General features: G+C 34.5%; 4 protein-coding genes and 2 long non-coding RNA genes across 6 annotated transcripts in view; 4 read left to right on the top strand and 2 right to left on the bottom strand.

The window, feature by feature from the left end:
- The first annotated feature begins 7591 nt into the window (after positions 1-7591).
- LOC128224642 (uncharacterized) lies at positions 7592-8910 on the top strand. The gene is made up of 3 exons (XR_008259514.1): positions 7592-7719; positions 7919-8071; positions 8679-8910. It is a non-coding gene; the product is annotated as an uncharacterized LOC128224642 (long non-coding RNA).
- Positions 8182-9483, bottom strand: LOC128224641 (uncharacterized). Its single transcript, XR_008259513.1, has 2 exons — positions 9019-9483; positions 8182-8775 (listed from the first exon to the last, which is right to left on the bottom strand). It is a non-coding gene; the product is annotated as an uncharacterized LOC128224641 (long non-coding RNA).
- A 208-nt stretch (positions 9484-9691) lies between these two features.
- Positions 9692-25355, top strand: LOC128223275 (uncharacterized). The gene is made up of 4 exons (XM_052932564.1): positions 9692-10197; positions 21714-21809; positions 22382-22480; positions 23484-25355. Exons 1-4 carry the CDS (start codon positions 9922-9924, stop codon positions 25353-25355), a joined length of 2343 nt encoding a protein of 780 aa, XP_052788524.1. The 5' UTR covers positions 9692-9921.
- LOC128224672 (P2X purinoceptor 7-like) lies at positions 10719-12186 on the top strand. The gene is made up of 2 exons (XM_052934634.1): positions 10719-11270; positions 11594-12186. Exons 1-2 carry the CDS (start codon positions 10786-10788, stop codon positions 11757-11759), a joined length of 651 nt encoding a protein of 216 aa, XP_052790594.1. The 5' UTR covers positions 10719-10785; the 3' UTR covers positions 11760-12186.
- A 939-nt stretch (positions 25356-26294) lies between the features above and the next one.
- Positions 26295-27348, bottom strand: LOC128223080 (P2X purinoceptor 7-like). Its single transcript, XM_052932315.1, has 2 exons — positions 26795-27348; positions 26295-26471 (listed from the first exon to the last, which is right to left on the bottom strand). Exons 1-2 carry the CDS (start codon positions 27277-27279, stop codon positions 26306-26308), a joined length of 651 nt encoding a protein of 216 aa, XP_052788275.1. The 5' UTR covers positions 27280-27348; the 3' UTR covers positions 26295-26305.
- Positions 27349-52473: 25125 nt separating this feature from the next.
- The window catches only part of LOC128223824 (collagen alpha-1(III) chain-like), a 60077-nt gene continuing 51602 nt past the window's right edge, over positions 52474-60948 (top strand). The window contains exons 1-3 of the mRNA XM_052933244.1: positions 52474-52860; positions 57299-57466; positions 59063-59285. Coding sequence (XP_052789204.1) covers positions 52749-52860; positions 57299-57466; positions 59063-59285 — 503 coding nt within the window. The 5' untranslated portion in view covers positions 52474-52748. The remainder of the gene's footprint in view (positions 52861-57298; positions 57467-59062; positions 59286-60948) is intronic.

Raw genomic sequence — 60948 nt, 5'->3', positions numbered from 1 at the left:
AAACATAACTAACTAGTAACAAATCATTCAGAAGCTGAGAACACTACAAAAGTGACAGCATACCATAATTACTCTTTCTAAGTAAAATTTTTATAACATAGTAATAAAACACACAGAGCAGTATAAATATCATAATTCATATTGATGATGATTTATATATGTTCATTCATAAGACTATTACATAGTTATACTCACAGTGATTTGGTGGGAATGAGCTGAATTTTGACCTTTACAAAATTTAGTGACATTTAACCTAAAATAACCTAAAATATATTTTTTTTTCCTTCAGATTCATCAAAGGGGTCACTCCTCCCAACTATCTAGCATAAATAACTATGAATTACTGCACTTTTACAAAGTCAGAAAATCTCGAATTGTCTAAATAGAGTATAAAGGTTAAATGTAACTAAATTTTGTAACGGTCAAAATTCAGCTCATTCCCACCAAATCATTGTGGTATCAACATCCGGTATAATTTTTGGCTTGTATTTTGGAGAAACTAGAAAATTTGGTCTACCACTACATCGTCTCTTCTGACAATCTGGTATGTTCCAATCTAAATATGCATTTGTACCCTTAACATCTTAGATGTTATTGTTAATAAATAAAAGACGAAAGGATACAAATTCCTTATGCACCAGTCAATTGTGACTCATTAGTCATTCTCATCACCGATGAATTGCAGAACAGAACGAATACTATCACCCATTCGTATTGTAGCTTTTTGCATGTGTGTTAAATTCTCATATTTGGTAATAAATGAAACAATCAAATATATCCCACCCCTCATTCTGCCACAGCTATGCACCAGTAACCACTAGTCATTCTAAATTTGCATCCATGCTTCTTTTTTGTTAAAGATGATAAGCCTGGTCCAAGCTAAACATTATTAAAGAAAGAAGCCTGGACGCCATTTTAAAATGATAACAGTAACCATGACCTCCATGTCTGGGGTGTATCGGGGAAAGCAGGGAAAATGGGCTATGTTTTTACCTTCCAGATGAATCGGCAGTGCCTAGTGGATGTGGTGGTATTTTTTGCGCCGAAATAGAGAGGAATGGGCCTTACCTAGGATGTCCCCAGGGTGAGGGGTTTTTTTTACCAGCGGTTTGTATGTGCTGAGTGGGGATTTTACCTAGGATTGGGTGGACCGAAGATTCAAAGTCCACGCTATTCACATGACCTGGGGACCCGTGCTGCAATTGACTTTTGCATTACTTGGAATTTTTTTCTTAACTTTATGACACGACCCCTCTACAGTATGTTATAGTCATGTAAAGAATATTTATTTACAGGAATTGGATAACTTAACAAGTAGAGTAAACTGAACTGCAGTACTGAGCTTTTGAAATCGACCTACATACAATAAAAATTGATATTTTAGGGTCTTCACTGAATGAACACAAAATGTTAGTTTTGTTTTGATAAATTTTGATAAATGGTAGATCTGTTGCTTTAGTTGCTAAGTAAACATAATGTCAGTGATTTCATCACTATTACTATTAAAATATCAGTTTTCATATTCAAAGCGTCTCACATTTGCACCATTTTTTTACCATTTATCATTTCATTGGGAAACAATTTCAATCAAAACTGAATCATAGAAAAATAACAAACAAACACGGATGAAACATTTTAAAACACAATTAATTTCAGTTGGTTTCTATTTTCTTGTTCACTTCTGTTTGAAATTAATCTGCTTGAATGTGATTATTATTGCTTATTAAATTAGAATTAAGTTTGGGATGTACATGTATACTGGTCATTAAAACCGGCACTGGCATAACATAAGACGTTGTGTTTAATGAATGTGCGGGAAAGATGTATGAAGGTGTCGACCCCCAACCAAATGCTTCCGGGTCGCAGTACTCCTTCAAGAAGTTCTTGAAAACAATGTTTCTCCCCATTCGATAGCATTAGATCATGTATGTATTTTCAAGTTTACACATGATTTATTTATATTTGAAGACAATTATGTGGTTTTGAATGATATTTTGCAGGACCTCTTTCTTGGGTGGATGGATTCAGAGATGACCCCAGAGATGCGGCATGACTGCGTCAGATGGACGTTGCACAACATGCAAATTGAGAATGTACTGTGTGAGCCAACTTTGTGAACAAAAACGCAAGGTGGCTATGGTAAGTTGCGTCAAGATATCCTTAGGACCCCCCCCCCCCTCGGACAAACAATGCAATTCGTGTTTCGCTGATCATTTATTTGGGGATTTTAGATGTTACCCAAGCCAACAGACTGTATTTTTAAGTTTATGTAATACTAGGCTTTGTTTTAATGCAAACATCATTTTGGATTGTAAACTACATGTTTTTATAATTGCAATTCTGTTGCTGTTTGGGTCATTAAAGTTAAGTCGGCAACCGTCTACCTAACTGTAAGATTCATCTCTTCCAAAGGATGCCATAGCTTTCCAGGTGGGTGTGCATTGATTGATTGGTTAATTGATTGATTGATTGATTGATCGATTGACTAAGTGCGAGTCTGTGTAAGTTAATAAGTGTGAGACCATAAAACAATGACTGTTGGGCTGTAAAGGTGTGAGTGTGTTCATGCATTTACATATTCAGACATATCAGACATTTTGCCATGGATCTTATTTTCCTGTGTTAACTTATTGATATTTGATTAAATTTACGCCGCCGTGTTACTGAGTAACACTTTGAAATTGGGCCTAAATCATCAAGCTAGAGCTTGGCATATTCTTTTACAAACTTCTGCGAGATTTCTTCCTTTGAAAATATTTGCTAGCGGACCGCCTCAAGTTTAAGCTATGATCAATATTTGACAGCTTTCTGATACACGTTTTGTTATTTTTGATCTTTATGAGGCTACTGTTAAGTAACTAGTTGCTCTGTTCACTGGGTGACAAAGGCTGTCCAGTAATAGTTGTTTCTTTTTTCTGAAAAGATATTTCTAGTGAATTGCCCAGTTGCAGTGGTTTTGACGCCACAGAACCAGCACAGCTCCATGACAGATATACATGTTTTGGCATTGTTGTCAGTACTGCTGTATTGGAGTAGTGAGGCGTATTTCCAGCATGCATGTAGCTTACATAAGAGCATAGCCATTATCTGTCATTTTCAGATACACAGTGTTGTGTGTGGATAAAAAATGCAGAGTGGTACCACCAGTCACCTTAGTCACCATTCCCCTAACAAACTTATGGCTCATGGAAACAGGCCCTGCAGTTTACAGCAAAACTCTCAATTGTAGCCCTACGAAACTTCAATATATATTAATCTGGGCTTCAAGATATCTATTTAATCGCTTTAAGTTCATACTTGATTTGAGCGAAACTCTCAATTTCAGCATCAAAATCCAGTATTAGATCCCAGGCCGAACCTTGTCTCCTTCATAAAACTTTAGTTCAGATGTTCTATAAGCCACACACATGTTCACTACTTATGACAGATAAGAATTTTCTCAAATTGATTATAAATGCGTTTTCCCAGATTTACACCTTCCTATTGCAGATACCGCCGAGGGTGTAGCTCGGGTGCACCGGGCCGGTTTTCAGCCGTTTGGAATTGACATATGCAGCTGAACTGGGACCAGGAATAATTTCAGACTCCTCCGCAGCACGGTGAGCTTTTGTGTATTTATTTCCAGGCTGGTTTACTCCACCAGACTTCCTGTGTTTAAGCTTTAACTGACTGTTCTGTGACAAGTAAAAAAAATAGCAATAACATGGTTCCTTAATCTTTTATTCTTCCCCTCTGAATGCTAATCTAAATTTATACTGTCAGATCTATATTCGCTCATGATTCCATCAGTTGTCTTAAGATTTCGAATGTTCACTTTTAAAGTTAGATTTTACAGCAATTAGCAACCCAATGATGTGAAAACAGGGCTGTTTTATTTCCAGTTTTCCCCATAAAATCAGGCAGTTTTTCCCAAAAGTTTTTTTCATTTTTTTTCTTTCCCTTTCGGACACTGTACACTTATTTTACCATAAATGTCACAATTATTGAAATTTGTACAAATAACTGTCCAGTTTATGACTTGCAATTCTAAATTCTACAATGACACCTATACTATTAGTAACAACCACTATTCCCAATATGCCTATTTCACTAAAATAATTGTTTTTAAATTTCATTTTATATCCATGAAATATCCTTGGGTTTTGGTTGAAAAGAAGCATGATAATCTTGTAAGTAGATAACAGGATTCTTGATCATTAGCCCTTCACATATAATCTTAGTAGAATAGAATAGTTACATTGTACTTTAAATCATTGCAAGAAATTATGACATTAGTGATGCCTTTCTTGTTTAAAATCATTTTTGTATTTTAAGGTAAAGAACGGACCCATGATTTCCTGGATATGGACAAGACCTACTCCCTGCAGGGATTAAGCAGAATAGAGCAGTATTGAAAAACAAAAACAAAACTTTTTAATAAACACAAAACACTTGCGTTCAAAAGCACAGATGAACTGAAGTGATTGGAGTTTCACCATGAAATAATACCATAAATAAAGTCATCAAGTCGGTCGGGCTTGCAAGGTGGACGTGCAAAAGTGCAAAAAAATGGTGACACAAACCAAACTACTAAGACTTAAGTTTTCAAGATACTGTCTTGGAACTTCAAACATATGTTCAGCATGAAGTGAAGATGTATTTGACATATTTATCATATGGATCAGTCTCAAAAAAATAATTCCCCTCTTTTTGGTAGGGGGGGGGGGGATTCTTAAAAATAACGTGTTGCAAACAAGTAATCATTTTCAAGACAATAATTAATTATACATATTTTAAAAGATACATACTGTGGAAAAACTTTTTATACATACTTATTCACATTATTTAAGAAAAATCTGGACTCAGCTTGATTTGTACCTAGCAAGCAATCATATGCAAAAAAGTAGCTTTATTATTCATATAAAATAAGTTTGATGACTTGATTAATAGGTGTGAAATAAATAGCACAACAGCAATTTTTTGTTTGACTGACCACTGTGCACACCCTGTAATGTATAGCCATGGATATTAAAGTGACCATTAAAGGTGCACTCTCACAAATTGACAGTTTTGACCTTTTTTATTTCAGAATCTATATAAGCATATAATGATAACACAACTTATGTCTTTCCAGGATTAGTGTGTCACTTTGTAGGTAAATACACATGTAAGTAATATGAACTAAGGCGCTGCCTCTACGGGCTTGAAGTGTTATTGCCGGAATCGTAGTTCTTTTTATGAAACACATGTTGTACAATACATCACGGCCGGCATTTTTGGCATCTCGGGTCATCAAGAACAACTAGCTGTTTTATATAGACAAGTCGCAAACTTTTCAGTACATGTTCTTTCAAGTTAAGCACAGAGCCTTAATTTATGAATATTCATATGGCAACAACGAAGAGGCTTTTTTGAATGTGCTTTTCAGCTGTATAATTATTTTGATATCGGGTCTACAGTCCAGTACAGTCCATACTTTCAGTGTGTGTATACCACGTGATAAAATGCGTCATAAATGCTACGTCTGAAGGCAATATTTTGATTTGAAAAAAATACTTTAAACAATGATAACTTTACTATTTCTTCACCATTGTAAATGAAACATAGCGCAGTTTACGCCGATTACGGAGCCCTACCTTCGTTATTTAACCAAATTTTGATTGCGAGTTTAGTTTCTTAAAACACTTCGACAAACCTTTTCACAATATAACCGTCTGACGGAGCACTGTCAAAACATTATTTTGGAAACAGGTTTGTCGAAGTGTTTGATAAAATTAATGACCTCATCAAATTTCGAAAATAAAACAAATGCGGGGTTCTTTAAGCGGCATAGACTGCCCTTTGTTTCATTTCAAATGGTGTTGTAAATGAAAAGTTATCTTTGATTTAAGTCTTCATTTTAAGCAATTTTGCCTTCCGACGAAGCATATACAAAGTAATTTATAACGTGGTATATACTAGTGATGGGCCGATGATCGCCGATAATCGATTATATCGGCAGACATTCGTAATTTGGCGATCGGCGACCTCATCGTTCCATAATCGAATAATCGAAAAAAAAAGTTTGCTTGAATCCATTAAATTTCCAACTTTATATAGCGCAGTAACTTAGAGCTAAGGGAAGTAACCGATACTTTGAGTTTTAACAGTACTTTCATTTAGTTTTTCTTTGCGTTCAAATAGCTTTATGATGGCGGACCGACGGCCAGGGAGGACATCGATCTTAAAATATTTGAATACCCTGGATATCGGTCGTCCAGGTGCTGGACAAGTGCAAATTATTCCAGCGAAATGGTTAGGGTCAGTCAAGCCCAGATTATTATGAAACTAGGCTTGATCGACCCCAGCTGTGCTCACATATTGAAATGAACGTCAAGATCAATGTAAAAACTGTTTGAAGAATGGAAATGTTTGCCTTCCAACTCCGAAATTACGTGAGAAAAGTTTTGCTTATTTAATTCCTAATTAATCGTTATTTTTAAGAGCTAATGTCATCCCAAACCAATGTGTTATGTCTCATTTTTTTCAATTTAATTTTCAACACCGGTTTAATTAATGCACCAGTCAATTGTACCCCCCCCCCCCCATTATTCAATATGCTAGAAATAATACCTGTTTTCTGACTGAAGCATAAGAAATTAAATACACATGAAAACTAAGGTCCTTATTGATATATACATCAGAAAATGATGCTTTTGTGATACTGTCCGATTACAGCCGATTAATCGGATAATCGATCGATCAGGGTCTCCGAGTAATCAATTAGGCGTAAAAAAAAAAATACATTTGGTTCGGGTTACCCGACCCTACCTACCGAATAGGCGCCAACCCTACCGTTTTTATAGTCAGTTTGAAAAAAAAAATGAAAATTCTTTTTTTTTTTGGTTTTTAAATATGGAGTTTAAAACCTTTAATGGTTATACAGGAGATAACTTTAACAATATTCTCCAATGATGAAAATGACATTCTTATATAAAGCCTAATAAAAAAATTAAAAAAATAAATAAAAAAAGCCTACCTACCCTACTTATTTTTGAAAAGGATGTTACCCTAATCAAACAAATTTTTTTTAGGCCTTATGAAAATCCAAGCCGATTGCAAATCACAAGTATATACACACTGTACTTTGCATGGTCTCTTAGTATTTTGATTAGTAATGCACCAGTCAATTGACCTTACGACAGGATTTGATTGACAGGTCCTATCAGCCAATCAGAATGTAGGGCTGATAAGCCGTGTTGCTATCCGCCATTTTGTCCGTCAAACTGACCAGAGTCCGTCATATACATGCGCTGGCAATTCCTCGCCTTTTTAAGTATTATGGTAAAAAGGTGTTGTCATGGCACTTGTAATTCGGATACAAGGTAGCCAGGCCGACTAAAGATGACTTCCAATTTGTTCCGTATTCGAAACCAGCGAGTTATTTAGAAAAATGCAAGTGCTGTATCAGACTCTGTGGAAGACCTCATCAACAGCTGAACTTGGAAATTTTGAAACATCGTTCAAAGGCGAAACATCCATACGTCTGTACAAAAGTATTTTTTGAACAAAACTACTTATTTCAATTCACTCAAAATTTATTTAATACTGAAATTGTCCGTGCATGACCTAAATAAGTGTTACTATTTTTAAACTATAAACATCGTACATTTATGCTTTGGCTTGTGTTGTCAAATCGGCATTAATGGCCATTTAATATCCGGTTCAACATGGACACGATTGATTTCATTCAAGATAGAGGTATTTTTGTTAATACCGTTATGTAGTTTTTATAAACTGCTTTGCTTTCAAAGTAAATCAGGAAATATCGTACAACTAAATTTTTGTCCGAACCATCGCATGCTTCCGAATCTCATCTACTCGTATGGTTCCTATGTAAACAATGGCTTTTGTAGCTGTCATTCCGACACATTTCATAGATTTCTTATTTTCATATAAGCACTTTGTCGACGGGAAATCCAATCAAGAAAACCCTGACCCTCAAGCAGCTACTGTATTTGACCAGCTCACACCAGCTAGGCCTCCTCCAAAACTCAGATAAATATTTGAGCCACCAAAACAAAACGAGAACAGATCGGTCTGAATCGTTAAGGTATTATTTTCTGTACATTTAAATCAATTATTATGTTCATTAGAACTTGATTCTGCCAAACATGTGCTGTAAAGACTTAGACTTATTATGAATAAAGAACAAGTCAAACATGTACATATTTTCATTGTTATTCTTATATTTTGGGCCATTTACGTTAATCTACAATATTTAATGATAGTTCATCCAATGTTCAGAGTCCGGATCACATGCACACTCGATTAACAGTATTCTTAAAGTTGCACTCTCACAGAATTCTAGTTTGACACTTTTTGTCTCAGAATCGGCTTATTTTGGCATTCTTTAAATTAAGACCTAATATATAAATCACAAAGCAAACTTCTCCGAGCCAAAGTATGATAAATGCAATCGAATCCTGTGTAAGTTGTCAAAGTGATCAATCTGTGAAAGTGCAGCTTTAACAGTGAAAAATAACTTCTGCTAATGCTATATATTTTAAAATATATTTGCCATTGCAATAAAGAGATATTCCCCTACAATATCATACATAAACACCAAAGAAATATCAAAGTTTAAGTAATGTTTGCAAAACAACAATGTATTTAATAAATCTGATATTAAATATGCAACAACTGGTGTTATACTCCAGAACTGAAGCTAACATCATAGAGGTACATCCTTCCAAGAATCCATCAAAACAACATGCTGAACAACTTCAAGAACTCTCTTCAAAAGACCACACTTTCCTGAAATAAATAAAAGATGCCAATATTAAAATAAATCAGTTACATGTATTGTTAAATATTTTAATACTAGCTGTAAATGCTACTGCCTTTGATGTTTGCTTTCTACATGTATATCATAATGAAATATTGACAAGATAATAGCTTATGTTTTGTGGTTGTTGTTTTTCTCTGAACAAATAGTCCATTACTTTTGTACAGCAAAGTAAAACTAAATGTTATAAAAAGCTTTAAAATAGGTCCTACCGATTATTTGTAAAACTTGTCATCACTGGTTTTCTCTTGCGGTTGAAATTGCCTGGACTGGCAAATATCATGTGGGGGGGGGGGGGGGCCGGTTTCCGGTCTTATGCTAGGTCCCCTGTGGCGGTAGGCTTGTTGAATACAATAATAAGGGGACTTCCTTATCTCCATCAATCAGAATACTTTAATGGTGTCAACGGTAAATAGCAGGAGACCCTCAACCAGCCGTAACCGGTAAATGGGGGGAGGGTAGTGTGTGTGGGTTAGAACCAGCTGCCCGGTCAGCTTAGTTTGTTAGAGTGCCAGGCGGTTCTGGTGGTTGTGAGTTCCACACCGGGGGCACTTTTCCTCCCAGGTCTACTTTTACAGCCAGAGTGTGTGAACATGTTCCACAATTTCTGTAAGAACAAAAATCAAAGCATGTGAATATTTGAGCAATGCAAAAGTTACAGATTGGTATCACCCACGATTGTCACTTGTCAACTATTACATTATTATTCATAAGGGTTTTATGCATAACCCCAATAAACCATTTCTGCTCATACTATAGAATACAAGGTTATACTGTATAGCTGGCATGTAACTGTTATTTAAAGGGGTTGTAGGGTTATTGTAATTTTGTTATATTTCACCAGAACACGTCTAAATATGACGATCTTTGACAATTTCACCTAAAAAAATATTTAAAATATGCTTTAAATCGATGTTGCGAATTGCGATATGCGATATTTTACAACGTTCCGGTAAATTCGGCAATTTTTTATAGCACCCCGCTTTGCGCATGCGCAATTGCCATTGTAATGCGAAGTATTCCGAATACGCTGTATTCGCGGAAATATTGACATTTCGTGAAACGGTTGTTTTAATTTCTAAGATATACATGTTGTTAGCATTTTGATTTAATAAATGACGAAGTGTATTGTTGCGGGCTGCAGTAGTAGCACAACGAAAGGTGACAAAGTACACAATGTCCCAAGTGTTAGAAAGAAAGCGGACAGAAAGACATGGTTGTCGAATGTCAACAGATTGGACTTGATGTGTAAACCACAAAAAATTGTTGTGTGTAATAAACATTTTCATCGGAAGTGTTACCAGAAAAACCTCCGGGTTGAATACATGGAAGGTAAAATCCAATATGATCTCGTACCAGGCTCAGTGCCAACTATTGTACAAAGAGGAAAGGTAAGACATGTATTTTATTTCTTATGGTTTTATTTAATTTCAATACTCTATGAATATTTTTTAAAGCAGGCGTGTTGTGTTTTAAGTTATAAATATGATGACCTACATGACATGTACAAAGTAAAAAGACAATATATGATATGAATAAATTATTGTCACATTCTACCAATCACATTAAAAAAAATGATGACAGTTCTAAAAACCTTTTTTACGCAAACCTTCAAAAAATGTCATGTCCATTCATCTTATGTAGAATTGATAGTAAACATGTTGAGAAAATATAATAACTAGGATTAATTTGTTCCAAATGTTTGTGTTTATAAATAAGTTATGCACACATGGCGTTTTTGTGAAAATGAATTATGTTGACTTGACCGGATTAAAGGAGTTGTAGAGTCAATGGGAAAATACGATTTTCTAATAAATACAGGTTTTATATCATGATTATTTGTGACGATGGTTTTTTTTGACACACTGATCATGAAATGTGACAGGTAAATTAACGCGTAATACAGCTTATGCACTGGGCCATCTTTGACCGATGACGTAGGCGAGCTCGCGTTCCAATATCGCGAGAGTTAACCGCGCATGCGCAGTAAGCGCCCATCTGTCAAAATGGCTTCTATGGACAACAATAACGCCGATAGTTCAAATAATTACGAAGATTCTTCGTCTGATGATGAAAACCCATTGAATTTAGATGATTTAAACATACAGGCATATCGCTTTGAACCGCAGCGAGATACAGACGACGAGAATTCCGAAACTGATGGGGATACTGACGAAGAAAGTTTGCAAGATCATAATATTATTGGAAATGATCGAGTTGGCAACGTTGGAGCCTGGTGCCTATGCGGATGTTGTTCAGATATGCAGAAAGAGATTGACTGTTTATGTTGCCGTGAATTGGTTGCAATAAATGGAAAGGAAAATAACGAACAAATTCAGCTTGATTGCATATGTAACCACCCGAAGTTCTCTACCCTCTGTCTGGATAGAGATGTTTTGGGAGTAGCAGCCATAACTGTATCTGCAATGATGGGAACATTTCTACCAGTGCCAGTAACTGACACGTATGTTTTAATGACAAAAAGAAAAATATTTAAATATTGAAAATAATACCACTATTATCATATTATTGATAAACCTGATTGAAATGCTAAAAAAATAGTTTTAATGCCGAAAAAACTGGTTTACCTACATTTACCCTAGAATATCAGTAAATTTATTAGAGTACAGCTTAATTACTATAGCAAATTAATTTAAGGAAAACTTTAAATAATAATTTAAATTAATGCATATAGAACACATACTAAATAGTTCATGATTTTCCGTTAACCATTGGTTATTAAAAATGTTGTAATGCCCGTTTTAAGACGATGTTGATCTTTTTCAGTTTTTTTCGGTTGACGGCATATAGACAATTTACGCTGTGGATCTATGGCAAATTGGGTCGACATAACAGAAGAGTGGTGCCAGCTTGTGTTGTAAACAAGGTTCGCCTACAGTTCCCTAACCTTGATGGAAGAGACAATTTTGTGGGGTTCGAAGAGGCAAACTGAGATTACTATTATTGTTGTGTACAGCAGTTTGAATCGGCATATAAATGTACAATTTAGAAATTTATAGGTGTATTCTTGAAGTCTTTGTGTAAACACATTAGGGCATTAATTAAGATAACATGTATGTTTCACTTTTAACAACCAGTTTCACAGAAAAGCAGTCAATGGATAGTCATAGCCTTTGCATGTTTAAGTTGGCATTGCTTTTGTAAAAAACCTTAGCTCGTAAAATTAAGAAATGTCTAAAATTACATGTTTGTATTGATTCCATGACACTCCTGTATTAAGTACAGCATCTTTTAAAACAGTCATCTTAAAATATTTTTGCTGAAAGTACTTCCAATAGGCTAGTCGCCATACATGTACAATGGTGATGTTCTAGGAAGTGGGTTTACCAACAATTTTGTTGTATTGTTTGAAAAAAATATTTGTCAAACAGAAGACACAATTAATGAGCTCAGCTTGGTGAAGAACATGTTGAATGTAAATAAATATGTTTAAGCACTGCATTGTTTTTTATTACTTGCAAAACGCTTTGAGGAAAGCAAAGGTAAAAATTTAACTCCGGACATTTATGTTATATGACTATTGATAATTGATCTTGACCTACTGACATCGAATATGGTACGAGAATATCTACTGCTCACGGGCAACCTAACCCTGAAGTTTCATGGTCATTCGTCACTCAAGTTAGGATGCCACTCATTCAAAACATTGTATGTACTATGTACTAATAGCTCAAAAACATAAAGATAAAATCCAACTTTCTACATTTAATCTGTTGTAATGAAAATGACAATCACATTTTAGATGAAGCATAAATTAATGATAATATTTAAAACCAGTAAAAAGCAAAACTTAACATTATAAAATTAACAAGATAAACAAAATCCATAACAGAATGCAATAACAAATAACATGTAAGTCACAATGAATCCGAGGTCATAATCATTTTCCAAATCGAGAGACTCGACCTTGAACTATGATCTCTTTTCTTGGTTTTTCATTCCTACTGATGTTCGGTGGGAGCCATCTGCTGTTGGGCCGTGTGCAATTTAATTTTTCAGTTTCTAGCGTTTTTTCCATCAAAATTTCTAAATATTCATATGACTTTTTCTCATACATTTTCTTCGCAATCCATGATTTGGAAAGTTTGGAAAATTCTGTTCTAAACCGTTTCTCCCCTTTCCTGCTTCCTGTTTTTACTGTTGCCTGCGCCCTGTTTACATTATGGTTATGGTCAAGGGCAGCCAGCTGGGTTCTTGCTATCATGCCTTCCAGGCTGTAATGGATCCGCTTCGGCATGTACTTCAGCAGCAAAGCATGATAGCTTTCCAAAGCACCAGTATGACAAAATAGAGTTAACTGTCTGATATCCTTAACCAACAGCTTGTTGGTTACAACATTTGTAAGTGCCTGGTGCTCTGGTGACTGCATCTTTAGCCATTTCGTTTTTCTTTCAACTGTTGGCTCTAGCCGTCCATGGCAACATTCAGTGACATGATGTCCAGGAAATACATGGCGGTTACACACATGATGGACGATGGATAGCCACTTTTCCACCAACACATCTCCATTTCCATCACATGTGGCACAACACCACCATAGGTGATTCACCACCGACTTAATCCAAGTCGAAAGCCTCTCGCAACCTTTTTGCTTACTTTTCTTGCTAAGTTTTTTCCCAACTGATTTGGCAAGATGCCATACATCAAACTGATGATTTATATCAGGCCATTTGTCAGTCAGGTATTTCCTTATTTGCACATGGCGGTCAGTAGCCAAAACATCAACAGTTATTTCATTGTCTTGAAGATGACCAAGGCATTTTTCCAAACCATGTTTCTCCATGTGGACAGAGCTGCTGGTTTCTGTACACTGAGTTACATGGAAACCTAAAATGACATTTGTTTGAATGTCCATCACCGTGTAGGTTCCATACTTGGCAGAAAATCCAGGGCTATCACATCTGCCATCACCAGCTAAACACACTATTTTTCCTTTAAATGTTTCTAACAATTCAGACTGGTGTGAATTCCAGGCATCATTTACAAGTCTGAAGAGGTGAGACGACTGAATGGCATTGTAAGAGGTTCTGTGCAAGAAGCGTAAGCCAAGAAGTGCTGCAAACAGTGTGAGCACACTATAGTTCTGGCCACTGAACAAGGCTGCAGCAGCAATCTGTAGATTTCCATGAGGAAATCTCCCAGATGATTGCTGTGTACTCCATTGAAAGTCATGGAAGTTAGAACACTGGAAATACACAGTCAGAGATGATCCTTTCATGTAAGTGTTTGTAATCATGCATTGTTTGTCACACTTGATGCAACGAACACCAGCTAGAAGTTCATTCAAACACTGGCCATAAACAATAAAACTACTTTCATTCAAGTCTTCTACAGACAAAGAACTTCCTGAGCTTGAACTGGTGATTTCCTCGGTCGCAGGTTCAAAGGTTGGATCACACTTTTCATCATCAACACACATTTCTGACTCGTCCGAGGTCAACTCAAACTCGAGATCTGTAGAGTCCAGTAGGTGAACTGAGCTGATGTCAAGTTGCGGAAGTTCACACAGTTTCCGCGACTGTGTAGACATCTTGGGGCGAGCTGGTGAAGACATCTTGGGGCGGGCTGGTGTAGACATCTTGGGGCGAGGGGGTGAATACATCTTGGGACAAGTATATGAATAGTCAATAGATATACTGGCGGGGTCACACTGGGTGGAGCTGTCAACTGGTTGATCCTCTGTCTGTGTTTCAGCATGCTGGGCAATATAACATGTCTGTGTGCTGACGTCCACCATGGCCCTTCGAGGCATCTGAAAATAAGTTATTTACAATGATCAACCAATATGCCTATACATGAGTATGCAACTGAATCCACATGATTCTGTCAAGAAATCTGCCAATGTTGCAGTTTGTTAACATGAACCTAAAACTGTCAATTTTCCAGTACTAAATAGCACCCCAGAATGCCAAGAATGCACCAGATTGCAACAATTTTTTTCCGAGGGGACATGTCCCCGACCCCCCCCCCCCCCCCCCCCCCCCCCCTGCACAATTATGAATTCACATAAATTGAGGGCTAGCTATGCCCCTGGTCATGACAAATGCAGTGAAGGATAGGCATCAGCAAGTAGTTACTCCCATTAAGTAAGTGAGGCAAAAACTTGATAAGAATTAGCGCTCCACACAGAGTTTCAATTTTTATACCCGACCCAAAATACTTCTTAATTTTATCCTTTCATAATATAGCCTCAAAGCAAACATTTTTATCGACAATGAACTAAATCTTAATTTCTGGCTATGAATGCATCATGTTAATTTAAAAAGATGAGTAGCCATCTGATACTCTACATTTTTTTACAAATAGAGTTCTTTAATCTGCACTTTCACAGATTTACCATTTGACAACTTTTTTATAATTGTCTTTGAATGAGCAAATTTTTGTATTTTTGCAAACCAGTATTAAAAGAGTGCTGACAACAAATCATATCGCAGATATTCATTTTTAGATCAAATATTTATTTTTTATGCATTTTTCTTAAAGCTGCACTCTCACAGATTGAACGTTTTGACAACTTTTTATTTTTTTTCTTTGAACGAGAAGTTTGCTCATTCCAAGACAAAAAATAAAAAAGGTGTCAAAACGAGAGTGCAGTTAAAGAGAACAAAATAAATAATCAGAAAAAAATAGAGACTACAGTCTATGAAACAAACAATGATGTTTACATTTATAAGTACAGTGTACAAAAGTATATCCAACACTTTTGTAAGAAATGTTTAGTCACTACATTTGTAGAGCAGTCTTATGTTTAGTTTTTTGGTCCATACCTTCCTTGGAACTGCTGAAGAAACAACTGGATGAGCTGGACTTGTACAATGGAGAACTGTGTTCGTCACATCTCCCAGAACATCACGAGAAGGACCCATCTGAAAAAGCAAGCCAAGAATTTTCATTTTAATGAATATCAAAGCAACAAATATATTGGTGGCATTGTGCATTCTTTATTCCATTTCATTTAAACAAAAAACTGCTGAAGCTGTCATCTCCAAAAGCTTGTTAAATTTCAGCTCAAAATTCCCTTTGAATGGAAAAGAAGGCATATACCAGTTAGAAATACCATATTATTAAGTTTAATCAAATGACATGCAGTAGTTTTGCAAGTTATGCTATGGACCAAAAAATAACAAAGGGCAAAAGTAACAGTTTTTACGTTCTGCACTTTACCATCGTATCAAGTTAAATTAAATCCTTCCGTTTGTTTTCAAGTTATGCTCCGGACAAGAACAAGTGCAACCAACCAACCTACTGACCAACCACAAAGAGACTAATAACCACTCTCATACTTTTTTGTCAGGTATATTCAAAATCAATAAAGTAATCATACTTACATTTATATTTGCAATATTAAGATCAATTGAACCATACTATTATAAATGTCAGGTTGATGCAAACAAACTAAATCAGTATGCAAAATGCTCAAAGTCAAACTATATTATACCAATGGCTTTTTCGGTACTGATGGAAGCTGACTCTCTGTATATACTGTGAGACGGGTAGGTTGACCATTGTGCTCTGCATTGGGACATTCACTTGACTGAAATGACACAATAAAACAACATGCAAATCCAAGATCCCATTTGATCATGAGTGTAGGATGATATCCCCCCGGATGATTGCCCCCCCCCCCCAGACATTAGCCCCTAGGACCATATCCCCCCCCCAGATGATAGCCCTCCCAGACAATAGCGCCCCCCCCCCAGACAATAGCCCCCCCCCCCCCAGACAATAGCCCCCTACATATATATAAATGACTTTACATATATACACTCTTTTAAATTTGCATATTCATAAAACTCATAAAACATAAAAAAGTATTATTTGACGTTCAATTAGACAAACAACTTTGATGTTTCCACCATGTGAATAGTATACTATTATGCAATTAATGTGTAAGGTCAATCAGTAATTATTAACTGGATTGCACTAAAACATCTTCAAAAGAAATAAAACATATAATGTCATTATCGAATTAAGGATTATCACCCTATTAAATAATTAAAGGTCAATGCAAATGATAATTAAAGGTGAGAACTTACTGATCAAAGATTATTAAATAAGTGCTTAGTCAACAAATTACAGAGAAAACAATTAACTTTTAAAACAATAAATGTCTCATTGTAAAATCACATGCTTTTTCCGTTTATTTTTCACTATTCATGATTTTTTTTCATTGATTTATGCCTTCGGGTTGTTTCATATGATAATAAAAATCATTGTTTTGCAAATTTGCTTAAATAAAATGGTTATAATATGCATTTTAATATTGGGGGGGATATCGTCCATTTTTTCACTAAGACGGGGGGGGGGGCTATCTTCCGGGAGGGCTATGGTCCTAGGTGCTAATGTCTGGGGGGGGGGGGGGCAATCATCTTGGGGGGATATTATCCGTACCACTTTGATCATACATGCTATTGGCCTTTACAAGTGATTTTAAACATTTTATGTATTAAAAGTAAAACATGGTAACATCACTTTACAGTAATGTATGTGCTGTAATTCATTTAAATGAAATTGTGTACTGAAGTTTTATTTTTAAAGAGATCAAAGCTTAAAGGCAGGGCTCAACTGTTTAAACATGCAGATGGCAAGCACTAGATGTATATACCAGTATTGGGGCTTTTTCTAGGTTATTCTATATTATTTCATTATAAAGATTGCTGAATAAAAATAGCTTTAAAAAGTGTTTTTGACAAGATAAATAAATCATCATTTTTTTCAATCCAACGTATATTGAAACTAATTAAAAAAAACATCAATTGTTACATGTCATTGCACATAAGTGTAGATATTCTTACATATATATATTTGCAAACTGATTTCAACTGAACCTCAAAGGCCCTGCAGAAAGGGCTCATTTTATGACATGCAACTGGACTAACCATAAAGTCACTTTTTAATTTTCATGTGCAGAAAAGTTTTATGGCCTACAGCTGGTCAAGTTTGTGTATACAGAAGCAAAACATGTTTTATGACATGCAGCTGGTCAGGACTGTCTGGACAGTGCAAAAACTAGTTGCTGGGGTAACTAGTACATATATTTGATACAAGATTAGCTATGAAATGAATTAAAGTAATTATTAAGTTTAATGGTTAAGTATTCTGTCTATTGAGGAAACAAACATTAGGCATATTGGTCATCAATCTAAGTCCAACTTCCAAGTCTTTACTCAATTTCCATTTATTCAATAAATATTTTCATGAAACAATTTTGTCAAGATATAATATTTTACATTTACAACAGCCTACTGTTTGTATTCAAATAATTTGATAGTTAAAAAAGGTAAAAACATGTTTTAAGATAAAACAGCAGACTCCCTGATAATACAAATGACTATAATATTAAAAGAAAATCTGTCACTACAAAGAAATCAAATTGCAGTAAAAACAATATTTAATGAAGATCAAAGGATAATTTTGACTTTGGTTGATCAAATTATATTTAGCTTGCAGAAATAGATCAGTATACATAACTTAATGGCTGGTCATGATGTGCATTATAGATATGACACCAATTTGTCCCTAACTGATATTTATGGAAGCATGTAATAAGTAATGACCAATGCATCTAAATGGCTGTCAAAGAGTTTTGTGACAATTTTATGACAAGGGCAGACTGGAGACTGCAGGGATACACAAGAAATTTCAAAATACTAGGAACCTATCCCTGAATGCCAATTTTCTAAGCTAAAGTAATGACTTTAATAAAGGTTACTGAAAATGAGTACTTAATCCGGTCAAGTCAACATAATTCATTTTCACAAAAACGCCATGTGTGCATAACTTATTTATAAACACAAACATTTGGAACAAATTAATCCTAGTTATTATATTTTCTCAACATGTTTACTATCAATTCTACATAAGATGAATGGACATGACATTTTTTGAAGGTTTGCGTAAAAAAGGTTTTTAGAACTGTCATCATTTTTTTTAATGTGATTGGTAGAATGTGACAATAATTTATTCATATCATATATTGTCTTTTTACTTTGTACATGTCATGTAGGTCATCATATTTATAACTTAAAACACAACACGCCTGCTTTAAAAAATATTCATAGAGTATTGAAATTAAATAAAACCATAAGAAATAAAATACATGTCTTACCTTTCCTCTTTGTACAATAGTTGGCACTGAGCCTGGTACGAGATCATATTGGATTTTACCTTCCATGTATTCAACCCGGAGGTTTTTCTGGTAACACTTCCGATGAAAATGTTTATTACACACAACAATTTTTTGTGGTTTACACATCAAGTCCAATCTGTTGACATTCGACAACCATGTCTTTCTGTCCGCTTTCTTTCTAACACTTGGGACATTGTGTACTTTGTCACCTTTCGTTGTGCTACTACTGCAGCCCGCAACAATACACTTCGTCATTTATTAAATCAAAATGCTAACAACATGTATATCTTAGAAATTAAAACAACCGTTTCACGAAATGTCAATATTTCCGCGAATACAGCGTATTCGGAATACTTCGCATTACAATGGCAATTGCGCATGCGCAAAGCGGGGTGCTATAAAAAATTGCCGAATTTACCGGAACGTTGTAAAATATCGCATATCGCAATTCGCAACATCGATTTAAAGCATATTTTAAATATTTTTTTAGGTGAAATTGTCAAAGATCGTCATATTTAGACGTGTTCTGGTGAAATATAACAAAATTACAATAACCCTACAACCCCTTTAAGTACTCATTTTCAGTAACCTTTATTAAAGTCATTACTTTAGCTTAGAAAATTGGCATTCAGGGATAGGTTCCTAGTATTTTGAAATTTCTTGTGTATCCCTGCAGTCTCCAGTCTGCCCTTGTCATAAAATTGTCACAAAACTCTTTGACAGCCATTTAGATGCATTGGTCATTACTTATTACATGCTTCCATAAATATCAGTTAGGGACAAATTGGTGTCATATCTATAATGCACATCATGACCAGCCATTAAGTTATGTATACTGATCTATTTCTGCAAGCTAAATATAATTTGATCAACCAAAGTCAAAATTATCCTTTGATCTTCATTAAATATTGTTTTTACTGCAATTTGATTTCTTTGTAGTGACAGATTTTCTTTTAATATTATAGTCATTTGTATTATCAGGGAGTCTGCTGTTTTATCTTAAAACATGTTTTTACCTTTTTTAACTATCAAATTATTTGAATACAAACAGTAGGCTGTTGTAAATGTAAAATATTATATCTTGACAAAATTGTTTCATGAAAATATTTATTGAATAAATGGAAATTGAGTAAAGACTTGGAAGTTGGACTTAGATTGATGACCAATATGCCTAATGTTTGTTTCCTCAATAGACAGAATACTTAACCATTAAACTTAATAATTACTTTAATTCATTTCATAGCTAATCTTGTATCAAATATATGTACTAGTTACCCCAGCAACTAGTTTTTGCACTGTCCAGACAGTCCTGACCAGCTGCATGTCATAAAACATGTTTTGCTTCTGTATACACAAACTTGACCAGCTGTAGGCCATAAAACTTTTCTGCACATGAAAATTAAAAAGTGACTTTATGGTTAGTCCAGTTGCATGTCATAAAATGAGCCCTTTCTGCAGGGCCTTTGAGGTTCAGTTGAAATCAGTTTGCAAATATATATATGTAAGAATATCTACACTTATGTGCAATGACATGTAACAATTGATGTTTTTTTTAATTAGTTTCAATATACGTTGGATTGAAAAAAATGATGATTTATTTATCTTGTCAAAAACACTTTTTAAAGCTATTTTTATTCAGCAATCTTTATAATGAAATAATATAGAATAACCTAGAAAAAGCCCCAATACTGGTATATACATCTAGTGCTTGCCATCTGCATGTTTAAACAGTTGAGCCCTGCCTTTAAGCTTTGATCTCTTTAAAAATAAAACTTCAGTACACAATTTCATTTAAATGAATTACAGCACATACATTACTGTAAAGTGATGTTACCATGTTTTACTTTTAATACATAAAATGTTTAAAATCACTTGTAAAGGCCAATAGCATGTATGATCAAAGTGGTACGGATAATATCCCCCCAAGATGATTGCCCCCCCCCCCCCAGACATTAGCACCTAGGACCATAGCCCTCCCGGAAGATAGCCCCCCCCCCGTCTTAGTGAAAAAATGGACGATATCCCCCCCAATATTAAAATGCATATTATAACCATTTTATTTAAGCAAATTTGCAAAACAATGATTTTTATTATCATATGAAACAACCCGAAGGCATAAATCAATGAAAAAAAATCATGAATAGTGAAAAATAAACGGAAAAAGCATGTGATTTTACAATGAGACATTTATTGTTTTAAAAGTTAATTGTTTTCTCTGTAATTTGTTGACTAAGCACTTATTTAATAATCTTTGATCAGTAAGTTCTCACCTTTAATTATCATTTGCATTGACCTTTAATTATTTAATAGGGTGATAATCCTTAATTCGATAATGACATTATATGTTTTATTTCTTTTGAAGATGTTTTAGTGCAATCCAGTTAATAATTACTGATTGACCTTACACATTAATTGCATAATAGTATACTATTCACATGATGGAAACATCAAAGTTGTTTGTCTAATTGAACGTCAAATAATACTTTTTTATGTTTTATGAGTTTTATGAATATGCAAATTTAAAAGAGTGTATATATGTAAAGTCATTTATATATATGTAGGGGGCTATTGTCTGGGGGGGGGGGCTATTGTCTGGGGGGGGGGCGCTATTGTCTGGGAGGGCTATCATCTGGGGGGGGGGGATATGGTCCTAGGGGCTAATGTCTGGGGGGGGGGCAATCATCCGGGGGATATCATCCTACACTCATGATCAAATGGGATCTTGGATTTGCATGTTGTTTTATTGTGTCATTTCAGTCAAGTGAATGTCCCAATGCAGAGCACAATGGTCAACCTACCCGTCTCACAGTATATACAGAGAGTCAGCTTCCATCAGTACCGAAAAAGCCATTGGTATAATATAGTTTGACTTTGAGCATTTTGCATACTGATTTAGTTTGTTTGCATCAACCTGACATTTATAATAGTATGGTTCAATTGATCTTAATATTGCAAATATCAATGTAAGTATGATTACTTTATTGATTTTGAATATACCTGACAAAAAAGTATGAGAGTGGTTATTAGTCTCTTTGTGGTTGGTCAGTAGGTTGGTTGGTTGCACTTGTTCTTGTCCGGAGCATAACTTGAAAACAAACGGAAGGATTTAATTTAACTTGATACGATGGTAAAGTGCAGAACGTAAAAACTGTTACTTTTGCCCTTTGTTATTTTTTGGTCCATAGCATAACTTGCAAAACTACTGCATGTCATTTGATTAAACTTAATAATATGGTATTTCTAACTGGTATATGCCTTCTTTTCCATTCAAAGGGAATTTTGAGCTGAAATTTAACAAGCTTTTGGAGATGACAGCTTCAGCAGTTTTTTGTTTAAATGAAATGGAATAAAGAATGCACAATGCCACCAATATATTTGTTGCTTTGATATTCATTAAAATGAAAATTCTTGGCTTGCTTTTTCAGATGGGTCCTTCTCGTGATGTTCTGGGAGATGTGACGAACACAGTTCTCCATTGTACAAGTCCAGCTCATCCAGTTGTTTCTTCAGCAGTTCCAAGGAAGGTATGGACCAAAAAACTAAACATAAGACTGCTCTACAAATGTAGTGACTAAACATTTCTTACAAAAGTGTTGGATATACTTTTGTACACTGTACTTATAAATGTAAACATCATTGTTTGTTTCATAGACTGTAGTCTCTATTTTTTTCTGATTATTTATTTTGTTCTCTTTAACTGCACTCTCGTTTTGACACTTTTTTTATTTTTTGTCTTGGAATGAGCAAACTTCTCGTTCAAAGAAAAAAAATAAAAAGTTGTCAAAACGTTCAATCTGTGGGAGTGCAGCTTTAAGAAAAATGCATAAAAAATAAATATTTGATCTAAAAATGAATATCTGCGATATGATTTGTTGTCAGCACTCTTTTAATACTGGTTTGCAAAAATACATAAAATTTGCTCATTCAAAGACAATTATAAAAAAGTTGTCAAATGGTAAATCTGTGAAAGTGCAGATTAAAGAACTCTATTTGTAAAAAAATGTAGAGTATCAGATGGCTACTCATCTTTTTAAATTAACATGATGCATTCATAGCCAGAAATTAAGATTTAGTTCATTGTCGATAAAAATGTTTGCTTTGAGGCTATATTATGAAAGGATAAAATTAAGAAGTATTTTGGGTCGGGTATAAAAATTGAAACTCTGTGTGGAGCGCTAATTCTTATCAAGTTTTTGCCTCACTTACTTAATGGGAGTAACTACTTGCTGATGCCTATCCTTCACTGCATTTGTCATGACCAGGGGCATAGCTAGCCCTCAATTTATGTGAATTCATAATTGTGCAGGGGGGGGGGGGGTTCGGGGACATGTCCCCTCGGAAAAAAATTGTTGCAATCTGGTGCATTCTTGGCTTTCTGGGGTGCTATTTAGCACTGGAAAATTGACAGTTTTAGGTTCATGTTAACAAACTGCAACATTGGCAGATTTCTTGACAGAATCATGTGGATTCAGTTGCATACTCATGTATAGGCATATTGGTTGATCATTGTAAATAACTTATTTTCAGATGCCTCGAAGGGCCATGGTGGACGTCAGCACACAGACATGTTATATTGCCCAGCATGCTGAAACACAGACAGAGGATCAACCAGTTGACAGCTCCACCCAGTGTGACCCCGCCAGTATATCTATTGACCATTCATATACTTGTCCCAAGATGTATTCACCCCCTCGCCCCAAGATGTCTACACCAGCCCGCCCCAAGATGTCTTCACCAGCTCGCCCCAAGATGTCTACACAGTCGTGGAAACTGTGTGAACTTCCGCAACTTGACATCAGCTCAGTTCACCTACTGGACTCTACAGATCTCGAGTTTGAGTTGACCTCGGACGAGTCAGAAATGTGTGTTGATGATGAAAAGTGTGATCCAACCTTTGAACCTGCGACCGAGGAAATCACCAGTTCAAGCTCAGGAAGTTCTTTGTCTGTAGAAGACTTGAATGAAAGTAGTTTTATTGTTTATGGCCAGTGTTTGAATGAACTTCTAGCTGGTGTTCGTTGCATCAAGTGTGACAAACAATGCATGATTACAAACACTTACATGAAAGGATCATCTCTGACTGTGTATTTCCAGTGTTCTAACTTCCATGACTTTCAATGGAGTACACAGCAATCATCTGGGAGATTTCCTCATGGAAATCTACAGATTGCTGCTGCAGCCTTGTTCAGTGGCCAGAACTATAGTGTGCTCACACTGTTTGCAGCACTTCTTGGCTTACGCTTCTTGCACAGAACCTCTTACAATGCCATTCAGTCGTCTCACCTCTTCAGACTTGTAAATGATGCCTGGAATTCACACCAGTCTGAATTGTTAGAAACATTTAAAGGAAAAATAGTGTGTTTAGCTGGTGATGGCAGATGTGATAGCCCTGGATTTTCTGCCAAGTATGGAACCTACACGGTGATGGACATTCAAACAAATGTCATTTTAGGTTTCCATGTAACTCAGTGTACAGAAACCAGCAGCTCTGTCCACATGGAGAAACATGGTTTGGAAAAATGCCTTGGTCATCTTCAAGACAATGAAATAACTGTTGATGTTTTGGCTACTGACCGCCATGTGCAAATAAGGAAATACCTGACTGACAAATGGCCTGATATAAATCATCAGTTTGATGTATGGCATCTTGCCAAATCAGTTGGGAAAAAACTTAGCAAGAAAAGTAAGCAAAAAGGTTGCGAGAGGCTTTCGACTTGGATTAAGTCGGTGGTGAATCACCTATGGTGGTGTTGTGCCACATGTGATGGAAATGGAGATGTGTTGGTGGAAAAGTGGCTATCCATCGTCCATCATGTGTGTAACCGCCATGTATTTCCTGGACATCATGTCACTGAATGTTGCCATGGACGGCTAGAGCCAACAGTTGAAAGAAAAACGAAATGGCTAAAGATGCAGTCACCAGAGCACCAGGCACTTACAAATGTTGTAACCAACAAGCTGTTGGTTAAGGATATCAGACAGTTAACTCTATTTTGTCATACTGGTGCTTTGGAAAGCTATCATGCTTTGCTGCTGAAGTACATGCCGAAGCGGATCCATTACAGCCTGGAAGGCATGATAGCAAGAACCCAGCTGGCTGCCCTTGACCATAACCATAATGTAAACAGGGCGCAGGCAACAGTAAAAACAGGAAGCAGGAAAGGGGAGAAACGGTTTAGAACAGAATTTTCCAAACTTTCCAAATCATGGATTGCGAAGAAAATGTATGAGAAAAAGTCATATGAATATTTAGAAATTTTGATGGAAAAAACGCTAGAAACTGAAAAATTAAATTGCACACGGCCCAACAGCAGATCGCTCCCACCGAACATCAGTAGGAATGAAAAACCAAGAAAAGAGATCATAGTTCAAGGTCGAGTCTCTCGATTTGGAAAATGATTATGACCTCGGATTCATTGTGACTTACATGTTATTTGTTATTGCATTCTGTTATGGATTTTGTTTATCTTGTTAATTTTATAATGTTAAGTTTTGCTTTTTACTGGTTTTAAATATTATCATTAATTTATGCTTCATCTAAAATGTGATTGTCATTTTCATTACAACAGATTAAATGTAGAAAGTTGGATTTTATCTTTATGTTTTTGAGCTATTAGTACATAGTACATACAATGTTTTGAATGAGTGGCATCCTAACTTGAGTGACGAATGACCATGAAACTTCAGGGTTAGGTTGCCCGTGAGCAGTAGATATTCTCGTACCATATTCGATGTCAGTAGGTCAAGATCAATTATCAATAGTCATATAACATAAATGTCATAAGAGTTAAATTTTTACCTTTGCTTTCCTCAAAGCGTTTTGCAAGTAATAAAAAACAATGCAGTGCTTAAACATATTTATTTACATTCAACATGTTCTTCACCAAGCTGAGCTCATTAATTGTGTCTTCTGTTTGACAAATATTTTTTTCAAACAATACAACAAAATTGTTGGTAAACCCACTTCCTAGAACATCACCATTGTACATGTATGGCGACTAGCCTATTGGAAGTACTTTCAGCAAAAATATTTTAAGATGACTGTTTTAAAAGATGCTGTACTTAATACAGGAGTGTCATGGAATCAATACAAACATGTAATTTTAGACATTTCTTAATTTTACGAGCTAAGGTTTTTTACAAAAGCAATGCCAACTTAAACATGCAAAGGCTATGACTATCCATTGACTGCTTTTCTGTGAAACTGGTTGTTAAAAGTGAAACATACATGTTATCTTAATTAATGCCCTAATGTGTTTACACAAAGACTTCAAGAATACATCTATAAATTTCTAAATTGTACATTTATATGCCGATTCAAACTGCTGTACACAACAATAATAGTAATCTCAGTTTGCCTCTTCGAACCCCACAAAATTGTCTCTTCCATCAAGGTTAGGGAACTGTAGGCGAACCTTGTTTACAACACAAGCTGGCACCACTCTTCTGTTATGTCGACCCAATTTGCCATAGATCCACAGCGTAAATTGTCTATATGCCGTCAACCGAAAAAAACTGAAAAAGATCAACATCGTCTTAAAACGGGCATTACAACATTTTTAATAACCAATGGTTAACGGAAAATCATGAACTATTTAGTATGTGTTCTATATGCATTAATTTAAATTATTATTTAAAGTTTTCCTTAAATTAATTTGCTATAGTAATTAAGCTGTACTCTAATAAATTTACTGATATTCTAGGGTAAATGTAGGTAAACCAGTTTTTTCGGCATTAAAACTATTTTTTTAGCATTTCAATCAGGTTTATCAATAATATGATAATAGTGGTATTATTTTCAATATTTAAATATTTTTCTTTTTGTCATTAAAACATACGTGTCAGTTACTGGCACTGGTAGAAATGTTCCCATCATTGCAGATACAGTTATGGCTGCTACTCCCAAAACATCTCTATCCAGACAGAGGGTAGAGAACTTCGGGTGGTTACATATGCAATCAAGCTGAATTTGTTCGTTATTTTCCTTTCCATTTATTGCAACCAATTCACGGCAACATAAACAGTCAATCTCTTTCTGCATATCTGAACAACATCCGCATAGGCACCAGGCTCCAACGTTGCCAACTCGATCATTTCCAATAATATTATGATCTTGCAAACTTTCTTCGTCAGTATCCCCATCAGTTTCGGAATTCTCGTCGTCTGTATCTCGCTGCGGTTCAAAGCGATATGCCTGTATGTTTAAATCATCTAAATTCAATGGGTTTTCATCATCAGACGAAGAATCTTCGTAATTATTTGAACTATCGGCGTTATTGTTGTCCATAGAAGCCATTTTGACAGATGGGCGCTTACTGCGCATGCGCGGTTAACTCTCGCGATATTGGAACGCGAGCTCGCCTACGTCATCGGTCAAAGATGGCCCAGTGCATAAGCTGTATTACGCGTTAATTTACCTGTCACATTTCATGATCAGTGTGTCAAAAAAAACCATCGTCACAAATAATCATGATATAAAACCTGTATTTATTAGAAAATCGTATTTTCCCATTGACTCTACAACTCCTTTAATGTCACTTCCGGGTTCCCCATTCGGGCCATTTATGATTTACTCATATTGTGCGATGATTTAATCTGTGTTTCAACAATACTGTAAGAAGGACCGGTGTTATTAAAAGTTAAACTTACCCTTGTTTGCATTTACAGTTTGCGTCACACACATGCTTTTCCTTTGTATCGATGTCAATATTGACAACATGGCGGCTAATCGATTTTCTCTGACTTGGATAGATTTCACCCCGTAAATGTTAGATATCGTCATTTTCTAAAGATATAACGAGCCTTCCGATGTAGCAGCCAGTTACAAATTCCTTTGACTTCTATTTTTTTCGCATTGTAATTTCACATTTATGATAATTTGTCAGGAATATCGGAAAGCGAAACTACACGAGACGCCATTACTTCCTCGTTTGTTTGACGGACATAGACAGAGTTCGCTCCCTTGATATCAGGGGGCGTGGCTTAGAAGCCGCTGTCGTAAGGTCAATTGTAACCACGGCTCCCCAGGTCTGGGCAATAGCGGGGAGGTTGAATTTCGGTCCAGCCAACCCCGGCTAAAATCCCCGCCCTGCGATGGTTAAATCCCCGCCAAATGCCCCCGTATCCCAGGGGTAAGGCCCATTCCCTGCTATATTTAAAGCGAAGACAAAACCACCGCATTCAACCGGCACTCCGGGGCCACCCAATGGTAAAAACACGGCCCATTTCCCGGGCTATCCCCGGTATACACCCGGACCTGGGGGTGTGTGGTTACAATTGACTGGTGCATAATTAAGACTATAGTATCCACTTCATAAAATATGTCGATTTAACTGCAACATTAGTAAAACATTCCTTTGAACAAATACACCCGAAAGGTAAAAACACGGCCCATTTCCCTGGCTATCCCCGGTATATCCCGGCTAAGTAGTGTGAAGGAAATGGTTCCTATTACCAGATGTAAATCCTTATAAGTATTGGTCTTTCACACCTTCCATAAAGCAAGCAGTAAGTATTTCACAGTTTATTTCTGAGTCCTTAATTTACATAGATACACTATCTACATACATTTATAAACTAAAGCTATAAAATATGAGATAAATATGCACATGGCCATTGTAAATGAGTAATGTGAAATGCATACAGTTATGTTGCAGTAGACAAATTATCAATTATTATAAAGAACTAGGTAGCATATAATTATAATGAGGATAAAACATGAGCATTCAGCTGATACTGAAGACATTTAAAAAAAGAGTAAAAGATGAGTATATATTCTTGTAACAATAACATTCAATACTCATATTTAAAGATTTAACTTCAACTCTATCCATTTCATAAAATATGTTGATTTAACTGCAACATCAGTTAAACATTCCTTTGACCAAATGCATGAGTATAATCCCTTATTAACAGGTAATAAAACAATTATTTTTAATATCACATGTCAAAAGCATTATCACATTTGAAAAAAACTATATTGTTTACACAGAAAAAAATACAAATAAAATAAAAGTTTAGGAAGTTTTTATAAAAAATATGAATGCAATAAATTGCCCATTGAGGGAAGGGTCAAACATAAGAACATTACTCAACTTTCATTAAAACTTCATTTTTTTTCAAACCAAAAGATTTAAGGGGTTTACTTCCATTTTCAAAAACTAGTAACTACCGGGGTAGTATATTTTTTAAAGCACATTTCAATATCTGCAATATATTTCCATCACATAAGTGTTTCGTTTATAGTATAACTGTAGAATAAGTCTGTAATTAGAAAAAATATATATAAAAAGTAACAGAAAAAATGCATGATTTTTTTTAATATAAAATGAAAACAAAAGTGAGCCTTACAAGTTTCAAATGTTTTATCATTTGAATGTGGAGGGCAACATAAGTGAATGAATAAGTTAATGCTAAAATATATTTAAGGCTTATACTAAGAATAACTGATAATCTATTGAAAAAGAATGGATTGAAAGTTACTACTACATGGTCTTAATTAAGCAGTGTAATGTACATGATTGTCAAGTTTAGAAGTTGTTAATAACTTTCCTGCTTGTACATGAACTAAAAGCAAGTACTTTTTGCTTTTGATTGTTTTCCTTCAAAGCATTGATATAAAGTAAAGAAAAATCCACTTATTTGAGGTTGTCATTTCTGCACACATTTGATTATGGAGTAAAATATCAAAATGCAGTAAAAGTTTTGCTTTTACTTAAAGCTGCACTCTCACAGATTTACTGTTTTGACAACTTTTTTTTTAAATTTTTGTCTTGGAATTAGATTTTTTTGTGTGTAAATATCTGCTTACCAGTGATGAAAGACTGCTGAGAAAAGATCAGATCGCAGATTTTCATATTTCCATTCCAAATTTAATGTTTTATGGCTTAAACCGTTACTAATGGTTTAATAAAAATGCATAAAACATTGTTTTGGGACGGAAATATGAATAGCTGTGATCTGACTTTTTGTCAGAAGTCTTTTATAATTGGTTTGCAGATATTTATGCAAAAACTTGTTCGTTCGAAGACAAAAAATAAAAAAAGTTGTCAAAAGGTTCAATCAGTGCAGCTTTAACATCAGAAATCACAATAAATGAAAAAAAAAAAACAGGTATCACAAATGTCAGAAAATAAATTACATAAAAAGCTGTTTAATTTCTGATAAAAATAGGATAGAAACTCTATCCCTAAACTATGACAAAACAGTGCTATGACTTTGATATAAAGTCTTCTTAAGCATATAATTATGTACAATGTTTTTGTCCTGAGTAATATCCCAAAATATGTCATATAAATATTTACCCGAATGTTGACAATATGTACTGTCACACTGGAAGCCATGCAATATTTATTTTATTATACCGAACACAGTTACATTTATATATGTTACAGTAAGATTATGAAACCAGGGATTTCATGAAATCCCTGAAAATTTCAGTAATTTCACGAAATTACTGTTTCACTCAGGGATTTCATGAAATCCCTGAAAATTCCAGTTATTTCATGAAATCCCTGAAATATGGGCAGGGATTTTACACTTTCTTACTGGCTGATTTCAGTAAATCTGTGTAATTCTGTTTTAGTTAACTTACTATACAGTTGTTGTTTTTTTCTGATTATGACATCACTCATTAGCACAAACAGTGTCAGGAAGTCACTTCTACTGATGTGCACTACCTGGCAAATGGCTTCACCTGAGGCCTGTCCTATTAAAAAGGCATCCCATCCCGGTTCAGCCCATTCAGTATAGATTTACTTTCATGCAAGATGTCTTCTGATAGTATGGAAGACGTTTTCAGGCAGTAGTTGTTCAAAAGATATGAAGTATGTCAGAAGTATCTGATTCCAAAGACAGAATATTACAGAATTATAGAAAGCTTGAAATCGGCATCTACCAATAATCACACAAAGATCAGGAGCAGCTACTATCTGTTATCCAAGTAAGTAGATTAATTTAAGTAATTTAAATATGTCTGTTTTTCCAAATGCTCAGAAAAGTTGGAAAAGAGATGACCAGGAACGAGTGTACCACAAAATCCCCTAGCTCATAATCCCCTAGGTCCAAAAATGGCTAGGTAGTCAAAATCTTTCCTTGAGGGTTTAATTGTCAATAAATTAGATGCCGGTAAATTGATGAATTTTACTGTTTTCTCTCTGATTTATATTGAAAATATTGACCGAGTTATTCGTTTGCAGTTTGGTTGAACTACGCAAGAAACTATACCTGAAATGTATACCTGATTATTCAAATGTATAAATAAATAAAAAATCACCAGATGTATTGTCTGCTTATTTCCTCTTCAGGGATTTCATGAAATCCCTGACTAGTCATGAAATCCCTGACTACATTTTTTAGGGATTTCACGAAATTACTGGAAGTTTCAGGGATTTCATGAAATCCCTTAGTGATTCAGTAATTTCACGAAATTACTGAAATTTTCAGGGATTTCATGAAATCCCTGGTTTCACAATCTTACTGTAAAATATACATATATAAGATTTTTACCATAACACAACTTTCAAGTTTAATCAATTTATTCTGTAATTATTGTTTGTTCACATTTAATAGCTGTCATTTTGTTGCAAATGTCGTTTTGAAATAAGGCAAACACCGGTTGTAACCAGATTCACAATACATTTTAATAAGCGCTTACCACCTCAGAATTGGGGAAACCAAAAAATGCCTGTTTTTAGAAGCGCATGCTATGTGGTGTGAGACCACAGTTATTTTTAATATATGTTTCATTTAGACACTAACCTGGCTTCTTACTTTAAAACAGTCCCAATTGAAAAACAAGTAGCTGTAGAACAATCCAAGACACAAAATTTAATACTAAGAAAACATAGGGTGGACTATTGCGTTTTCTCACAAAATTGAGTAGTAAGACATGACTCTGAGGTCAAGACGGAATAAGGCTACAAACAACCAATTTACAAACTTCCACAGGCAATGATTTTTCCAATTTTTACACTGAAAACTATCAGTTTTTGCAATACTGTGAGTGTCAAATTATGTTACGCTCTATGCAAAAAGGCCACCTGTTTCTTCTCTTTCATTCAACTTTAATAAAATATTAATACTTGAACACAAGCACTCTTCTAGAGAAAGTTCTTGAACATTTAGGCCTAAAAAAAAATATGTCTGTTTCCTGTAACCCGACCGACCGTAATTTTTTACCGCCGACCGCAATTTTTTTATGCCCCAAAATTCGAAAAGTCAGATTTTTAGCGATCTCTGGCCTATGATGACAACGATAATTTAAATATTTTGGTAGTGTCCGAATCGTTGCATAGTTACAAACGTTTCCGGTTTGGCAAGTTGAAACAATGGCAAAAACCTTAATGGCTGTGACATTAAACTGCAGGGCTTTCAATTGACCCGAGCTCCCGGGTTTTGACGCACAGGAATCGTAAATGACCCGAAATCAACGCATCATCCATTTGTAATATGCATCAGTTTTGACACGGGATATTTCGGTGTGAGAGTCTGTATCATCTGAAAGGAGCCTCAATGCATGATCTGAATGTTTGTTTAACCCGCAAGAGCAATTTACACCCGAAGTGACAAGTGATTATCGATCTGGAATCTGATCGGTAACCTTGTCAATTAGCAGCACTCAAACTCAATGACGTAATATTAACTCCGCCCATTATGCAAATTAACGGATACCTTCCGCTTTTTCGCTAAGTGCAATGGTTTTGAAAAACAACAATGCTAGGATATATTTTGTTCATTTATTTTAAGTTTTTTTTATTATATCTCCAGTTAATTAAAAAATATTCTTATAAGTTTTTAATGAGTTAACAGAAACATAAACATTTTTCATACCACATGGTCTAAAAAGCACGGAAAACAGGTGCACGCTAACTTACTGTCAATTTTAATGAAAGTGAAAGGAGAACTACGTAGATCGTTGTCAGTGTTATAGTTTAGTTCTATCACGGACCTGGTTTATAGGTCCGTGGTTCTATAACAAAACTGTTATAGTTTTGCCATTTATGAAAAATACGATGTTGCAATACTGGCAATAGGAACGTTTAAATGTTTTTGTTTACTTCCGGAAAAAAGATAAACCTGAAAGTGAAAGTTAAAGTAAGAAAGATGTCGTTGCAACTAAACAATCGCTGGTGCATATTGGAATTTGACAAGGATGCACTGGATTACATAACGAAGATGCATTAACTAAATAATATGTTCGTCAGAGTCAGAACATATTTTACCAAGTTTTGACTCTGGGAATGTTTTAATCCCCGTAGTCCAGTCAAGTCCAGAAAAGGAAAAAAACAACAACAAGGTATTCTATTGAAAGTTACATTGATTATTGTGCTTGAGATTTTTACAGAATTTACTGTGGATCTAATACAGCAGATCTTTTTAAAACACTGAAAATTGTTAAAAAAAAATAAGTTGTGGAAACTATTTAAGGTACTGTACGTGTACTAGTTTTGCTGTTTTACTGTTTAAAAAAGAAAATGGTATTACTTTTTATTAGTCAGTCTAAGCTTTTTTGATACTGATTCTAGTCTATTTAAACATATTCCAATCTGTTATTTTACACTGTTCGCTGTCGAGTCAGCAGGTAAGGTTTAAGTGTCCAAGCAGTGAACAGCGTAGACCATGGGTCTACACTGGTCCCAAAGATCTGTACAATTCTGACAGCCTCTAAGAGTTAAATGGTTTAGTCATTGATTCTAGTCATTTATCAATCGAAGTATTGATTTATATAAAATTATGTTTTGTGGAGATTCTTGCCTGTTCTTGTTGTAACAGCATTTTATTTTATAATAGTTGTCTTGTACATTTAATTGTAATATAACTTGATATTATTACACAGTCTATCTTAAAATAGTCTGTGCAATAATATCATGTTTTATTATTAGAAAATGTATGCATTTTGAAAGTTTTGTTTAAAACATTTGCCAAAAATAAATTGTCTAAATGTTCTTTGATTCACTCTTTCACTGGATTATATTTGCAAAGTCTAAAGATGAACTGCTTCCCTGGTGAACATACTGACAATGCTCAAAATTGCACATAATGTTGCCACCGCTAAGAGTCGAACCCATGGCTTGCCCTTCAGCAGGATGCATTCTACGACTGAAATACATGTACCATGGCTAAAAATAACTGATAAACAATGCTGTTTCTTTGTCAAGCTTCACCTATATATAGATGTGAAAAAATCGCTTAGTCTTGATTTATTACAATGGTGATGTATTTTATGTTTTGATGGCTGTCAAGCAAGCAGTTTTAGCTTATAAGTGGCAGAAAGATTGAATCTATATATCACACTGAATTCTTATTAAAATAATTCACCTGAAATAAACTTGAATTTGGATCATTCTGACATTAAAAAAAATAAAAATAAAAAAAAATAATCCCTACCTACCGACCCATCTTTTTTCAGCATGTTACAGGAAACAGACATATTTTTTTAGGCCTTAGTTCTAGAACTGCCATTTAGAGTTCATTTACTATTCTAGAACTATCGTCTAAAATCTGTTCTAGAATAATTCTAGAATTCCTCGCAGGGGTATTCACATCCGGATCTTGGTCAACGGGGGGCAGATAACTGTGGTCTTGAGCCTATTTAAGCAACATTGTTTTCAGAAACTGACTTCAAAACTCCTATAGTTCAACTTCAGGCTATATGCAACACATACTGAAAGTTTGGCAATGATATGTTAAACACTAAATGAATGAGACAAGTATTAGCACCTGTGGTATTTTCATAAAAAAAGCAGAAACAGCCATTTCCCTCAAATGGTAAGTTGCAAACCTTTGAAGAGCCATTATTTCCTTATGCATTGGAATAATTTGACAAAGTAAAGTTGTCCCTGTAGCTTTAAATAGTGTCTATAGAACAGACCACAAAACAAAAAAATGGCCTGCCTACTCTTTTAAGATTTTTTTCTAAGCAAAATAAGGTTTTTTTCACTTCATAGGCTTAGTGTTTTATATAAAAAAATGACAAAGAGCCAAACTGAAATGCTTTAACTTGTCAAAATTTTGCTTTTCTGGTCCACTTATATACAAAAGTAACAGAACTGTTTAGTTTAACAAAAGAAATTTAGTGATCATGTGTTAATAGACAGTCTAAACACCACTATATTCCAAATTGTTTGCTTCTGGGACAAATGGCGCAACAAAGGAAATGGAAAAAAAACCCACCAAAACTGAATTATTCATGACAAATGTTAGTGTTTTCATTATTGAGGTGGCTACATGATGTAGAAAATGCAGAGATAGCATTATTAAAAACTTTTTACTTTAAGTATCTGTTTTGAAGGCTAGATTTGGCATTAAATTCAGAGTACAGCACTTCACCATTGTCTATAAGTTGCTTATTTGCTATAAATCTCACTCTTTGGAATCATTTACACACAAACAAGTACTACAGAGTTGACTAACATCTTCATTCTTCTGAAATATTGGATTCAGAGCTGCATCTCCTGGATTAAGTTTGCAGGACTACCGCCGGGGGAAAAAGCCGCAGCTAACTGGAGCTTATTGGCACATCATGATCTGCAAACAAGACACAAAAGCAATGTTTTACACTAATAAAACTATCTGCCACTACTGTTAAAGTTTGAAAAAGGCCTGTAAACACTCATTTGAGGTAAACGCAACCTTTTATGTAGTCATAAATGTGATAAATATGCAGAAAAGTTCATGAATTCAAGGATTTTCAGGACAAATTTTATGAAATATATAGTCTTTTGGACATTTTGCAATCAGTTCTTAACAACTCAAAGTTTAATCTCATCTTATTGAGTACCCAGATGCATTTTGAAAGCATTAAAACCAGACATGCTTAGAATTTCTTCTTACTTGGGAGACGGTATTCCTTTCTCGGAAATCCTTGCCGAGAGCCGGTATGGAAAACCACACAAGACCACATTTTGACCAGCACTGGTTCTTGTCCTTGAAAATTCCTCTGTGGCTACAGCAACCAGGCTGGCTATTGAAATAAGCAATATATTAAGTTTTTTAAGACATTTATAATGTATTAAGGTTGTTTTTAATGCATGAAGGGAAAAGGCTCTAATCTTTATGAAAGCGGTTCACTTTTTTATTTCTTTTGCCTTGAGAAATGTCAAGTTTTTCAATGTATAAACTGAATAAATGAATGAATTAATGAATATAATTATATGAATGATTGATAGAATTGATGAAAGGTGGCATTATTTCTTTAAAATAGGGATCTCATTGTGTTGCTGTGATTGTTGAAGTAGATGTTTTCTTGTCCATAAGCTGAAAATCATATGCACACTAATGCTTCAGTCAATTGTACCCACGCCCCCCCCCCCCCCAGGTCCGGCGGTTTACCGGGGAAAAGGGCCGTGTTTTAACTTTCCAGGTGGCCCCGCAGGGCCGGGTGACCGTGGTGGTTTTGCCATAGCGCCAAATTTAGCGGAGGTGCGGGGACATTTGGCCGGGGTTTAACCATCAGTTCGTCCCCGCAGGGCGGGGATTTTACCCCGGGTTGGCTGGACTGAAAGTCAAAGTCCCGGCTATTCCCCGGACCTGGGGGGGGGGGGGGGGGGGGCATGGTTACAATTGAATGGTGCAAAAATAAAACATCATTCTGCATAAAATGTGTAGTAAGTTTTGATTAATTGCTTATAGAATTTGCAATTAATGTAATGTTTGCTTTAAAGCTGCACTCTCACAGATTTACCGATTTTACAACTTTTATATTTTTTGTCTTGGAAAGAGGAAATTTTTGCGTAAATATCTTCAAACCAATGATAAAAGATTGCTGACAAAAGATCTGAACGCTGATTTGCATATTTCCGTTCGAAAATTAATGTTTTAGGGTGTAAACCGTTACTATCGGTTTAAGAAAAATGCATAAAACATGAATTTTGAACTTCAGTTTCGAAATTCTGCGATCTATTTTTGTCAGCAAAAGACAAAAAATAAAAAAGTTGTCAAAACGTTCAATCTGTGAGAGTACAGCTTTAAAGAGCAAACAAAATGTGCGAATAGATGCACAATACAGACCAAAGACTAACACAAGTCAGCAGTTTCATTAGAAAATAATATTATTATCAAAGTCGCACCAGAAATGATTGACAAACAACATGAAAGAAATTCATTTAGTAATGGAACAAACAGTATCAATGGTCTTATATGACCAAACTTACTCACTTTATACTTCAGTTTGGATACAATTTTCCATTATATGATCTTGAAGTGCTAACAAATTTTAGCATGTCGGCATGTTGGCATACACCAAGTACAGCTCGGCGAGGTGGCAGGCGGGCTATCTGGCTGGTTCATCATCATTTCCTCCCGGGTCTGTTTAAAATATATAAAGTAAGGAAAATAACACAACACCTACCCAGACATACAATCATTGACACCCTTATAGTATATACAACATACTCAATTAACACATCTCTGGCCTACCAGTTTAAATTGATGGGATCCAATATTTATTTGAGAGCTGGCTGAAATTTCAAACAGTAAAAAATATCTCATTATGTTTGAAACAGTGAAAGATTGTTTTTATTGTTTATAATAAATGTCTATAAATCACCACAAAGCATATATAATAAAAATGTTTTGAATTTTGCTATGCCTATGCTTTACTATATTAGAGCTGGCATTGTAAATGTCTTGTTAATTTTACATTTAAACAATATCCCTTTTTAAGTAATTCATATAGACTGTGTTTTAAGAACAAATTGAGAAGAAAATATTTCTCGACCATATTCTATCTCAAGTCGAAACAGCTGTTAGGAAGAGTAAATTACACACTGCATGAAGAAAAATCACTGAACTACAAGCAATTGTTAAAAACTTCTGAAAAATATTGCAAAAACCGCCACTGTTTTTGTGCTGAACTGATGACCCCGCTTTTTCTGATTATATGCAGGAGAAAAAAAGGTATTACTAACATTGCTTGTCGGGAGGGGAAACTCCTCCCGAACCCACCCCATTTAAATAATTAATTACTTTTAAAAAAATGTCATTTTTTACTTTGTAGGAAAGTCAGTTTGTCTAAAACTGTCTTGCATGCTTATACATGCCTTCAGCTGAATAATTTTGAAAAGAGGTTAACTTAAAGAATTTCTGTGCGGAAATATGTGCCAGTTTAAGCGAGACATGTCAATACATTTCATCTCGCCTAAAGGTATCCTTCTGAAAACCTTGTTAAAAAAATCACCGGTAAGACGCTGTAAGCTCAAATGTTATCATGTAATTCTGCCAAAAAAGAAACACTGCCTTTTATGCTTTAACCTCCCCCGGGTTCATAATCTATAATACTCACATTATAATGCTTGTTGAAACCAACTTTGATGGTTGTCGGGAGGGGAAACGCCTCCCGAACCCTCCCCTGTAAATCAAATTATGAATTACTAAACATTTGATTTCATTGTTTGTGCTGAAGTGGTTTTTCTGTAATTTCATTCATACATCTTTATCGCTTAAAGTATTCGCGAGTTATCTGCCCCACTTCGCCATGACAAAAATATTAATTCAATAAACATTTTTAATTTTTAAACTGGGCATAATTACACTCAGGTTACCCACAATCATGGCAGCATTAAAAGAGCAGAGGTGCCTACATGTCGGCCTAAATGGTTAAAGGGACTGTGTCACAGATCGATGCCAAATTTATGATATTTTTCGACAATTTTCTTTTTTTCCGCTATTTTATCATCTGTGAGACAGCCCCTTTGGACGGACGAGTCTAGTCTGTGTGAACTGGAACCAGCTGCCCGTTTAACTCAGTTGGCAAGAGCGCCGTGCTAGTGTTTCTGTGGTCGTGAGTCTGAGCCCCACACCAGGCTAACTTTGCTTCTCAGGTTTACCATAAACATGCACAATGATTTTCAATGAAAAACGAATGTTTTTTTAGATTTATTTTTCACTACTTAAGTTTTAACATTTTTATTCAATACTTTAATTTTACAATACAATAAACGAAGTACACAATCGCACAGTTAACAGTTAGTTTTGGCATCTATAGTGATGAGTCATAAATTATGACTTGAAGGTCATATCGATTGATGATGTGGATATCGATTGCATCAACTTAGCTTGTTCATTACGTTAAAAACCGACGTTATGTCATTATGGTGTCATTATGTTAAACAGCAACGTATGAACGATTGAGTTTACAATAACAAGTATAATTCATAGTGCAACTCACCGTGAAAATAACGTTAAATCCGTGTTATTGCATCATGATATTGATATATGCAAATCATTGTTTACATCAACTGTCGTAAAATGCGCATAAATACATTTATCTTAATTATTTAGATATCCGGTATAGACGGTACTTTTTAAGATGTGGGGTAAAAAATTAATTGTTATGACAAACCCTGTTCATTTTGTATTATTATTGCAGAGTTATGAAATATAAATTCCGGTCAAAAAAAGTACTCTTTAGACGTGTATTCATAATATGTGTTCTCCACTCCTTTTATGGAAGTGCCGAAGGTGGATTGTACATGAACCTCGGGTATTTCCGTATTGATCTTCATTGGTTAACGGAGGTCAGACCCCGCCCTAAACATGTACAATTTGCTTGCCGGCATGCACGCGCTTTATATGAACAATGTATGACGAGCTTTTCTGGTTCTCATTTTCACGGTTCAGTGGTGCCCAAATTTGTTAATGCCTATCACTCCGGCAAAAAAGAAGTAGTCCCTTGCATACACGTACAAACCGTAAGAGGGCTTGTACAAACAAACGCTTTGCGTTTGTCTTCAAGCCCGTATAAAACTGACAGGAAATTTTGGATATTTGCTCAGTAACCACAACATTATGTCATACTTGTTGTATTCATCAAATACTTATGCAGCTTTAAAATTTGTGTACAATTCCCACCATTCTGTCAGCTGCATGCTGCATTGTTGCTACAGTTATCGTGAATTTTCCATAAAAACTGAGATTGAGTTTCAAAGAGACAATACATAAATCAGTCAACAATTCATTAAATGGAGGTTTATTGCATTGATGAGATATTGTTGCACCCAGATCTAGATTATTGGAGCCTTAGGCCATAATAATGCAAAAAACCTTGTCATATGTACACAAACAACATTCAATATAATTATTTTAAGAGATTTGTTAACAAAAGTGCTTAATAATATCATTGTGTCAAAGTTTGTGAATGTTTGTTCTTTGGATGTTCAGTAAATATTTCTAAATAAATTCTGGTGTTTATTTTTTTCTAAAACCAAAATAGGTTTTCGACTGGCATAGACAGGCATATGATAGCATAGTATGAACAGAGACACCAGTATCTTCCATAACCCTAAGTTTTACTTAATGTTAACATAACATGATACAATGTAACATGTAGCATGGAACAGCATTAGAACTTAATACAAGAGTGAACTGTACAAATACAATTTCACTATAAGAATAAAAAGTTACTGTCTGGAAAGTATGAATTTATTTTAACACTACAAATTAAGATTTTATCAGTTCTTTTATCCCCATCAAAAGCAGATGGATATTCTTTCAGCAAGCACATATTTTGTTTTAAGCATTTATAGTTTCTATGTAACTTAACTGAAAGTTCTTTATAACCATAATATATCAAATATTTAGTAACCTGAGACACCATTCACTTGCGGATTTAAAGGGGGGTGCAGCCGGCGCGCGACCCCTCTAAAATAGTCTAAGTTTACTTTTTATGTCAATATAGGAGAAAAAAATACGCTCATAATTCATCATTTCCGACTACAAATTGTTAAAATTTTCTTGAATGAGTAACCATGCAAACTCCCATTTGTTACGCCCCTTCTAACGTCAATTCCTGGATCCGCCCCTTACCATTATACATTTGTTTTACCAAAATACACAGACCAAGTGACTGAAGCTAACTTGCATTTAATGAAAGAGCTGGTCGGTAAAAGATTTCCGATGAATATCCTATGATATTATACCTCACATAAATTTGTCCCTTCTTTATATATATAATCTCGATCGGTCCGTATATCACTGTATCTTGATCAAAATCCAGTTTTATGACGTCAGAGGTCCATATTATATTTTTGGCCGGTCCGGACCTCGCCAAAAATGTTATATGGACCGCTGACGTCATACAATTGGTAAGTGCGGCTTGCTATTTTCACAACGGCGAAAACTTGTCGCAAGTAAACATTATCAGGTTTGTCAAATAAAACACATTTAAATCGCTTTAAAAATATTGTCTTGTAACAGGGATGATATAATTCCGGATTAATCCGGAATTCCGGATTTAAGGCCTCACGGATCGATTTTGAGATAAATGTAAACTCGTTGAGTTTTTTTCTAGGGGGGGGGGGGGGTACAGGGAGCGATTCGAGCTCAGTTCGAACAATATGGGTACGAAAGGTAAGTTTTCCGGAAGTGTAAAGCCGGAAATTATCGAACCTATTAACGTCTTGGCAGTCGAGCTATATGATTGGTTAAGATAGCACCGGGTGATTACGGAAATTACCGATGGGACTAGAAGAAAGTATCCGGATATGACAGACGACGAAGACGAAAAAACGAGTATTGGAAAAAAAACGACCACCACCAACTTCTAAAAACGTCGATTTAAAGGTATATTAGCTATTTATTTTTAAGAGAAATTCCCGAAACGTTTCTTTTTAAGTTAATAGAATGTGATCAAACTGAGAATGGCTTTGTGCATGTAGCAATATTTCGGACATCCCGATTCGGATTGTGTCATAATAATCGATTTTTCTTTTACAAATTTTATTTGGTCGATTGAAGTTTACGCTGTAAACGGTTTATTTATTGTTCTCATAATGTTTGAAGCATTGTTCTCAATGAGAAGTGGCTGTTGACCATAATGGAAGGTTCAAATGAAAATTGGTGGGTTCAAATAAAAAATGAATACATATTTTGTAGTAGTAATATATATTAAGTAGGAGCAGTTTATTTTCTATTTTAGACAGTTCAACAAAACTTCTTGAGGACCCAGTTTGAATGAGATTTAATATATAGTTGTAATTTGTATTTCCAGGTATGTTGATGGTTCCAAAAGTCAGAGATGAACAGACACCTCAGCCAGTGCATCCAGTTGTTCCTGTCAATGACTGACAATTCAATGCAGAGACCATGATACTTGGATTTATGGCTGAACATGACCTTCCATACTTCCTGGCACCACATGTAGTGAGTCTTACTTAAGACACTTGGCAAAGATACAAATGCTCTCACGAATTAAAACCTCAAAGGTGTACAGCGTCATATAAGATGACTTACGGCAAGCCATTTCAATGATGAACTTGTGGAAGAGTTAAGTGAAACTCGGTTTTGTTTGAACTTAGACGAGTCAACAAACAAAAACAATGAGAAAACTGTTGCAGCTATTTTTCTGCTATAGAGAAAGAAATAGTGTTGAGACATTTGGCCTCCTTAAAAATCACAAGGGCTGATTCTGAATCAATTTTCAAGGAATTTGAAAGCCTGTTTGAGAGAATTGAACTGCCATGGGACAATCTAGTTTGTGTGCTACTGGACTCGTGTAACACCATGAGGGGAAAAAAAAATCTGGCTTGGAGACCAGAATACGTCAACTTGTCCCTCACCTCATAGACATTGATGGTGACACAGTCCACCATGTCCACAACGGCTACGCTGCCAAAGCATTTACAGTCCCGTTTGGATATTACTTGGAATAATATATATAATAAATAATAATATTATATTCTCATCAAATATGCAGAGAATGGAATAAATAGTCTTATGATACATATATAAAAATTGAATAAATAACACTTTTACAATAAACATTTGCAAGCTTGATAATTGATATGTTGTTCATTATTATAAATCAAACATCCCACAGTGAAAACTGTTCATACACAGACATTTGATCATAGCCAGTTGAGTTTTATGGGAAGTGGACAACTGAACCAAAAAGTCAGGTACATGTCTTATGCCTGTGACTTCAGGTAAAAAAGTAAATTTAACTTTATTTAAAGACAAAGGTGTTGAACTTCACTGCTAGGATTCCTGATAATTGTTCTGATTGCGGATGTCTCCTGTTGAACATAATGATATCTACGAAACCGAAAGGTGTACTCCTTGAACACTATTCTAAGGCAGAAAGGGGTATTAGAAACCCTGAAATACTGAAAGCTTCGGGGGGCTTTCGACTGGTCATTGTTTCGGGATTCATTACAAACATTTATGAAAAATTACCATTACCAAGTTGTCTCTGAAGGTTACGGGAGCTTTCAGTGTCAAAAGAAAAATATATAAATGCCATAAAAATATGGATGGTCCCCTTAATGCCTCAAAAATAATATAATATATACACTGGTCTCTATAAACCCTTCGACATATATACATGTCCCCTTAAAACCTGTAACATACTTACAAATTATCAAGGCGACCGCAAATAACGTATTTTTTTGTTAATTAATTTAAGAATTCTAAAACTAAATGATCATTTCAGTACTAGATTATTAACAAAAATTCAATATAAAGTATGAAACAAAAAAAAATACAAATTGTCTCCTTAATGCCGTAAGCATATACGGTCTCCTTTATGCTTTAAGTATATATATTTATATAAACTCGAGGACAAAAGAAACGCCTCACCTTAGTACAAAGTGGAAACTGAAACTTTGTCAGTTTAATATTTTAATAATTCCAATTTCATAGGGACGAAAAAATACCAACACAATTTGGTTGATAAAAGACATCGGAACGGAGAAGGGGTCAAGTTTTCGCATGAACTTTAATAATGAGTATGCCCACTCCCTCTTTGTACACATTCTCTTATTCTGGAGGGCATTGATCGACACAAACGTCGCACAACTTGCCGCGGAATAAGAGCACATCCCTCTCTCAATGCGTTGGCAAGCTGATTACGTGTCCGTGGGGCTGGGTGACGTCTTCGTGAACGACGTCCTAATTTATCCCAATCATGTTCAATAGTGTTTTAATCCGGTGACTTTGAGTGCCATACTAGTGGCTTTGCACCCACAGTTTGTACCCCCAATTTCTTCGACGCCAAATGTCTTATATGTGTTAAGTTCATCCCAATGGTCTATTAAATGCCCTTCGCCTGATTTAACCGAGGCCCCAGGAGTTGCAACCCCTTCCCGGTCGAGCATTTTCTCAAAAGTACAGTTGATATCCCCTCCGATACGGTCGGTTTTTTTTAATTATAAGTACTTTAATTTATTAAAAGAAATTGCTCTAATCTTTGCCTGTATTTGGCGTATATCTTTTAGTAAGTTGATTACACGAGCCTTCCGATAGAGTTGTTTTTAACGATATAAGTCTACCACGCTCGTTATTCATTCGATGGACCTATGCTATAAGCCATTTAGTAACATTATAGAATATAAAGATCAGGATGTACCATCTTGTTTGCCTTTTCTTGGTGAGCCTATCATTTGATGCATTCGGAACTCCTCGGCAATTTTTATCGATATTAACCTCGGATGTATAGAATATATGGACGGTTTAAAATGTCAGAAATATATACACTATAACTTCGCTGCATGTAGTTCGCATAGTAATTTGAATCTAGCAGTTAAACTTAATCACTTAACTTTTGGGAATCTTAATTATGCTCGCAATTATACACTTCAGTGGCAATCAACTTAAACTTAGATCTACAAATACGAGCTAAAACCCACTACAACGATCTTCTTCTACTAATGTACCGGCATACATCCGAGGTTGTTTTCGATATAAAATGACAGAGGAGTTCCGAATGCATTTGATGATGACGGCTGCGAGCCTTTACGTTTTAGCCTCTTTGGTCTTGGAGTGGCGAGTTCTAGCTGCTGCTGTATATCATCGAGATATCATACTTTCATTATAGATACCCCGACAGGGCCACCAAACAAGGACTCTGTTGATGTCATGCTCTACGCATGTTATCTAGGAAGTGAAACTATTAGAAGAGTAATTTAGTATATTCAGTAAACTAAAACGAATGTACAAAAGATAATAACGGAGACCTGAAAGATGGAGGGAAATGTCAAGAGGGTAGATTTGTGTCAGGACAGCGACATGTTCACGTTTTCATAATTAATAAACTACACGGACAAGTTCATTTCAGAGCCCATTGTAGAAAATATCTTTGTAACAAAAATGAAAAGTGTGTGTTATGGCTTCATTAATTGGATACACTATGATAATGTGTGTTCATGTAATATATGTTCATGATATATATAGCTTCATTAATTGGATACACTATGATAATGTGTGTTCATATAATGTATGTTCATGATATATATAGTTTCATTAATTGGATACAATATGATAATGTGTGTTCATGTAATGTATGTTCATGATATATATAGCTTCATTAATTGGATACACTATGATAATGTGTGTTCATGTAATGTATGTTCATGATATATATAGCTTCATTAATTGGATACACTATGATAATGTGTGTTCATGTAATATATGTTCATGATATATATAGCTTCATTAATTGAGTACACTATGATAATGTGTGTTCATGTAATATATGTTCATGATATATATAGCTTCATTAATTAGATACACTATGATAATGTGTGTTCATGTAATGTATGTTCATGATATATATAGCTTCATTAATTGGATACACTATGATAATGTGTGTTCATGTAATGTATGTTCATGATATATATAGCTTCATTAATTGGATACACTATGATAATGTGTGTTCATGTAATGTATGTTCATGATATATATAGCTTCATTAATTAGATACACTATGATAATGTGTGTCCATGTAATGTATGCTCATGATATATATAGCTTCATTAATTAGATACACTATAATAATGTGTGTCCATGTAATGTATGCTCATGATATGTATAGCTTCATTAATTAGATACACTATAATAATGTGTGTTCATGTAGTGTATGTTTATGATATATATAGGTTCATTAATTGGATACACTATGATAATGTGTGTTCATGTAATATATGTTCATGATATATATAGCTTCATTAATTGGATACACTATAATAATGTGTGTTCATGTAGTGTATGTTTATGATATATATAGGTTCATTAATTGGATACACTATGATAATGTGTGTTCATGTAATGTATGCTCATGATATATATAGCTTCATTAATTAGATACACTATTACAATGTGTATTCATGTAGTGTATGTCCATGATATATATAGCTTCATTAATTAAGTACACTATGATAATGTGTGTTCATGTAATATATGTTCATGATATATATAGCTTCATTAATTAGATACACTATGATAATGTGTGTCCATGTAATGTATGCTCATGATATATATAGCTTCATTAATTGGATACACTATAATAATGTGTGTTCATGTAGTGTATGTTTATGAAATATATAGCTTCATTAATTGGATACACTATGATAATGTGTAGTCATGTAATATATGTTCATGATATATATAGCTTCATTAATTAGATACACTATTATAATGTGTGTTCATGTAATATATGCTCATGATATATATAGCTTCATTAATTGTATACACTATGACAATGTATGTTCATGTAGTGTATGTTCATGATATATATATATAGTTTTATCAATTTGATGCACTATGATAATGTGTGATCATGTAATGTATGTTCATGATATATATAGATTCATTAATTAGATACACTATGATAATGTGTGTTCATGTAGTGTATGTTTATGATATATATAGCTTCATTAATTAGATACACTATGATAATGTGTGTTCATGTAGTGTATGTTTATGATATATATAGCTTCATTAATTAGATACACTATGATAATGTGTGTTCATGCAGTGTATGTTCATGATATATATAGCTTCATTGATTAGATACACTATGATAATGTGTGTTCATGTAGTGTATGTTTATGATATATATAGCTTCATTAATTAGATACACTATGATAATGTGTGTTCATGTAATATATGTTCATGATATATATAGCTTCATTAATTGGATACACTATGATAATGTGTGTTCATGTAGTGTATGTCCATGATATATATAGCTTCATTGATTAGATACACTATGACAATGTGTGTTCATGTAGTGTATGTTTATGATATATATAGCTTCATTAATTGGATACACTATGATAATGTGTGTTCATGTAGTGTATGTTTATGATATATATAGCTTCCTTAATTAGATACACTATGATAATGTGTGTTCATGTAATATATGTTCATGATATATATAGATTCATTAATTGGATACACTATGATAATGTGTGTTCATGTAGTGTATGTTTATGATATATATATAGCTTCATTAATTAGATAAACTATGATAATGTGTGTTCATGTAATATATGTTTATGATATATATAGCTTCATTAATTGGATACACTATGATAATGTGTGTTCATGTAGTGTATGTTTATGATATATATAGCTTCATTAATTAGATACACTATGATAATGTGTGTTCATGTAATATATGTTTATGATATATATAGCTTCATTAATTGGATACACTATGATAATGTGTGTTCATGTAGTGTATGTCCATGATATATATAGTTTTATCAATTGGATACACTATGACAATGTGTGGTTATGTAGTGTATGTTTATGATATATATAGCTTCATTAATTGGATACACTATGAGAATGTGTGTCCATGTAATGTATGTTCATGATATATATAGCTTCATTAATTGGATACACTATGATAATGTGTGTTCATGTAATGTATGTTCATGATATATATAGCTTCATTAATTGAGTACACTATGATAATGTGTGTTCATGTAATATATGTTCATGATATATATAGCTTCATTAATTAGATACACTATGATAATGTGTGTCCATGTAATGTATGCTCATGATATATATAGCTTCATTAATTGGATACACTATGATAATGTGTGTTCATGTAGTGTATGTTTATGATATATATAGCTTCATTAATTAGATACACTATGATAATGTGTGTTCATGTAGTGTATGTTTATGATATATATAGCTTCATTAATTAGATACACTATGATAATATGTGTTCATGCAGTGTATGTTCATGATATATATAGCTTCATTGATTAGATACACTATGACAATGTGTGTTCATGTAGTGTATGTTTATGATATATATAGCTTCATTAATTGGATACACTATGATAATGTGTGTTCATGTAGTGTATGTTTATGATATATATAGCTTCATTAATTAGATACACTATGATAATGTGTGTTCATGTAATATATGTTCATGATATATATAGATTCATTAATTGGATACACTATGATAATGTGTGTTCATGTAGTGTATGTTTATGATATATATAGCTTCATTAATTAGATACACTATGATAATGTGTGTTCATGTAATATATGTTTATGATATATATAGCTTCATTAATTGGATACACTATGATAATGTGTGTTCATGTAGTGTATGTTCATGATATATATAGCTTCATTAATTAGATACACTATGATAATGTGTGTTCATGTAATATATGTTTATGATATATATAGCTTCATTAATTGGATACACTATGATAATGTGTGTTCATGTAGTGTATGTCCATGATATATATAGCTTCATTAACTTGATACACTATGATGATGTGTGTTCATGTAGTGTATGTCCATGATATATATAGCTTCATTAATTGGATACACTATGATAAAGTGTGTTCATTTAATGTCTGTTCATGATATATATAGCTTCATTATTGGATACAATATGATAATGTTTGTTTATGTAATATATGTTCATGATATATATAGCTTTATTAATTGGATACACTATGATAAAGTGTGTTCATTTAATGTATGTTCATGATATATATAGCTTCATTATTGGATACAATATGATAATGTTTGTTTATGTAATATATGTTCATGATATATATAGATTCATTAATTTGATACACTATGATAATGTGTGTTCATGTAGTGTATGTTCATGATATAAATAGATTCATTAATTAGATACACTATGATAATGTGTGTTCATGTAATGTATGTTCATGATATATATAGATTCATTAATTGGATACACTATGATAATGTGTGTTCATGTAGTGTATGTCCATGATATATATAGATTCATTAATTGGATACACTATGATAATGTGTGTTCATGTAGTGTATGTCCATGATATATATAGATTCATTAATTGGATACACTATGATAATGTGTGTTCATGTAGTGTATGTCCATGATATATATAGATTCATTAATTGGATACACTATGATAATGTGTGTTCATGTAATGTATGTCCATGATATATATAGATTCATTAATTAGATACACTATGATAATGTGTGTTCATGTAGTGTATGTCCATGATATATATAGATTCATTAATTGGATACACTATGATAATGTGTGTTCATGTAGTGTATGTCCATGATATATATAGCTTCATTAATTGGATACACTATGATAATGTGTGTTCATGTAGTGTATGTCCATGATATATATAGATTCATTAATTGGATACACTATGATAATGTGTGTTCATGTAGTGTATGTCCATGGTATATATAGCTTCATTAATTGGATACACTATGATAATGTGTGTTCATGTAGTGTATGTCCATGATATATATAGCTTCATTAATTGGATACACTATGATAATGTGTGTTCATGTAGTGTATGTCCATGATATATATAGATTCATTAATTGGATACACTTTGATAATGTGTGTTCATGTAGTGTATGTCCATGATATATATAGGTTCATTAATTAGATACACTATGATAATGTGTGTTCATGTAGTGTATGTCCATGATATATATAGGTTCATTAATTAGATACACTATGATAATGTGTGTTCATGTAGTGTATGTCCATGATATATATAAAGATTCATTAATTGGATACACTATGATAATGTGTGTTCATGTAGCGTATGTCCATGAGATATATAGCTTCATTAATTAGATACACTATGAGAATGTGTGTCCATGTAATGTATGTTCATGATATATATAGATTCATTAATTAGATACACTATGATAATGTGTGTTCATGTAATGTATGTTCATGATATATATAGCTTCATTAATTGGATACACTATAATAGTGTGTGTTCATGTAATGTATGTTCATGATATATATAATTATATATAGCTTTATTAATTGGATACACTATGATAAAGTGTGTTCATTTAATGTATGTTCATGATATATATAGCTTCATTATTGGATACAATATGATAATGTTTGTTTGTGTAATATATGTTCATGATATATATAGCTTCATTAATTGGATACACTATGATAATGTGTGTTCATGTAAATGTTTGTTCATGATAATTGTAATGCCCTGTTAACTGGGTACAAACTGATCCAACGTGATACCCATGAACGCGTTGCTTTCAGTAAGTGCCGCCGAAGACCGCTAGCCTAAATTCTTTACAAATACTTCACCCAGATTCAAAACCAGAACACTTGTTATCTCTGAAACAATCTGGAGATTTTTCAAGTCATGCGGAAAATGATATTATCATCAAAATGAAAACATTTTGTCCAATTTAACTTCCAGCTTCAAAGAAAACTGTACATGTACCGCTAGTTTATAAGGGTTTACGTTGATTTTAGAAAAATATTTTGCAAACTTCAAAACTTATTTTAACATGATTTTCTTTTTTTTTTATTTGGTTTCTATATTTTGTACTTATAGATTTTTGTTGTATTTTAAAGCAAAATAAATCGATCTATGTTGAATATGCACCAAGACAAATCAACACAACTTCATAATGACCTGATTTGTAACGGTTTTAACATTAAGATCAACATTAAAAACACATGTAAATTTTAGAAAGCTCAGAATGGATTCGCCGTCAACATTAGTATAAATACAATCATGAAAAGGTCACTGACCCTATAATTCTGTAACTATGTCAGAGCGTAGATGTTCTTTAATATTAAGACATATTTAAGACAACTCCTCTATTATTTAAAAAGCTTTGAGAATAACAATTAATCAACACATGTAACACATCTCGAACACAAATACAATAAAAACAGAACCTGCTGGAACATATGCTTGTGCAATATTTCCCACATACAATGTTTTATGAATGTACTTTATTGTAGCGAGATATTGCAGACGTTAGCAAATATTTCAAGAACGTTTTTTATTGTCGGATTTTCGTCCTCTTTGCGGAGCTTTTTTTTTAAAAAAAAAAACATGGATTATTACGATCTCTGTAAACTGTATTTAGATGATAACTATATATTAATGTCAATGCTTTGGAGTTCGTATCTCAATCGTGGTATAAGTTTTTTTTTGTCTCGACCTTTATTTATTTGGAATCGCTTCTAAACAAACACCAAACAAACAGTTGCAAGGTATATAATTAAACTTTTGAGCAAAAAATGAGCCCTATTTGATAAGTATCATACTCTCTAAATAAGTTATATTTAATGATAACAATAAAATGAAATAAAGGCCAGTAGCCAAACAATTAATACACAAAACAGACAATAATTGTGACTTATTACATAAGTAATTCGTTTAAAAACATGGAATTATAATTATATATGTTAAGTGTATGTACATGGAAAATACAAAACTAAGCATAAACCTTATATTAGATGAATAAGGTGCAGTTTTGTTGCTTAAGGTATAAATATATGTATGTTTAAAACATACTAATGTCACCGTAGTGGAAACCGTATGGTAACAGGTGATGCAGTATTAAGAATAGTCAATTCCACCGACTCCAACCCAACGTTACATTGGTCTGGCCTTCCTCACAAGAGTTACACGCTGTTATCTAAAGCACTTTAGAAAAAAGGAGAGTATTTTGATATATCGCATTACAAGAGGCAACGCAAGAAAAGAGGGCATTTTTAGAAATGTTTAACCAGCTCGAGAAAAGCGCTTGTATATCCGTTCAAATATCAGTAAAATAAATTTCGATTTTCTAGTAAACTACTCTTTTTTTCAGATTTTAATAAACTAAACCTCCCTTATTTCTGCTCGATTTGTCTTCTTCCGATCATAATGTCCTTATTTATCTATATAGTGTGTGTGTCTGTTCGTCCGTTCATTCGTTCATTCGTTGGTTCGTTCTATATTTTTTTTATTTATTTATTTATTTATTTTATTTATTTATTTATTTATTTATTTATTTATTTATTTATTTATTTATTTATTTATTTATTTATTTATTTATTTATTTATTAATTTATTTATTTATTTATTTATTTATTTATTTATTTATTTATTTATTTATTTATTCATTTATTTATTTATCTATATGTTTATTAATACATGTTTATGTTTATTAATATTTGTTATATTTGTATATATATTTTTCATTTTTTAGATCGTTCGTTCGTTTGTTAATTTATACATTCAATCAATCGTCTTTTCATTTTTGTAATTTGGTTATTTATTCAATCTTGCTTTATCTATTCAATAGCAGATCCTTGCCTCATTAACAGATGCCTGCATCAATAACAATTGTTAGGAGCGATCATTTTAAGCCTACGCCAGACAAAATCCCTTCCGGAGTCCCCATTTAAATGTACATAGTAAAAAACCACATGTAACGTCACGAACATTAAGTTAATCGTTCGAGTAAAACAGGTCGGCGGGGCTTATCAGCAGGCGCGCCATTTTCCTTTCTAACCAGTTGCTGCAGTTAAATATTCTCGTTGGGGAGGAGATTTAAGGCAGCCTGGGAGCTTAATAATCTTTGCTCCCTTTTTGGAGGGTCAGTTTTGTAACAATGTATTAAATTGATGTGATTGAACAATAGGTGATAAGGGGCGCGATAAGCGAGGTTTTTCAGGGATTAAGGCGCGTAGGCAGCCCTTGTGAGTTTCCAAGGGAGTGCCACGTCGACGGATTGGAAAAAAGACAATGGGTGTCCATGGAAGGACCATAGCCATGGGGCACTTCGTGTGGTGTTTGCTTGTAGCTGTAACTGTGATAATTAACAACGCCGATTCGGCAAATGTAGTACTACCAACAGGTATGCATTTTCATTTTACTTTTTCATGTTATTTTCTCGTGCGTTTCGCGTGAAAATTACGGTTAGAAACGTATATTATTATTGGTGAAATTTCTAATGAGAGACATTCCCTATAGGATGATCGAAACACACGGTGGCAGCCAATGGGTCGATCGTTCAGAATTATGTTATAGTTAACAACGTTGTTAACGTCATCGTCGAGAACCTTCAAGTTGTTGTTGCATTTGACGATTTCAGAGAACTGTTTAAGCTGTACTTGTTTTGTATAAAATTTAATGAGCACATTTATATATTTCACCTTTACTATGACACTCTTGTTCAAAATCAACTCATACCCATGTATAACAAATAATACATTTTAAGCGATAAACCTTTAACTACTTACTAAATAATGCATATATGGAAAATATAACTTACTGATAGCACGATTGTATTCGTGTATTTAATGGCTAAAAACGATTGGTGAATGCTAAAATATTTTCTATGATTTACAATAGTCGTATCCAGTAGGAATACCGTGTTTTCTGCAACTTTCTTTCAACTTTAACTCGGTATCCTTCATAAGAACCATTGTTTTGACATTTATTCATCCTTTTTAGTATTTTTAAACAATCGTATTAGTTAGGGTAAATCTAACATGGGAATAAGAGTGCATCTTTAAAAGTCAACAACGGTGCCGTCTATCACGTTGTTTACTTTAACAAGGGCTGGAACAATCTGATCGGCCCAATGTATGACTCCGTTTGTGGTTGGGTTTTAATTTCTTTGATGAAAGAGGATGTGAAAAGTATAGATGTCCGCCTTTCACCCAAAAGTTTCGATTCCCACCAGGCGAAGCGAAGCACTACTACTGATTTCTGGCAAGAAATCCGACACGATAGTGATAAGCTGCTAAACAAACCAGTATAATCTAATGTTTCAATGACTGCCATACATTACATGTAATATCTAAAGCTGTATTACTGGTTAAGGTGGTCCGCATTTTATACAGGGCAAATAAAACCGTCTGCTTTGTAGCATTTAAAATAAAATAATTTCCATAAAATATAACTTTCAATAAAGTGTCCAAAGCATTGGATGTTGTGCCTACGTGCCTGCATATCAATTTCAATTGTAAACAACATATTACAGCTGTTACCTATCTTACAGAATGTAGGGTAAAATGCAATGCTTTGACATAGTTCGTAGAATCAACGTAAAAATCCTAAATCAGACGCACCAATAGCGACTGTATTTACATGAATGTTATCTTCTGTTGCCCTGAACAGCTGCTGATATAGACCGTCTTATTTTTCTTAGTGTTGATTCAAATGTCCGTGTTAATTAGAACGTGCCGATAGCACCTTATATATATATATAATATGTTGCTCCATTGACACAGGTTAAATTGCTTAATGCGATCCACTTGATTTGTCATAATCTTTATTCATTTTTTCAAATATATGGAAAACATGTTATAAATCAGTATATATGCCTTTAAATGATTCTGGCGTTATACGAGCAACTACAGTAGCCTTACACGTGACCAGGCTTTTGAAATACTTTAGCCTCTATTTGATGTGGTAAGCGCATACTAATATTATTTACACTTCTACTGCGCTTCCTTGGATAAACGCCTATTATTTCAATGATAATCATATTCCGATGAACGCAACATATTCGGAAAACCTTTAATCAAACTTAAATAAACCTGAAATTTCACTCAATGAAGTTGCAGATTAAGAATTTCAACTTTCGCGCGTGTTTAAAGTTCCGCCTACTGCCACTCATACGATACACATTACATGCGTCAGATTTCGCGTTAATAATGTGTCAGCCAATGAGTTTGTATTCAGAGTTAGTTAGATGACCTTTAGTAATATCTTAATGATTAAGATGGGCTCGTTTGCTACGTTCACTGTGCCCATTCTTAATCATTAAGATTTTACTTCATGACATCTGACTTTTACAAAAGTGATAATTGTGGAAGTCAAATCAAGTTTTTTTCGGTAAAATGTTCGAGACTTCGACGAGACAAATGCCGTTTCTGAAGCTGTTCCAATAGCCGAAATGTTGCTACGTTCAGTTGTCATTTAAGGGTTATTTTTCAGTACTTTTGATGATCACATGATTAGAAGTTTTATAAACATTGATTATTTTAGAAGTGCGGTGAGTTTTCCATAAAAATGTTTCGTCTTTTCACGTAACCATACCGTTACCAGATGAACCGCATTACTCAAACGTCCACTCCCTAAATTAGTTGGCAATGCGGTTCATTTGTGTACGTGTATGTATAAAATGTCAAACAAAGCAACAACATGCACTCCTGAATCTTACATTTATATATATTGCTATGTTTGTTTCTGCATAGCGTCTAGACACGTAAAATTGCTTCATAAGCAAAAAAAAAAAACCCTACTCAGATTTGGTTCATAATACTTCCCCGAGGCTAATGTTTTCTAAGAGAATTATTTTATAACTGTAACCGCTACACCGTTATTCAAAGCTCGCAACACAATCTCTTCAATCTTGAAAAAAACATGTGTTGCTAATCATTTAGAGAGCATGTAACCTGAAACCGATGTTATAAAACTGCCAACATTAGTGAACTCTGTGTGTATACGTTCGTCTTAATGTCAATGTACTTGTTATTTAAAGTAGAACTAATTCTTTAAGCTTAGTTTAAAAGAGATTCGTACGGTTGTACGTTTTCATAATACAGTCGAATCTCGTTGGCTCGAACTCGCTTGGCTCGAATTCCTCGTTGGCTTGAACTTGATTTAGAAGACCGATTTATTTTAAACTGAAGGTTAACAATCACGCTTGGGTCGAATTTTCCGACGCTCGAAGGATTTTCGCCGGTCCCTGGGAGTTCGAGCCAATGGGGTTCAACTGTATTATAATACTTGATTTATACTATCAAATACACTAATTAGTGTTTTTATGGCAAAGCAGTTCACACAATTCCTTTGCTGATAAAGTGATTTGATTCACTCGTAGGGGGCCTGTGACAATCATTTTCTAATGTGAACACATTTGGTCGGTTACTAAAACTTTGATATTGCTTACAACATGATTTAAGACAAAGTCGTTAAATTTTGAACGTGAACTAAATGTAAATAAGAACAGCTTAAACAGCTGTTTCAAATCTTGGTAGAATTACAGCAGATCACAAGTTTTTCCATTAAACATCAAAAAAGAAAGTAGCGATATTAAAGCTGCACTCTCACATATTGAAAGTTTTGACAACTTTTTTATCTTTTGTCTTGGAACGAGCACTTTTTTTGCGAAAATATCTGAAAAACAGTGATAAAAGACTGATTACAAAAGATCAGATCGCAGATTTTCATATTTCCGCTCCAAAATTGATATTTTATGGATTTTTCTTAAACCGTCAGTAACGGTTTAAGCCATAAAACATTAAAACAATTGGATTGGAAATATGAAAATCTGCGATCTGATCTTTTGTCAACAGTTTTTTATCACTTGTTGAAGATATTTACGCGAAAAATTGCTTATTTCAAGATAAAAAATAAAAAAAAGTGGGAAAACGGTAAATCTGTGAGAGTGCAGTTTTAACAACGCTGCCAACTTTAACACAGCGAATTATCTGATAAAAGATCCGTATTGATCATTCCACTTTTGTTTGTCAAATATATTATTTTTCAAGTTTTAGCTTGATTCTTTTAAACCGAGATATTGCCATAGCAATGGTTTTACCAGATGTGGTATTCAATACTGGTCGGGTACCCGTTACTGGTTCAACCCAGGAAAGTTGTAGCCCGTGTATCGGTGCTTTACACCGAGCCCGTAAAAGAACCAAAGGGTCTTTTCAAAAAAGAGCTAGGGTATCGCACCCGGACTTCCTTGTATCCCACCACTGTCTCTTCCGTGTGCTGTCCCTTCAGCAAAAACAAAGGACCCCGTTGGAAATAAGTGCTTGCACTTTCACGGGTTATCCTCGACCGCAAGGTCTAAAGAAATACATGCATACGTACATACAAATTGTATCTTAGAACGATGTAGCTAATCGGATTGTTCGTTATGAATACCGGACCAACACAGTCAATGCAGTCAATGATGTATGGTTATAAGATTGACTTAAGTTGTATTTCGATAACCTTATTGTCATGATTGGCGTAGTTGTGCGGAATCATTAGCTCTGGGCCAGTATTCAATATTGATCTTATCATTATCCTTAGACATGCCTCAGTGATTCCATTCAGCCTTTTGGTTAGCTAAACATACAGGCCTATCAGAACACTTAATTTCAAATTTTAAATTTTTAGATTTTTTCAATCTTAGTTGCTTTTTGAATACAGCCCCAGACCAAAACTCAAAAACAGGTAAAAACATTTGATTGAAACTTTGTACACATGTTGATTGAAAGCAACAACAATAGACGCACCGCGGCGGTGTTGTAATTCTATAACACAATTATTCCCTTCTTTTTGACCAGGCTCAATCGACTTCATGGACAGCTGGGTAAAAGGAGAAAAAGATGTGAGCCGACGACCGGTCTTCACGACGGGAATGTGTCCCAACAGGCAAGGGTCGGGTGCCGACGGAGCCTACGATGTCAGCCAAGCAGCGTATTATAGCTCGCCAATGTCATCGTTAGTTCAAGGTATGCTTCCGCAATATTTATTAGAATAGCACGTGTGTAATTTGTTGGTGACGCCCTCGGCTTGTAAACTTAGGGCGCACACGATCGATTGTTAACGGCACAGGCGCACTCGATCGATTATAACCTGAAGGTGCACTAGATTTATTGCTTATTGTATGTGAACTCGATTGTTTGTTAACTGTAGGTGAACTTGATTGTTTGTTAACGGTAGGTACATTCGATCGATTATAACCTGTAGATGCACTAGATGTATTGCTTATTGTAGGTGAACTCAATTGTTTGTTAGCTGTAGGCGCATTCGATCGATTGTTAACTGTAATTGCACTCGATCGATTATAACCTGTAGATGCACTAGATGTATTGCTTATTGTAGGTGAACTTTATTGTTTGTTAACTGTAGGTGAACTCGATTGTTTGTTAACTGTAGGCGCATTCGATCGATTGTTAACTTGTAGGTGCTCTAGATCAGTTGCTTATTGTAGCTGAACTCTATCGATTGTTAACGGTAGGTGAACTATGCTGGTAAACGGTTGGCGCACTCGATCGGTTGTTCACGGTAGGTGTATTACATTGATGGTTAACTGTAAGTTAATCGATTGATTGTTAACGGTAGCTGCATTCGATCTATTATTAAAGCAAGAAGTACCTGCTGTCAAGAAATTACGGGTTATAATTGGTTTATATGAAAAATACATTTTACCCTCGAGTAACACAAAATCAACCGAGAATACTTTGAATTTGTATAGTTATGTCTACGCGTTTTGTGTTTCGGTTTGTTTTTTCAAACGTACTTAATTGGTTATTTCTTCCAAAGTTCTATTTTTTTAGTTTTGTTTTCATTAAACATATTTTATCCAAATTTAACTTGAAAAATTAAATTCATTTTTAGATGACATTTGTTTTTTATTTCTACTGTTTTAACTTTGATATAATATTTCATCAAACAACATTTTCCTGTTAACGCGATACATTAATATTCTGGTTATATCATGAAGCAAGTCGCCACGGATCGTTTTTATCAATTAAAAACCGTTTAATGTATTCAATACTGAATAGCAACTCATGAAATATCCTCGCTATCATTGATCCTTGTTTTTATTGTGAATACATTAACTGTTTTAAGCAAGTAAGTATAGTGTACGCACATTTTAGGAATTAGGTGTTGTAACGATAATGTTAAAAATTTTGTTTTGAAGCTGCACTGTCACAGATTGGACGTTTTGACAACTTTTTAATTGTTTGTCTTTGACGAGCCAATTTTTGCGAAAATCCTTGGAAACGAGTTATTTAAGACTGCTGAAAAAAAATGATCGCAGATTGTTATATTTAAGTTCAAAAAATGATACTTTGTGCATTTTTCATAAACCGTTAATAACGGTTTAAGCCATAAAACATTAATTTTTGAACGGAAATTATGACAATCTGCGATCTGATCTTTTGTCAGCAATCTTATATCATTGGTTTGTAGATATTTACGCGAAAAATGATCTTTCCAAGACAAAAAATAAAAAAAAAATGTTGTCAAAACGTTCAATCGGCGAGAATGGAGCTTTAAGACTTGTTTTATGCATTATAAATTTATTTTATTATTGACAGACTATTTTGTCGCGGACAACTTCTCCATCGTAACGACATTTAAGCCCACAATGTCATACACAACTGAGCTGATTAGCATCTTGGGTGAATACGGCCAGGAGGACTTTGTGCTGCGAGTTGGTCCGGAGGAGTCCCGACTGTCATACACTGGGCCTGCGGAGGACGCCGATAACATACCGGAAAAAAAAGAATGGGTCCTGCCCATTAAACTTGAAACTGACACGTAAGTTAAATTGGCAGTGGTACGCAAGTTGACTGATAGGGGGATAACGTTAAATTGACAGTGTCACGTAATTTGACAGATAGGGGGATAACGTTTCGGATAAAACGGAATGGATCTTGTCCATTTAAATTGATAGTAGTACTTAAATTGACTGATGGGGGGGGGGGGGGGGGGGGGTAACGCTCCGGATAAAACGGAATGGATCATGCCCATTTAAATTGACAGTAGTACGTAAGTTGACTGATAGGGGGATAACGTTAAATTGACAGTGTCTCGTAATTTGACAGATAGGGGGATAACGTTTCGGATAAAACGGAATGGATCTTGTCCATTTAAATTGATAGTAGTACTTAAATTGACTGATGGGGGGGGGGGGGGGGGTAACGCTCCGGATAAAACGGAATGGATCATGCCCATTTAAATTGACAGTAGTACGTAAGTTGACTGATAGGGGGATAACGTTTCGGATGAAACGGAATGGATCATGCCCATTTAAATTGACAGTAGTACGTAATTTGACAGATAGGGGGATAACGTTTCGGATAAAACGGAATGGATCTTGCCCATTTAAACTGATAGTAGTACTTAAGTTGACTGATGGGGGGGGATAACGCTTCGGATAAAACGGGATGGATCTTGCCCATTTAAATTGATAGTGGTACGTATGTTGACTAATAGGGGGGGGGATAACGTACAGGATAAAACGGAATGGATCTTGCCCATTTAAATTGACACTCTGGTACGTAAGTTGACTGATAGGGGATAACGTTCCGGTTAAAACGGAATAGATCCTGCCCATATAAATTCATAATTGACAGTGGTACGTAAGTTGACTGATAGGGGAATAACGTTCCGGATAAAACGGGATGGATCTTGCCCATTTAAATTGACACTGGTACGTAAGTTGACTGATAGGGGAATAACGTTCCGGATAAAACGGGATGGATCTTGCCCATTTAAATTGACACTGGTACGTAAGTTGACTGATAGGGGATAACGTTCCGGATAAAACGGAAAAGATCCTGCCCATTTAAATTCATAATTGACAGTGGTACGTAATTTGACTGATAGGGGATAACGTTCCGGATAAAACGGAATGGATCCTGCCCATTTAAATTGACACTGGTACGTAAGTTGACTGATAGGGGATAACGTTCCGGATAAAACGGAATAGATCCTGCCCATTTAAATTCATAATTGACACTGGTACGTAAGTTGACTGATAGGGGATAACGTTCCGGATAAAACGGGATGGATCTTGCCCATTTAAATTGATAGTGGTACGTATGTTGACTTATAGGGGGGATAACGTACAGGATAAAACGGAATGGATCCTGCCCATTTAAATTGACACTGGTACGTAAGTTGACTGATAGGGGATAACGTTCCGGATAAAACGGAATAGATCCTGCCCATTTAAATTTATGGTGGTACGTAAGTTGACTGATAGGGGTAAACGTTCCGGATAAAGCGGAATCGATCCTACCCATTTGAATTGACAGTGGTACTCAAGTTTACTTATAGGGGATAGCATTCCGGATAAAACGGGATGGATCTTGCCCATTTAAATTGATAGTGGTACGTATGTTGACTTATAGGGGGGATAACGTACAGGATAAAACGGAATGGATCCTGCCCATTTAAATTGACACTGGTACGTAAG

The sequence above is a fragment of the Mya arenaria genome, chromosome 17 (assembly GCF_026914265.1).
Source record: "Mya arenaria isolate MELC-2E11 chromosome 17, ASM2691426v1".
NCBI classification, from domain to species: domain Eukaryota; kingdom Metazoa; phylum Mollusca; class Bivalvia; order Myida; family Myidae; genus Mya; species Mya arenaria.
The sequence above is the reverse complement of the archived record's forward strand: the minus strand, read 5'-3'. Positions and strand labels throughout refer to the sequence as shown.

Coding starts and splice junctions, on each gene's coding strand:
- LOC128223275 (XM_052932564.1), top strand. CDS start 9,922: ATGACGAAGTGTATTGTTGCGGGCTGCAGTAGTAGCACAACGAAAGGT. Junction 21,810..22,381: donor CAGTACCGAAAAAGCCATTG/GTATAATATAGT, acceptor TTGCTTTTTCAG/ATGGGTCCTTCTCGTGATGT. Junction 22,481..23,483: donor CTTCAGCAGTTCCAAGGAAG/GTATGGACCAAA, acceptor ACTTATTTTCAG/ATGCCTCGAAGGGCCATGGT.
- LOC128223080 (XM_052932315.1), bottom strand. CDS start 27,279: ATGCGCAGTAAGCGCCCATCTGTCAAAATGGCTTCTATGGACAACAAT. Junction 26,472..26,794: donor CCAGTGCCAGTAACTGACAC/GTATGTTTTAAT, acceptor GATCTTTTTCAG/TTTTTTTCGGTTGACGGCAT.
- LOC128224672 (XM_052934634.1), top strand. CDS start 10,786: ATGCGCAGTAAGCGCCCATCTGTCAAAATGGCTTCTATGGACAACAAT. Junction 11,271..11,593: donor CCAGTGCCAGTAACTGACAC/GTATGTTTTAAT, acceptor GATCTTTTTCAG/TTTTTTTCGGTTGACGGCAT.